This window comes from Hibiscus syriacus, unplaced genomic scaffold (assembly GCF_006381635.1).
Source record: "Hibiscus syriacus cultivar Baekdansim isolate YM2019G1 unplaced genomic scaffold, ASM638163v2 tig00010204_pilon, whole genome shotgun sequence".
Taxonomy (NCBI): Eukaryota; Viridiplantae; Streptophyta; class Magnoliopsida; order Malvales; family Malvaceae; genus Hibiscus; species Hibiscus syriacus.
In genome coordinates, this window is record NW_024062209.1 from 506851 (window position 1) to 578939 (window position 72089).

The following is a 72089-nucleotide window of genomic DNA, read 5'->3' on the forward strand; positions in this document are numbered from 1 at the left end:
CGTTTCAATGGTGAACTATTGGTGGTTTCGAATCAACAAACGGTGGTCGGACGGTGGAGAAATCAGAGCTCAAAAGGGAGTTGACGAGGGTGAGGAAATTGGGGGAAAAGAAATCTGGGAAAACTGATTGCATGAGGGAGGGGAATTTATTTTTCAATATATAAGAAAATTGATAAATTCTGGATTGGGTCCCTAAATTTTCTACACTTCCTCAAATGGTCTGCCAACTTTGTGATTTTACATTTAAATCCTCAATTTCTTCCAAAATACCACTTAAATTCAATACTTTATAATTTCTAAAATTTAGCCCCTAAATTGGGCTGGACAACACAAGAATTTAGAGTGGTTCTACTTTCTAAAGCAAAGTCTACATCCACTACCTTAGCTATCCACACCAAGGATTTTCACAAATTCCCTAATTTGTATTAACCTTTGAGGATAAGGTGTAGCCTTACAACTCCTTCAAGAATTATACCCCAAATTCTTGAGACACACTCTCAAAGAGAAAATTACAAATTGTAAACTTTTAAAAACTTCACTGGGAATGTGTGTGCACAATTCAAAAACAAATAAGAACTTAAGAAATAACAACAAATGAGTACAAAAATGTTCTTTGAAAGCATAAAGAATATTGAAGAATGTTGACTTGAATTTGGCTCTACTTAATTGCTTTTGGCTTTCTCTTGTCTTCACATATGACTTCAAATCTTGTTTTTATACTCCCTTTTATTAATTATACCCATTTGGGTTGTTGTGGGAGTAAATAGAGCCATTGGGAGGTAGTTTCCCACAATAAATGCTGACCAAATGTTTGTAGTATTGATACTCATGCTTTGGACATCGGTACTTCCTGCATTAAATACAAAAATATAGCTATTGAGGAACGGTAGTATCAATACTGGCACAAGAGGTATCAGTATTACTATTATAAGTATTGTCGATACTAGGACTGGTATCGATACTAAAATAACATTCTCTTTTTTCAAACCTACAGGCAGTATCGGTACTGCCTTAGCAGTGTCAGTACTACTGTGTTATTTTGGGCTTTAGCATCGATACTTCATGAACATTATCGATATTGTTCTTGTAGTATCGATATTACTATGCTTAAAATGAGTTTTCGACTCAATTAAAGTTCGAAACCTTTAGGAAAAATTATTTCTAGTATATGACTCAATTTTTCAATAGAGTGAGTAGTAAAATAAAGTTTTCGACCTTAAAAACAATTTATATATTCGAATGATCGAATCGAATATAATTTTAAAATTTATTAAAAATATTTATCATTTTTTTGTATGTCAAAATATTAAAGTATGTTCAACAATCTCCCCCTTTTTGATATAACAAAACATTTAAGAAATTTTAAGATTTTCTTGAAAAATACTCCCCCTTACTATAACATTTCTCCTCTTTTTTGTTAAATCAAAAAGATACGAATAAACAAGATATATAACAAAGCTGTGAAGATCAAACTTGCCCAAAAGGGTTAGTTAACATAAATAATATCCTTAAGAAATATGCATAGTAAAAAAAATAAAATGTCTCAAATATTCAAAATATCATAAAAATCACAATAAGCATCCAAATGACATAAAAATTCATCAAATCATCCAAAGCATAAAAATAAATACCAAATCCAAAATATCAAACTATAAAGAAACATCCAAGTTAAAATCCAAAGTATGATAGTGCAAGACCAAATCAAATGTAACTAGCAAAGCAAAAAAGCGATCAAGCTTCTAATAGAGGTGAGGATCAAGATCCAAAGGTGGTGCTCGAAAAGAAGCAAAATCTCGAGAAAGAGTTTCGATCCTATCTTTCACTGAGTCGAATCGAGAAAGGATATCATGTCGGGAATCCACATACATCGCCTATAGTGCCAATTGCTGAGAAGCTATCTCAAATACCTGAGTCCCCAAGGCAAAACAGTGACTCCATGGTCGCAAACCTCAAATCCAATCTCCATCATGAACTAAAAGTAAGGAGGCATTGAACTAGCATTTTCACCTCCAGCTCGAGGAGGCTCGTTAGGAACGCGATTCACCAGATCGTCAACATTGTGCAACACGTCATGTTGAGTTGGAGCCGCTCTAGAAGAACGTGCACCTTGTTTCCCTTTGTCCTTTCTTTGCGACATGTTTCCAAGTTATTCCCAACTGACTTACGAAGATATTTAATGTCAATTAAGGTGGTCAGGGGGATAGCTAAATCAAGTTCTACCTTGAGACCTTCTTTGAAAAAGATATGACTCAAAATACAACTATAGACAATAGACTCGACTCTCTTAGAAGGAATATTGTTAATGGTGTCAACTAACTCACTGAAAATAATTTGGCCAAAGTTTATCATTTTTTTGTTTTAGAAGTAGCGATGCCACAAAATGTCAACACTGTAGAGAGTTGAATATTTACCTTCGGATGGTCTAAACCACCACGTGATAATCAAATGCAAGACCGCTTGTGAAAGTCAAGGACACTAGCACTTTTGCCTACTTCTAAGGTGGAAAGAACATAGTCTTTTTCATTATCTATACCAGTGTTATCTATACCAAGGGCAGTGACTATGGAGTCAGAATCAATAGTAATGTATTACCCCAAAAGATAGGAACGAATACTAGCGGTATGAGTTCTAGCTTCGTTTTGCATACAAACTGCATTAGAGTAGAAAATGCGAACTAGTTGGTGATAAATAACAGGCTTTACTTTAAAGGTTTTATTGAGCTTCCAAGCCTTAAGGAGGGAAAGGTATTTAAAATTCATGGCGTTCATAGCTAGAAAGGAAGGAATACACTCACCCCTAATGACATAAGTTTCAAAATATTGATTATACCTCGCATAAAGGTTTTGATGATTTGGTTCATTGAAACAAGAGCTCATAATGGTTAGTTCACTAGGAGGTGGGTTAGGATTGGAAAGAGGATTAGCTTGAGAGGATGAGGATTGAGGACGTTTGTGAGACATTTTTGAAAAGTCGATATAAAAATAACTTGCAAAAGATAACACAATATATGTATCCAACCAATCAATCCCAAGTCATATGTAAGATAAATTAAAATTAAAAAGTAGGGTTTAAGTTTATATATATATATATATATTTTAAATAAAAAAATACTATGATTATATACAAGTTAAAAAAATGTGTATAGTATATGTATACGTATATAGATTATAAACAACAAATTTTTTTAAATTCGAAAATAAAAAAATAAAATAGAAATAAATAGTAGATTATAGTGTAAAAATATAAATTTAAGAATGCACATTCACTAATTTAGGTAGAAACTAACCAAAACTAAGCCTAGATTCGAAAATACAAAGTTAGTGTAACATCCTTAACCAATATTCAAACCAGAATACAACTTAAGGATGCCACATTTTTTTCGTACTACGTTTCCTACTTCAAGCCGATGAAAATTTTACTTCTTTCAAAACATCCAAATTTAACAATTATTATTAAACTATTTAATCACATAAATTCATAATGAAATATTTAATTTCCAATTTGCATTCGGTTTCCTATGGCGATTAGGCATGTCTATATTATTTCATATCACAATTAACATTGCCTACAAAAAATAATCTAATTAATCCTTATAATATAATTTATTACGACTCATATATAACTACTTATCTACTTATAATATTTTCACCTTTCTTTATTACATTTACTCACAGCATATTACTTTACAATTTTTAGCACATTTTTTATCGTATTCTTTTCCATCCCCATATTTATATTCAACATTTATTATATCTATAATTAAAATTTATTGAAACATTTCCTTTAAAATTGTTGTCTACCGCCACATGACCACCCACTGACAAACTATTACTATAATGTCCACATAACGTACATATACTTATTATTCATATTTCATTTCAGACCTCAACTTTTACAAATTTATAATTTATACATCAATCTTAATAAATTTTAAAAATTAATTTCAACTCAAGTTTTGCTTAACATAACCAAAATTTTCTAGCGTTTAATTTAAACATAATACTTCAATAATTACAAAATTTTCATTAAGTCCCTATCATTTCTATATTTATGATTTGGACTTCAAACTTTATCAAATTTCTAAATTAGTCCAATTTCACATTCTAACATCAAATTTAGCATTCTAATTTTTAGTTCCATCATAGTACATCTTCTATTAAATAATTGCACTTCGTTCCCTAAATTTTCCATAAATTATGAATAGGTCCTTATAATTTCACAAGGGGTATCGATACTACTATTATAAGCAGTAGGCTTAAATGCACCATTGCTCCCTAAACTATACCGTTTGTATCGAGTTGCCCCTTAAAGTATTTTTCAGACATTTTTCCCCTTGAAGTTTTTAAATTGTTACCTCATTTTCCCCAAACCGTTAACTACGTCAAAAATCACGTGGGGAAATTACATATTTAGTCACTCAACTATTTATGCACTTTTTGTTTAAGTTACTCAACTATTTTTTCTTCAAAATCGTCATTAAGCTTAAGTTTTTTGTTACGTTTTGGACACCAATTTGATTCAATTTATTTTTAAAATTTTTAATATGTAAGAATTCATTTATATTATATTTTTTACTGAAGCATAAATTTATTTTTCTATAATAAGTAATATTATACAATGAATAATAAATAATATATTAAGTTATTTGTAATAAAATAATATATAACGTAAATAATAAATTGACAGCAACAAAAGTTGAAACGAAACCTAAATTTAAGTAGAAAAAATAACTATTAAAATTGCATCCAAATTCCAAAGAAATCGACCCAAAAAAATGGAATCGGGGCTTTTTCAAGTGTTTTCCCATAGCAAGATCTAGGTTTTCAAACAATTAAAATGAAAGAAAAAATACTTGAAAAAAGAAACAACAAAACCAGTAAAATTAAAAACACATCCAAAGAAGAAAGTTTTTTAAAAAAAGATTAAAGACGTCGATCGATGACGATATAGACAGTGCAAGCTGCGGTGAAGGTCAGGAAAATCTAAGGAATGAAGGGTGAGAAAGAAGTAAGAGGAAAATGATGAGTTTAATTTTGTTTGATTTCATAAAAAACACTGGAAAATATGTCAATTTAAAAATTTTAAAATATATTTAATATTTTTTTTAATTTAAAATCAAATCTCATACCTTAAAATTTTTAATTTTATATTTTATACTCGTAATTTTTTATAGCGTTGTTGATTATGTATGTGAGATCGACAAGGGAAAATCTAAGGAATGAAGGGTGAGAAAGAAGTAAGAGGAAAATGATGAGTTTAATTTTGTTTGATTTCATAAAAACACTGGAAAATATGTCAATTTAAAATTTTAAAATATATTTAATATTTTTTTAATTTAAAAATCAAATCTCATACCTTTAAAATTTTTAATTTTTATATTTTATACTCGTAATTTTTTTATAGCGTTGTTGATTATGTATGTGAGATCGACAAGAAAATAGTTTGGGTGCATGGGATTAGGGTGATCAGTGTTTCTTTATATGTTGTGCAATTCTCGTTTATGTTATTTTAATTAAATAATTAATATTTCATTTAATAGAGTTTTAATTACATATAATTTAATATGTTTTTACTATTTATCTTATAATATTACTTATTTTAAATTTATGCATCATGTAAAAAATTATAATATAAATGAATTCTTGTACACTAACATTTTTAAAAATAAATTGAATCAAATTGGGTGATCAAAACGTAACAAAAAACTTAAATTTAGTGATGATTTTGAAGAAACAAATGTTGGGTAACTCAATTAGAACCGTATAAATAGTTGAGTGATTAAATTGTAATTTACCCGCATATTTTTTGACGGAGTTAACCGTTTGGGGCATTTGAGGTAAAGATTTAAATTTTAGGGGGAAAAACATCCCGAAAAATACTTTAAGGGGCAACTCGGTGCAAACGGTATACTTTAGGGGGTAATGGTGCATTTAAGCCTTATATTTATAACTAGACCTTTCAACTAATGTTCATATTTGACTTCTCTTAAATTGATTTAACTCATCCTGTATAGTCATAATTCAATATTCATCATTTAATGTTGCTCGATATTCTTAGATTCTATGCATGAGATAAATGCAACAAAATCATAAGTCTTTTTAAGAGAAGATTATGGTTACTCCTTTGGATGGATCACCCAAAATCTCACCATCTTTGACATTGTTGTACTCATTGGGTAAGTAATTTCTTTTCCCCTAGATATATCTCTTTTAGAGCATCTTGAGTTTACTCTTGTATTTCTTCCTTTAATGATAGTTCACCTTTTTCATTCGAGTTTATCACACCAACATCATCATCAACACATGAATCCTTCATAAGAAGGCGATTATTATTGAAAACATGTATAGACTCTTGTACTACTATTTTTTTTAAACATGATAAGCTTTAGAATTTAAAGAATAATAAAAAAATACATTGATCACTTTTTCATCAAATTAACTAAGATTGTATTTTTTTTATTTAAAAATAAAACACTTTCATCCAAAAGGATAAAATAGCTAATCTTATGTTTTTTATTTTTGAAAAGTTTATATGAAGCTTTAATTAAAATATGTCTAATCATTACTCTATTAACAATATAACAAGTGGTGTTTGGCTTCTATTCAAAAATATTTTGACAAATTATTTTCAAACAATATAGTTCTAATCATTTCTTTTAAAGTTCTATTTTCCCATTCAAAAAATCCATTTGATTAAGGGGTTCTAGGGGCTAAATATGACTTATTCAACTAGAACTACAAAATTCATTAAAAATAAAATTTGAAATTAGGTTTTATGGTCACAACATAACACTCAAAATTGAGTAACCTTTTCATTTTGATTTATTTTAAAAAATGTGATGATTTTTTCTAAAGCTTCATTTTTTGTATTTAAGAAAATAACTCAATTAAATCTAGAATAGTCATCTACCAAAACAAATACATATTGTTTGTTTGTTTTCCACCCTAATAATATGCATTTGATTTCTACTGCAAATGCATCTGGATAAAATTTGTGATTAATGTGTTAAAGAAAAACACAAAAAGTTTCTTTTAAATCTATTAATGATGTATCAACTAATAAAATATTATATTTGGTTCATAAAATCATCTATCAAAACTAATAGACTATTACAATAGTTCATTTTCCAAATCAAAGAGAATTTAGAAATAAGAAAACTATGAAATATCCTCAAAACATAGGTTGTTTGTACAAATTAAAGCTCACACACACCCAAGAATACCAAAATAAGAATTACATTGAAAGACAACTAGTGTTCAATGAAATAAAGACTAAAATGAGTACAAATTGACACTTTGAGCTCTTAATTATCTAGAATGGCTTTCTTAATGATCCTTGACTATTACAAGATCTCGTTTATATGCTCTAATGGTTTTCTAGCTGCTTGGCATAGTTGGAGTAACTTTGAAGCCATTGGAAGACTTTATTCCCCCGCAATTAATGCTTATCAGCACAAAGATTTTTGAAACCTTTTAAGAAGGTTTTGAAACTATTAAAGGCGAAGATGGAAATTTTGACTTTTATAGTATAGAGGTTTTGAAACTGGTGAAGAGGGTTTCAAAACTACATAGACTATCTCAAAGGTTTCAAAACCTTCCAAGGGGATTTTGAAACATTGTTTCAGGTTTTGTAAAAATTTACTTATTTTGAGTTTTAAAAATATTTTAAGAGTATAAAATCTCAAAACATTTAAGAACTTACTTTTAACATATTTGACTTCTTGAAAATATTTTTAGATCATTTGAACAAATTTCATATCAAATATAATTAACAACATTTTACAAAATTATCTTTCTAAACATATCGTTATATTAAAATCATTTATGCATATTTATCAATTTTGAAACCCATTATTAAGGTTTTGAAGCTTTCTAGGCAATAAGTTTGAAGGTTTTGAAACTTTATCCCTGTGTTTTGATATGCAAAGAGTGGTTTTGAAACCTTTCTTTAAGGTTTCAAAACACACTTATTTTGAAAATTGGTTATTTAACCCCTTTTGATGTTATGCATTGTCATGGGATTCTTATATTTGATATGAATGTTAATTTAGTCTTATAATAGAAGATTAAGGGTGACTTCATATCATATTTGTTATATTTAATTTTGATTCTACTTCAACTATGTTCTGATCAATCAATATGATATTCTTGATATAGTTTTCAGGTTGTGATTATTACATTTATTGGTATCAGATTTGGTCGAGCCTAGGACTAAATCAAAGTCCATAATGATTTTCAAGTCAATGCATGCCACCTAAGAATGTATATTTTTTATTTATTAATTAGCTTGTTGGAAAAATAATAGTTTAATTGAATAAAATTGATTCTATTTATAATAAGTCATGTCACTTGGTGAATAAATTTATTATAATAAGTCATGTCACTTGGTGAATGAACTTATTTTTTAGTTTAAAGTTGCATCCAATCAATCATACCTATTCAACAATTCTTTCATTAAAAGATTAAATCCTTTCACGAAAAGGTTAAGCCCTTTCATCAAAAGGCTAAGTCCTTTCATCGAAAGGACTTAACCCTTCAATCCATTTCCTCTCCTTATATATAGGTTACTTGAGGCACCATTCTAAGACACAACACAACATAAGTTACAAGCTACACAAGTTTAGAACTTTGGAATAGGAAAAAACACTTAGAAAATTCATTCCAAATTTGTTCTTTCCGGTGATAGAGAAATGCAAGATTGTGTTCGACTGATCACTACGGTTGTACTTACTGTTGTGATCATTTGTTGTTGTATCCTGGAAGACCGTAATCAGGCTCAATTTATTAATTTTAGCTGATCTAGGGGACAATCTACAATAGAGACTTATCAAGAGTCCAAAACCCCGTTTTGTTTTAGAAAACATTTTCCATTTTTGTTTTTGAAAAAATAGTTTTCATATTCAGTTTTTTAAAAATTAAAAAACATATTTGGTTAATATAAATGAAAACTTAAATTCAAAAATAAAAATAGTGAAAATATATTTGAATCTAATTTTTTAAAATAGAGGTGAATAAATAATTATTAAATATCTAAATTAAAATAAAATTATTAAAATATTTCATTACATAAATTTAACATGTGAATTATGAAAACATAAAACAATAAAGTTGATAAGAAATTTCATAACACAAAAATTATTTTATTTATAATAAGAATATAATGTTAATGTATATTGGACATTAGTTAAATTTTAAAAAAATGTTGCAAGCAAGAGCACAAAAAAGTGTTTTAAAATAAAAAAATATATTTAGTGGTATTTGAGGCCCTCAAACTTTTGGGGAAAAACTATTGTAGCTCCTGAAATTTTTTTTTGTTCTCAATGTGATCATTAAACTAAGAAAAGAATCAATCTAATCCTTTGATCAACAGAATCGAACGTTGTCTGTCACAATGCTTACATGACAATCTACAATGTTGATGTGATAATACATGATGGACAATGATGTGATAGATGTATTTAATTGATTTTTAACTAAGTTCTAGGGCCTAATTATTTTGTTAGAAAGTTTGAGGAGTATACCTTTTTAGAAAAAATAAGAAATTATTTAAATTTAAAATATAAACAATTATTAAGATATTCAATATAGAAATATAAAAATACTAAAAATTAAATTATTAAAACATCATTTTAAGGACCATATTGAGTATAAAAAAAGTTTAGGGACCACATTGATATTTTTGAAAAACATTTGAGGGTTTCATATACCATTAAATAAAAACTTGTTGTTAGAAGGATTTGAACCATGTAAGTTAAGTTAAAAATCTAGATTATGTGTTTTCCTACTTTTAAATTTCCAAAATAATTTTAATGAAAATATAGAAAACATATTTTTTTATAACCAAATATTTTTTTTATGTTTTCATATTTTCACTTAAACACATTTTATTCAATGTTTTCTATTTTCTAAAAAAATAAAAATGAAAATAGCTTATACTTTCTAGAACCAAACTAGGGGTGCTTATCTAGCGAGTCGATCACGAGTTGAGTAGTGTTTATCTTGTTCTCGTTAAAAACATTATTTCTCATATGGATTGTTGCTTATTAAGCTCGTTAAAAATTTTGCTCAACTTGTGCTCATTAAAAAAAACTTGTTGCTCATTAAGCTCATCAAAAAATTTACCTTATTTTCTGAACTATAGATACAATATACTTATACTATGTAGAGTTAATTAAAACATAAATTAATAAATTTAACCCAAAAATTATCAAAAGAGTGTATCGATGTCTAAATTCTAAATTAACAATCCACAAATACATTGAAATAATAAATAGAGTTTGATTTTTGGGTGTAGTAAAATATTAATTAATAATTTAGTAACTTTTTTGTTGGTTATTAGAAAATTAATAGATTAGCAAGTTATCATCTTTTTATTATTTATTAGTAAATTAGTAATTTTTTGAATGAAATACTTTTTTAAGATAACTACTAAAAAATATACATATATAAAAATTAATTAGCTGCTCGCGAACTTATCAAGTCGAGTTGGACTTTTCTCGATTCCACTGGTTAAGGTCTCGAGTCGAGCTCGAGTTTGAGTTGAGTAAACTTGAGTTGAGTTTTTATCAAATTTTGACCGAATCAAGTTCGAACTACTCATGAGTTGCTCAACTCATTAATCACCCTAAACCAAACACACCTTAATTCTCTATCTCAAATGTAATAATGTCCATATCCAAGAAGAGAAGGATGTCCTAGATCCTTTGAGTTATTTAATAATTTCGGATTTGCATTATCCATATATTTTTAATTGGTTCGAGTGTAATATGACCTTAGAACCAAGTGAAACCGAGACCTTGCCCAAATCCTTTAGTGGATAATGTGTTGGTTAATTGAGTATATAGGCGGTGTCTCTTAAAGGTTGAAAGTAGGGGTGATTCGATTCGACTCTACTTAAAAAATTATTTTTTGATTCGGTTCAACTCGAATTGAATTCGAGTTTTAATTTCATAAACTAGACTCTACTCAAAAAATTTTCAAGTTCAAATTGAGTTGTCAAATACAACTCGAATAACTCGAATAGTAACTTGAATAACACAAAATTTAGTAATTAGTAGATTACTTTTAAAGTTCGAGTCGAGTCCATTGACTTCGTATGATATATTTATATCACATATGAAAAAAATATGAAGAAATATATATGTATTGTATATGGTTATAAAAACCATTTAAATTGGAATCAAATAAATATAATAATATTATAAATATACAATTAAATTCAAACAGAAATGTGAAAATTCGACTCGATTCTACTCGATTCGAAAATTCAAGTTAACTTCGACTTATAAAATAAGACTCGTCAACTCGAGTAATTCGAAATTTTTTTACTTGACTCGGTCGAACACTCGCCTCTAGTTCAAATGATGGAATTCTCCATTGACTTTGATAGAATTATCTTTCTATGATTTGATTTAATTTAGGTCTCGATTGGTTGGGCAAACATCAAGCTTGGGTAGATTATTAGAATAAGAGATTATTGTATTTGCATGGATTGGGTAAATATCTGATTAATCAACTGTCCAACTCCTATAATTTCAGTCATTAAAGCTGATAAAGTGATCTGAAATGGATGTGAAACATTCTAGATTATTGCATGCAAGAGTTCTAAAGAGTATGGAGATTTGTAGCGTAGTTTAAACGAAAGTTTAGGGTTAAAACCAATAACCCCGTTTCAGTTTCCTGTCCTGTTTTCCAGTTTTGAAATTTCCTTGCCGTCACACTCTCTCTCATACTGTCTCTCTCTACAACTCAATTTTGGTTTTTTTTTTGTTGATTCATTGACACTCAAGCTGTCGTGATTTTCACCTATGGTGTCCATGGATTGTTGTTCTTCATTTGTAACCGGTGGAGGTCCGAAAAATCGGGTTTCGATAAAATCCCAACTTCCTTGATCTTTTTGGAAAACCAACGTTTGTAAGTGACTCCCCGTGCTTTAAAATATTTTTCATCATTGTTTAGGATTTTTTTCGACCACCGGAGGATGCCCCACGCATCGTCGTGCGTGAGTGGGCTACGTCATGGCGGTTCAAACAGTGAAACTACTGGCTGAACTAGTCAGACCCTAAATCAAATCGGTCTAACCCCAAACCGAACCATTTGACTGAACCAATTTATCGTTTGACCGAACTGGTAGACCATTGACCGCTGACTGTTGACCGTTGATTTTCATCGTTGACTTTTTTCGAAGACCACTACCTTTATAATTCTCAACGTCCTAAGTCGTTTTTCATTCCGTTTTACCAAGTTCTAACCCAAAAGTCTAATTTTCGCCATTTATCACTTTAAGTCATAATTATGTTAAGTAAATTGTGAATTTTGGACTTACTTTTTGGTGTTATGTTCTGAAAGTGGTCACGTGTCTTCGCATCTAGAGATGGCAACTTAACCCGACCCAGCCCGATCGGGTAGAACTTTTTTAAAACAAATCGGGGTCAAGTCGGGTTTAGGGCGAAAAAAATCCGGCCCGACCCAAAAAATATATAATTTCACCTATATATTTAGGGATAATTACAATATATTCGGGTCGGGTCGGGTGAAACCTTAATTTCTTCGGGTCGGGTCGGGTTACGGGTGGAGGACCTTTCTTCTTGGGTCAGGTCGGGTGACCCAAAAACCCGACCTGACCCGACCCATTATCATCCCTATTCGCATCACGCTCCAGTAGATCCCGACAACCATCACTTAGTTCAGTTCAGTTCTGCACATTTGTCTCGAGATTCATGTAAATGTTGTTAAGTGATTTAATAGTCCATTTCTATTTAGATATATGGTTTTATACTCATAGGGTGATGTGTTATTTTTAGGTCACCATTTCACAGGACCTAGTATTATCGATCGTTAGAAGTGTAAGGCGTACCTTGTAGTGTTTAGTTGCTATAGGTGTGTTCCCTTTACCCATATGATACCCTTAATAAATTTTATATTGTTGAACTAAATGATATTATTTGTAAGCATGATTGTATTTGATTATGATGATATGGGATATGTCTGATTTTTTATTGTGGTTGCATCAAATTTGATATGTATACTGAAGCATACATGATTCTGCATGGGATTATACTCTGTCTTGATTCTACATGGAATTAAATCCCCATCTTGTTTCTATTTTAGGATCTTCTTTGGAGGGTTATATCCCCTATTCTGATTTCTGATTATACTTAGGATCCTATACTGAGGGCTACATCCCCTTCCTGATATTATGTATTCTTATTTGGGTACCTTTTCATAAGGTAACTCCCCATTATGTTTTATCCGCAGTGGAAGGTAAAGTTGCATGAATTTTTTGTTTTGACAACATACTGATAATGATCAACTGGTTTACTACTACTTGAGTTATATTTTGCATTTTATGACATAACTGAATTGTTTATGATTTTTTGATAATATATGTTGCACTTTAAGGACCCGTTGAGCACTATAGCTTACTCTTTTAGTTTCCATCTTTACATATCCTTTCGACTTTTAGGATTATGGCTGGTACCTAGAGGATCGTTTAGTAGCACATTTGCTTTCAGTCATCGAATGGACATTTGCAAACTTTATATTATTTATTTTATGTTGATTTTATATACATTTATATGATATTTTGGATTCTATGTTTTTACATGTTTTCAACTTCAAACTCGTATATTTGATTATATTATGAGCTATTACTTTTGTATTCAGATTTATATTGATTTTTTGATGATGCACATTTTAATTTGGAAGTTTCATGGTTTCTTTGAATCTAAAATATTGATATGGTCTTCAAGATTCGGTCATAACGTCCATATCGAGATTAGGGGTTATATTTAGTGGTCTCAAAATCCAATTCAACTCTCGGACTGTGTCACCTTAAATCTTACACTATTATGAAAAATATTTTTTGCATGCATTGAAGAAGTTTTGGAGTACGGAAATTTTTTTCTAAAATTTGTTCTGAGAGTAAATTTTTGGTAAATGAATTTAATTTTATATGTTTTCAAATATAGTATGTTGACTCGAGACTCTAGTATCAGATCTGACTTTAGTTTCTGTTTATGTTTGATCATAGACTGAATAGATAGTATGACACCTTATAGAGGTCAACGTCATTCTGTATCATCCCATGGTGGTGGTAGGGCTTCAGAACCTAGAGGTTGAGCATTTGAGGTTAATATGGATCATCTAGTTCATGAGATTGAGACTTCTGAGGATGATCAACATACTCAGGATACTGAATCTTTTATTCCGATTGAGAATACTCATGTTACTGAGAGATAAAATGCAAATGGTTTGGGTGAGGATGTTGTTGGTCGAGTAGTGTTGCGTTTACTTCAAAGATTAACTGGGGTTCAGCTAGAGGATAATGTTGTTACTATTTCATTGGCTATGTTATGTAACAGAGAAGTACTTTAGAGGGCTTACTTGAGCATCCCAATATGTTAGGGAGTATTGGATTGAGGATACCGAGTGTATTATCAATGAGATGGATTATCCTACGGATTGGAGACTTCAGCCTTTTGTTTCACTATTGAAAGATAAGGACCTGTGTTAGTGGAATTCAGTGAAGATGACCACTTTGAGAGATTAATTGACTTATGAGTTTTTCCAGAGTGTTTTTCGGAGTCTATTTATAGGTAGCCGTTATCTGAAAGAGAAGAAACATGAATTTATGGATTTGAAATAGGGTAATATGACAATTTACGATTATAAGCTAGAGTTCATATATCTCAGTAAGTACGCTACTGGATTGATCACTACCGAGGAAGATAAATGTTCACTATTTGATAGAGGTTTATGTGTTGGGATTCGTACCACGATATCTACTCATCATGAATGGGACTTTGTTAAGCTCATGGAATGAGCTAAGACTATTGAGGAGATGGAAGATCTCGGTAAGGAACAACGCAATCGAAAAATGAGCAATTAAGTTTTGAGGATCCTTCTGATTCTTCTGTTCATCCTGGAAAGTGTTTAAAAGATGACACTTTGAGACTTGACTATGCATTTCCTCATGTTGATTCATCTAGTCGATGAGAGAGTATGGGTGTTTCTTTTGCACAACGAGTTATTCTTGCTTGTACTTTCTATAGTAAGCAGTATAATGGAGAGTGTCGTAAAAAGTTAGGGGTGCATTTTATATATTCTACTGAGTATTTGTTTATTATTCCTAGCCTGCTTCGATATATCAGACTTTTGATCATACTCAGGGATCATCTCAGACACCGAGAGGTCATGGTCAGAGTCTACTTGTCTCATATGAATATGAACTAGGTTCTTCGAGTAGGGGTCGATCTGCCTAGGGTAGAGGTTTTATGGGATTAGAGGCTAGACAATCTATCATTGTGTATGCTACAAGACATCGTGAGGATCAGGATGAGCCACACATCATTACATGTACTTTTTCTGTTCATTTTGTTCATATTTTGTTTTGTTTGATGATGGGTTTACATATTCATACGTTGCGAGTTTCATTGTACTTAATCCTAAAATCTCAATTGAGCCAACTATTGGTTCTGTTACTCTTCAGTCTCTTATTGGTCAATCTGTACTAGTTGGTAAAATCTACCAAAATTTTCTCTTGAGCTCTGCGGAGAGACGATTCCTATAAATCTTATAAAACTCTAACTAGATGAGTTCAATTTTATTCTTGGAACTGATTGGTTAATGGAACATTGAATTAACTTGAACTATAAACATAAAATAGCAGTTTTGAAAACTTATAATGGTAAGGAAATTATTCTGATCAGTGAGCGACGGGGCTATCTTTCAAATGTGATATCAGCCTTGGTAGCTGAGAAAATGATTTGGAAATGTGTCGTAGTATACCTTGCTTATAATCTGGATTCTAGGAAGTCTACTTCTAGAATTGAACATATTTGTATTGTGAGAGACTTTTTAAAAGTTTTTCTGAAAGAGTTGCCTGGTGTACCACCTAAGAGGGAAGTAGAGTTCGGATCTGAACTGTATTCGGGTATCACACTGGTGTCCATGGCATCTTATCGCATGATACCTAAGGAATTGAGAGAGTTGAACGTTCAATTACAGAAGTTATCACATTAAGGTCTTAGTCAACCTAGTACTTCTCCGTGGGGAGCTCATTTGCTCCTTGTTAAGAAGAATGATGCTACTTTGCGCCTATGCACTAATTATCGGAAGCTGAATGATTAAAAACAAATACCCGTTACCGCGTATTGATGATTTGTTTGATCAATTCTTAGGTGCAACTGGTTTCTCTGAGATTGATCTTCGATGAAAGATTTTGATGTTTCGAATACAGCTATTCAGACTCGATATGGTCATTATGAGTTATTAGTGATGTCATACGGGTTGACTAATGCTCCTAATCTTTTATGGATATGATGAATTGAAGTTTCCAACCTTATCTAGATCAGTTCGTCGTTGTTTTTATCAATGATATCCTGATTTAGTCAAAGTTTGAAGTTGTACAGGATGAGCATTTCAGAGTTGTTTTGTATACTTTGAAGGAAAAACAACTTTATGCAAAGTTTAGTAAATGTGAATTCGAGCTTAGCGAAGTAATGCTTCTGAGTCATATTTCTGTTAATGGTATTTCTATTGATCCAAAGAAGATTGAGGCTATTCTAAACTAGAAGCAACCTAAGAATGTGGCAGAGATCCATAGTTTTATGGCTTTGACAAGGTATTATCGAAGGTTTGTAGAGAGGTTTTCGATGATTGTTGCTTTTTTTAAGAAAATTTTGATAAAGAATATACCCTTTGTTTGGGGTGAAGTGATAACTCTCCAAAATAATTATTATATTGATTCTTTGTACCTAGGTTTAGCTTGAATTTAAGCATGTTTGAAAGCATTTTTGGATTAATTTATTCATACTTGCATATATTTTGCATCATTAGAAATTTGGTTGACTTGGGCTGATTTTTAGTATTTCTATTGAAAAAGGTACAAAATGCTACAACATTAGAGTGGATGCTACAACAAGCGATGAGTCACCAAGTGCTTCGTATAATATTTTAGAATGGGACAGTTGGCTGGGACAACTATAATCCTCTCCAATTAGCACCTGAAACATGAAATAATCCCATCGGAGAGACTATGGCCCTTTCCACCTATAAATAGGAGGGCCATTTGCTTATTTCATCATCAGATTTTTATATTCTCCTCTCCACTAACCTTCCATATTTCTCTCGTCATGGTGGTTTAAACTCTTCGCCAGGAAAAGTTGCAGTACACAGGAGCAGGTTGAGTAGCATTAGTAGTGAAAGTGGATCACTTCTCTTCAATTGTTGCTCTTCAGCTAAGATAGGGAAGTATCATTAGTTTAGGGTGCTTTTATTATATCATGGACGAATGTTGCTAACAACTTAGTGGTTGTTCTTGCTAATATTAGCTTATGATTTGATTATATATTTCTTATGTTGTTCAACTTCAAGATAATTTTAGAAATATTATTGTCTTTATGTATAAACAGTTGATGATGTTTAGAAATGAATATTGTTGAAGATTCATACTACTTTTGATCAGAGTTGGTTTTTTATTAGAATCAATCTTTCAGTTGAGAATCATGCTGCCAATTTCTAGCTTAGTTAATTATTTAATTATTTGAGTTAATGAAGGTTAATTCTTGTTAATTAAGTGCAATTAATCTTTATTGGACATATAAAATTGGAATTTATTGCATTGGTATAATATAATCAGTTAAATTCGATCCAGGGCCATTCGATATTTGAGTTTTTGCTCTACTGAATGTTATAGCAATTCTTGAAACTTATTTCTCTTGATTGCAATATTTTTTATTCAATATTTCCTTTAAGCTCTCAATCATATTTCCATTCTTCTTCTAGACAACTCTTTCGTACACTCTTGCTCTCTGTGGGTTTGACATCCGAAGCTTAACAACTTCCACTTTCTTACTTGATTGTCACGTATACTTGCGTAAATGTTGTAGCAATTCTGATATCATCAGTTTTGGCACGTTGGCGAGGCTAGATAATATACGATTTTGACCAACTTTTTTTGGATTTGTGAAAATGACCAACAAAATCGCAATGCGATCTCTAATTCGCATTGCGATCTCCACTATCGCAAATTCGCGTTGCGATAGTTGAAAATCGCGTTGCGATAGTTGAAAATCGCGTTGCGCTTTTCCATTTCGTGTTACGATAGTTGAAAATGGCGTTGCGATTTTCCATTTCGCGTTGCGATTTTTCATTTCGTGTTGCGATAGTCTTCAGTTGTCGTTGCGATTTTCCAAATTCGTTGCGATTTTCCAAATTCGTTGCGATTTTCCAAATTCGTTGCGATAGTCTACAGTTGTCGTTGCGATAGTCTACAGTTGTCGTTGCGATTTTCCAAATTCGTTGCGAAAATTCGTTGTGATAGTTAAAAAAAAGATTTTGTTTCTTAAGAATTTTCTCTAAAAAGATAGTATCCACGCGGACGTGTCGAAGACACGTATTACCACGACCACGACCCGACCCGACCCGAGACCAGACGGACGGCGGCGGCGGCGGCGCGCGAGAGTCCCCCTTGTTCTCTATCACTCAACAAGGAAGTGGGAAAGCCAAGCCTTAAATACCATTAATAGTGTTTCCAATACTATGTGGGATTGAGCATTGCCAACACTTGATTCCAATACAATGTGATAATTCAGGAGACGACTAACAATCATGCACCTTAAAACAATTGAATCAGCAACCAATTGCATTAGTATTATACGATTAAATATGTCATAATTAAAAGTCAATCTACAATCAATCACGATTATTGCAATTTTAAGCAAAACATTCAAAAATTATATCACTATTTAAGGCTGAATCCCACATAGTATTGGGAACAAGTGTTGGTAATGCTCAAATCCCACATAGTATTGGAAACACTATTGGGAATGGTATTTAAGGCTTGGCTTTCCCACTTTCTTGTTGAGTGATAGAGAACAAGGGGGACTCTCGCGCGCCCGCCGTCCGTCTCGGGTCGGGTCGGGTCGTGGTCATGGTCTTGGTCGTGGTAATACGTGTCTTCGACACGTCCGCACGGATACTATCTTTTTAGAGAAAATTCTTAAGAAACAAAATATTTTTTTTAACTATCACAACGAATTTTCGCAACGAATTTGGAAAATCGCAACGACAACTGCTGTAGACTATCGCAACGAATTTGGAAAATCGCAACGGCAAGTGTAGACTATCGCAACACGAAATGAAAAATCGCAACGCGATTTTCAACTATCGCAACGCGAATTTGCGATAGTGGAGATCGCAATGCGAATTAGAGATCGCATTGCGATTTTGTTGGTCATTTTCGCAAATCCAAAAAGAGTTGGTCAAAATCGTATATTATCTGGATTTTGTCACTGGGGTTATTTTCTCATATTTATTTTCTTTTTTAGGCACTTTATTTTAGTTTAGTGTTGTATGTCTGATAGCGATGACCTCGCTTCGTTAGACCCTAAAATTGAAAAAACTTTTTGTCTTCGTCGAATAAAAGCCAACTAAAATTGAGTCTAAATGGGTAATCAAGCACAAAGTTACAATGCCCTTCCACCATTACAACATACTAGAGATTGAGAAATACCATACTCATTGGAGTTGAGCATCAGTCACACTTCAACATGGATGATAGCAACCAACCTATTAGGGAGAATGTTGTCCTTATACCTTAGAATTATGCGACTAGCCATTCAAGCTACTAACTTTAACCTGAAGTCGGTGATGTTTCCAATGTTACAATCTATGGGGCAATATAGTGGTTCATTTATCGAGGATCTTAGGGCATACCTTAGACATTCATTGAGGTGTGTGATTCTTTTATACAACAAGGAGTTCCTAAATAAGCTATGAACCTAAAGTAGTTTACTGATTTCGCTATGCAATAAAGGTAGAGAATGGCTCAATCACACCAGGTGTTATAGCATCCTAGAATGAATTAGCACAAAAAATTATGTTGCGCTTCAATCTGCCCAATATGAATGCAAAACTAAGGAATGATCTTACTTTCTTTAAGCAACTTGAAGACGAGAATTTATAAGAAGTTTGGGAGCGATTTAAAGAGTTGCTATGAAAGTGTCCTATGCACGTTTTTCCCCATTAGACGCAAATGGAGATTTTTTATAATGGGTTAAACAAGCATACTCGCATGGTGGTTGATGCTTAAGTAAATAGAGCACTGTCGGACAAGTTATACAATGAATTATATGAAATATTGGAGAGGATTCTAATAAAGACTATCAATACCCCAATACAAGGAACATTTGGCGGATGAAATATTGCATCAAGAGACATTGATCTTTCATCACAAATTATAACATTGACCGATCTGGTAAAGAAATTACAAAAGGTGGGTGGCGTATACGAGGTAAAAGCTACATCTCATCTCTCTTAAGTTTATTGTGGTGATGCACATAATTATGAAGAATGTCTATAAAACCCCTAGTCTATTTGTTTTGTAAGAAATTTTAATAGGGGTGATAATGACAACCATTATGGGAACTCATACAATACCAACTACTGCAACCATCCCAATTTATCTTGGAGGAGCCAAAACATTACCAATCCAAATGTCATGTAAACCAATCTGTAGTCGTATTATAATCAGCAATAATTGATTCCACAACATCAACAACTAACATAGCCATAAGGTTGAATTACCAAGGGAAAATTCCAATCAAGCTCCCAACCTAAAATTTCTTGAATTTCTGCTAAAGAAGTACATTTCTATGAAATAAAGCCTTGATCCAAAGAAATTCAACATCATTGAAAGCGCTATTAAACAAGTTGGACAACTAGGTAATACCTTAAGAAATAGGCAACCAGAGACGCTTCCCAGCGATACTGAAGTTTCTAATGCCCATGGGAAGATACATTTCAATGAGCATTGCAAGGCCATCACAACTTAAAGTGGAATCCACATTGGGAGACCTGCTACGGAAAACAAGAAGAATGATGATGAGCAACAAACCAAGGACAAGGAGGTAGCACAAGACACATCTATTCCAGATGCTACAACAAAAGATGCTGGATAAAGTAGTAATTTTTTGTCAATGCCAGTGACATCACCTCAAGTAGTTCTTCCTATGATATCTGTGATGCCACAACCAGTGCCATATCAATCAAATCCAATACCTCCACCACCTTTCCCATAAAGATTCAAGAAAACAAATGATGATCAATAATTTAAAATGTTCATTGATGTACCTCGTCGATTGACAATCATTATCCTGTTTATGGATTCTTTGGAGAAAAACCCAAAATACATCAAATTTATGTGCAAAGTACTCTCCAAAAAAAGAAGGCTAGGAGAGTTTGAACTGTGGCACTTAACGAAAGATGTATTTAGGAAAAGCTTTATGTGACTTAGGTGCCAACATTAACCTTATGCCAATGTCTATTTTTAGGACGTTTGGAAGTGAGACACAAGGCCAAGTACCGTGACTTTGCAACTTGTCAACCGATCCACTTTTCATCCTAGTAGAATCATGAAAATATGTTTATTCGAGTGGATAAATTCATATTCCCAATACATTCTTGGCTGGCCCTTCCTTGCTAGAGGGTGAGCACTTATAGATGTTGAAAATGGAGAACTTAACATGTATTTAAATGATGAATATATTACTTTCAGTGTCTTGAAAAATGTTTCTTACATAGATGAAAATGTTGAATGTGATAATGTTGAATGCAATAGCATTGATGTTTATGTGCAGGAGCATTTGAAGGAAAACTATAGTAAATGCTATGGCAATTGAAGAAATCAAAGATAATAAGGCAGAAATTTTATGCAACACTTTGAGTCCTTGGAATTTCCTGATCGACCTATTCAAGCACCAAATATGTCCATAGAAGAACCTCCTAAGCTTGAGCTCAAACCCTTGTACGAGCATTTGAAATGTGCATTCCTCGGAGAAAATAATATATTGCCAATCATTGTCACGGTAAAGCTTACAGCATCACAAGCAGAAAGCCTGATTGTTATGCTAAAGCAACAGAATAAGGAAATCGCTTGGAGCATCACAAATATTAAGGGGATTAGTCCAGCATTCTACATGCATAAGATTTTCTGGAGGATCAGAATAGCAATTCTATTGAGAAATAAAGAAGGTTAAACCCAGTCATGATGGAAGTTGTTTGCAAAGAAATTATCAAATGGTTGGATGCTGGGATAATATACCCCATCTCTGACAACAACTGGGTTTTCATGTAATGTGTTCCCAAGAAAGAGGCATAATCATAGTAGCAAATGAGAAGAATGAGTTGGTATCGACACGTACAACTACGGGCTGGAGTATTCACATGGACTACCGCAAGCTAAAGTTACAAAGAATGATCACTTTTCGTTACTATTTATTGACCAAATATTGGACAGACTTGCTGGAAAGACTTTTTACTATTTCCTTGATGGGTATAGTGGGTATAATCATATTGTTATAGCCCCTGAAGATCAAGGGAAGATAACTTTTACTTTCCCTTATGGAACTTTTTCATTTAGAAGAATCCATTCGACCTATATAATGCTCCAAAAACATTTCAGCGCTGCATGATGGCAATATTCTCTTATATGATTGAAGATTGCTTGGATATTTTTATCGATGATTTCTCTATTTTTAGGCAAGAATTTGAGCAATGCCTTGCTAATTTGGCTACTATTTTGAAGCCATGTGAAGAAACCAACTTGGTTTTGAATTGGAAAAAATTTCATTTAATGTTGATCGGAAGCATAGTGTTGGGGCATCACATTTCTCAATGCGGCATTAAAGTAGATAAAGCTAAGGTGGAAGTTATTGAGAAGTTACGTCATCCCTCAAATGTGAAGGTTGTAAGGAGTTTTCTATGACATGCGGGATTTTACCGACGATACATCAAGGATTTCCCTCCAATTGCTAAACCTTTGTGCTTATTGCTGGAGAAAAATATGAAGTTCATGGTGGATGATGAAGTCCTAAAATCCTTTAAAACCATCAAATCTAACATTGACAATGCCCTGGTTATCGTAGCACCAGACTAGAGTTTAACTTTTGAATTAATGAGTGATGCTAGCGACCATGTTGTAGGAGCAGCTCTGGGGCAATGCAAGGATCAAATCTTCCATGCTATCCATTATGCTAGTAGAACATTGAATGATGCTTAGGTAAATTATACCACAACCGAAAAGAAGTTGCTTGCCGTGGTGTTTTCTTTTGAAAAATATTAGTATACTTGGTTCGATCCAAGGTGATTGTTTACACCAACCACTCAAATCGGAAGCATTTATTTGCCAAGAAAGACAGTAAGACGAGATTAATTCGATGGGTGCTACTACTTTAAGATTTTGACATTGAGGTTTGTTACAAAAATGGGTCTGAGAATGAAGTGGTTGACCACTTTTCATGCTTGGAAATTGGAAGTGATGATGGCAAAACGCTTGTAATTTTGAATGCCTTTCCTGATAAGAGATTTCTAGCCATCAAAACTCTGGGATCTTGAACTTGGGTGGTAATACCAAATCAGGTACCAAACTCAACTCTTTAGCTTCAATTTCATTTACCCTGGAGCCCTCTTTCATGATCCTAACTTCTTCCATTAGTTGTTCCAATTGTTTGTTTAATTTTTTCTTTTCTTCTTGATCAAAATCTGGAACATTTTCAACTTGTTGTTGGTTTATAGAAGCACTAGGTAAGTTTATGTTTACTCTTCTGGAATGGGCTTTAGCATGAGATGTTGCAAGGTCTGAGGGGTACAAAGGTTCTTCAGTTACTTTATCTTTTTGACGATCTGCTCTTGGTCTAAAGCCTGGAGGGTATAAAATTTATTTAGTGAAAGTACCAACAGTCGGGGTATTTATTTGATCCACACTTCTCCTTTGTAACATACTTGCAAATCTTTCCATCATAACATTCTGGGATTTTATCAATTGTTCATATATTTCTTCCTTATCTTTCTTAAAATTCTCTTGCATCTCAAGCTAATTCTTTTCAATTTGAGAGATCTTATCATCCATTACTCTTTTTCTGGTATTGTATGGATGCTTAGAGGTGTCCAGTAATCTTCGAAAAAGAAAAACCCCTTTTTAATAAAAATGTGTTTTATTAATAAATATGCTGAAATGTAAAATGCTATATAAAAATGCAAAAATATGCAAGGATTCAAGGTGTTGATAATGAGATGACTCTTTTAGAACAACTTTTATACTAAAACAAATTTTTATTATAAAGCTTAAAACATAGTACAGATACAACATCACAGATACATCTGAGCAACTTATCCTAACTGCTATATATGCTCAAGTAACTCAAAGACCTTATGAGCTTCTTCGGTTTCGGACTCTAGTTCTTCACTCAAAGTGGTAGCCTCATATGCCAATTCCATCAAATATTATGCCACTCCCTGAGCTTGCTCCAAATATTTTGCAATAAGATTGTCTCTTTGCTTAACTTTCCATTGGGCACGTTCCCATCGATAACACCATTGTAAAATTCCTTCATAAGGGACAATAGGAAGTTGATAGCCTTCCTCTGAATATCTTGAACCTTGGTTTACAGTTCATTTACTTGCTTTCTCAGGATTCTCACTTTCGAATTACTTTCTTAGCTTTGTAATGTTGTCTCCAACCTTACGATCTTGACTTTTTAGTTTCTGGTTTTGGGCTTGATTTTCTAACAATCGTTGCTCTAATGCCTCATTTTCTTTGGAAAGTATCTTGGCATGGTGTTTGCTTTGTTTGAGCTCCTCTTCAGCTTTTCTTTTCAAACCCGTTGATGTTTTTTTTCTTGATTCTTCCGCAATTTGAGTCTTTACCATCTAATGATAGGGTGACTGGAGATCATTAAAATCTAACATGAGTTGTTTTTCAACCTTGCTAACTTGATCTGCTCATCCTTTATGGATGTCTATTTCGATTTCTTTATGGTATGCTTCCTCTTCCCGTTTTTGTAGAGTTTTGTTCCATTGTTTTATTTCAATCTCAAAGTCATATTTTGCCAATTCTAATGTAGATGGTATAATTCTCAAATGTTTTTTGATATGTTGAAAATTCTCAAAATTAACCATTGGAATGTTGTCGTTGATTCGGCTAATCCTTCATTGCTTGTATTCTTGTGAAAGCTTTTGACTGAAAGTGAATAAATTTTACTCGATGAATCCATTTCCAAGCCTCAGCAATTTTTCTGATTTTATCCTTGTATTGATCACTTCTGAATGCAAACTCTGATTCAGATAAACCCGATGTCGCAGGAATAAACTGTCTTGATCCATATTATCTAGAAACCATCAAATGTGCTTTTCTTATGAAACTCCAAATACCAGGAAAAGGAACCCAATCATGCTCTCCACACTTATACAGTATATTTGAAGAAGTATTCCATGAGGCTCACCATAACACGTCACTATCTTTGAGATTTTGAAAGATGCTCGTCCATTTTTCTTTATCATAACCTTCAGGCCATTTTCGAGAAAGGAAATCTGGTAGAGGTGAAAAATCTTCCAGAAATACTCGACCAGGTGTTCTTTCTTCGTGCTTAAGATGATTTAGAATCCATACCAACAACAAAGGTGCACAACCTATAAAACGTCCCTCTCCTTCATTCTGCAAGATTCAAGGAACGAAATGTTTTAGCTAAAATGGCAGGAACTAGGTTTGATTCTTGTTCAATCTTTCAAATAGGTCTACAGTTGATATATCCACATGCCCCAAGATCTTCGAAAAAATGACCATTCCATGAATACCTAAAGCCAACATATTAATCTTCTTTCTTTTGTTTGGATGGCGATAGATCACTTCTCTCAAAGCAGTCCAAGTGATACATTCACTATCACCCTTCTATTTGATATTTCTTGTGGTCCACTCTTCATTCATTCCATTCAGTAAGAGCACTTTCTTCTTAAAAGGAGCAGTATTAGGTGGCTTGATATATATCATGTCTTCATAGGATCTCGGACAACGAATAAGAGCTCGATATTCCTCCACAGTAGGTGTCAAATCTACTTTGCCAAAGGTGAAGCAACTGTAGGAAGGGTTCTAAAATTGTGATAAAGCTCTGAACAAGTGTCGGTCAATAAGAATGTCTAAAAGATAAGCAATGTCACCATATAGCTGATAGAACAGATGCTTGTCAGTTGTTTCCCACTTTCCCCAGATTTCTTTCAATTCACTCAAATTGCTTTGGCATACATTGATATGTGTATATCTGACAAAGTCTGACATGTACCCCGGTGATAAGCTATTTCCTTTAATAAGTTGAGATTACTCAGACCATCTTAAAACAACCGCATTGTATTCTACTTCATGTTGGACTCTTTGTTCCATATTTCTAGCTTTCTATATGAAATCAATCATGAATCAACACCATGGTATGAAAATGCAAAATGTAGAATAAAAATGAAACATAAAATTAATCAAGAATAATTAGCAAATCCTAACTTCATGCCATCTAGTTTTATGCTTTATTCAGAACAACAAACCTAACCGCATGATTTCTAGTTCGCATGCATTTATTAAACAAAGTAACAATTTAAAAACCCAACAAGCTTTTCCTTGTGTGATAATTCTTAAAATACTTAATCAGGTTAGGTTTTACTTAGATTCAAGTTCTAGGTTTACTATATGTTGGGTTTTTTCTTTAGGGTAAAAGGGTCAACGAATTGTCCTTTATTGGTGCCCCCTTGGACTGTCAAACCCTCAATCCTGGTCCATTACAGACTTTTGGATTAAGTTCAATTCGAAGGAACACACTTCCTTATGTCCATACAGAGGTGAAAACCACACGAGGAACATAAGGTGTGAGCTCAAAGAATGGTCCCCTATCCCATACAGAGGTGAAAACCACATGAGGGAGTAGTTTCTCATTCGAACTAAATAGGATAAGAGTGGGGTTTTAGCTCATGTCATGAATGTAGTACACAATGGGTGAGGAAAAGCATAAACAAATAAAATAATATACAACCTATTATTCTATTATAAAGACTTTAATTAAATCTATACACATAAAAAACAAAAGTTAGTATGATTAATAAAATAATTAAGGAAAAAAATAAATTTAAAACAAATTTATAATTTTATTGCAAAGACAATTATTAATAAACTGGTGGCTTGACTCTCTTTTAAAAAGTCCCCACAGAGTCGCCAAGCTGTCAAGACGTTTCTCTGCCGGCGACGGAGAGTGCAAATAGTACACCTAAGTGTAACTAGTTTTGAAAAAGTAAGTGTTTATCTTCCTTGAATCAGATAAAACATCAAATTGTAGAGTCACCACCAATCTTTTAATATGGTAAGATTGGTACCAAAATGTTATTTTATTCTAATAAAATTCCTGAGAATAATATTAAAATAATACAACAAAGGGTCTGCTTACCAGAAAAATGAGTTCGGGAGTCGGTTACATATAGAGAAAGATTAGCACCCCATAACGCCCAAAATTGGTACCGGTATTTATTAATTAATGTCTTTGCAATAAATTATCAAATTTTTATTTAATTTTAATTAACAAATAACTGAAATAAATTAGTACTTAATGTTATTTAATATAATATTAATAATCTTATTATAATACTAAATATTAAAATTACATAGGTTAAATTATAAAATATGAAAATTAATAATCCTAATATAAGATATAAATATTAATAGTATAATTAATCATATAGTAATAATTAATGATTAAAATATAAAATATTAATATTAATTAACATAATTCGAAATAATATTAAAATAGTGTACTAATAATATAATTTACTCTATTATTATACAAATTAAAATATAAATTATTAAAGATATTAAGGACTAAATATGATAATTATCCTAAATATATATATATATATATATATATGCAGCAGTGATTGAAACATAAGTGAATAAAATTAAAATACATAAAACATGTTTTTAATGACTAAATTGCAAAATTACAAAGTAACAAGGACCCCGAGCTCAATTTTCCCATACCCGAATTTACACGCATGCCTCTCCTAAAAACAACATTGTTCGAGGATGGGTATATATAGGCCCTAAACCGACCTAAAGAGGATTCAAGCCTCATTTTCCCTCTTTGTTTCTTTCTCTTAAAGAGAGAAGCTCTCGCATCTCTTTAGAATTCTCTCACCGGAGAGAATTCGTCCCCGGCCGACCACCATGCGCCGTCGCCGATAGCCACCGCCGGCCACCACTCACGGTGGCCAAAAATTACCAAATTTACCCAAATCAAAGCCCTACTTGTTCTAAAGTCGAATCCGACAACATTTTCTCCTAAAAAGCCCTAAATCGCAATAGATATAAGATTTATACCTTCGGTATTTCGATTTCTCAAGCTACGCTTGGGCTCGCCGACGACGGTAAGGCTTCCTTCGCTCTCTTCTCACTATTTTGTTGGTTTATTTACTGTGTATTGGGTGCTTGTTCCTCGTTGTTGTGTTTTCTTGCAGGTTCGACCCTATTTATTGGGCTCTTTGAACCATTCTTTGGACCAGTTAAAAGAATGAACCCCGGTGAGTCATCGGAGCTACGGTGGTGACTCACCCTAGGGGCTATGAGCTGTGCGGTGGAGGGACTAGGTGCATTAAATGCACCCAGATCTCGCGGATCCGGTGAGGACGTGGCAGCTGCTGGTTGGAGGCGACAGCGGCGAGGGCATCATCACTTCTATGGCGCACTTCTTTGGCAACGGTCGAAATAGCCCTAGGGTGTAATGAGAACCCTAGGGTTCCTGCTGGTCACGTTTAGGACCGTTGGATTTCTCCAGATCCAACGATTGAGATCTGTGCGGCTAGAGGAGATGAGATGAAACCCTAATTGCCTTTGGATTTATTTCTGGGGCTGTTCGGGTCAAGTCTGGACCTGAACCGAGTCCGAATCTGCTAGGATTTGATTATAATCGGGTACATTCGGGTTTAATGTGTAAATGGGCCTTCGGTTGCAATTGGGCCTTCGGGTTTAATGTGCATTTGGACCTGTAAAATTGTAATAATTAATTATAATATAATATAATAATAATAATAATAATATAATACTTATAACGAATCAGGACTCGGACGAAACGACTGTCAACAACAATCATTTATATGACCTTAGATATATATATATATAGTTAGAAATTCTTTTAGGTCTGAAAAGCCAAAATTTAAATTAGGACAGTGAAATATGCATAACTTTAAAGTGCCACGTGACTTTATACAAATCTATGTGAATGTCCTACAAGTTATGAAAAGTTTGTAAAAATACCCTTCGAAGAAATCACACCCGATTTTAATTTACACTATGCACTATCCCTCACCGGTTTTATATACTTCACAGTGAAAATCCGATCAAGATGGAAACAAGTGGCTCTCGTGTTTGATGTTTGGCTTGGGCAAAGGTGAACGACGTCGGGGTTGGCGAGAAGAAAAACAACGTCGGGGTTGGCGAGGGGGCTAAAGACGTCGAGACTAGTGAGAAGACGAATGACGTTGGAATTGGCGAGAAGACAAATAGCACCGGCAGTTGATCATCGGAGGTAAGATCGGTTGACAAAAAAAACATATTAATGTTTTGGGAATATGAAAATCCTTCGACCACTATTATTTATTATTATTATTATTAAATTAAATTAATAATTAAAATTTTATCTAAACATTACTTGTTTATTTAAATAATATTTAAAGTTTAAAATAGATTAGAAAACGGAACGACAGTTAAAATCCCACAATTATTGAAATTCTATCTTGAAAAGGGTTAATTGCGATCTAAATCTCTCAAATTTTTAAAACATATAAAAAACTAATAATGCATATCGATATCTGGTATTAATCGTGCACATCGGCAAAAGGCATTCATTATAGAATTTTTTATTTTAGTATATATCATTAGTGATATATATCGATGTGTGATATTTTCTCTAGACTCATCCTTATATACATATATCTTGTTCGAACGTTGGAAAGAAACTTCCACCGGTTATAGAATTTTTTATTTTAGTATATATCATTAGTGATATATATCGATGTGTGATATTTTCTCTAGACTCATCCTTATATACATATATCTTGTTCGAACGTTGGAAAGAAACTTCCACCGGTCATACCTAAAAACGCTGTCCAAATTTTCAGCCCTGCATGTGAGTGTTATCCAATCAGTATATTACAAGTATATGGGGTGGGATTCATGGGAGTTAAGAAGGAAATCAATCGAGTATGATCGTATAGTCAATTTGTAGATAAAAGATTAGCGTATTGCGGTGACACTTCAACATACTTGCAAATTAAATGTCATTTACATAAATATATTTGATCAGTCACTTATTTTATTTTTATTTTATGTTTATTATTTAGTATAAGATTTTTTTTATAAAACTAGGTGAATACAAGATAAATTCTGCTAAAAAACCTTTAATCATTTAATAATAAACGTTCGTTCACATAGCTTACGTGGTGCTCGAACCCAAAATCTCAAGAGATAACAATAAATTTCTTAATCACTAAAGTCATTTTGTTCGTGCATAATTTAACGTAACTTAAAGTACATATTTTAGTGAAACCAACACAAATAACTTGTTTAGCTCATGACTAGCCCAATGACTGGATGTCTAATTCCTTTTCAAGAAGGCCAAGGTTTAGAACCTTTATCCTAAATAATTTAAAAATAATTAAGTGGGCAAAATAAAAACATGCGAATATATGACTCATTGAATAGATAATTTAATTTAATAGTATCCTAAATCGGTAAAGTCGATCTGTCCTGCTCAGATGGAGTATGTGTATAAAAAGTTTAGGGTAAATTACATGTGTAATGCTTAAAGTATTATCTTAATTTTGTTTTTTTACTACAACTTTATTCTTTTTCAAAATTATACTAACATTTAGTTTATTTTCATTTTGATATCATGCAATTAAAAACTTAAAGAACTGCTGACGTGACATATAAGATAATACCACGTCATCATTGAGAAAATAAAAATATCATATCATCAGTTCTATTAAGTTTTTAATGGCGGATATCAAAATGAAATTTAAACTAAACATTAGGTATACTTTTTAAAAGGTATAATGCCAAATTTAGCCCCAACGTTTATCAAAGTGGTCATTTTGCTTCATATTCTATATTTTTTTAGCATTTTGGCCCTCAACGCTTCGTTTTAAGGCAAAAAGATCACTAATATTTGACAGAAGAATCACTTTGTCCTTTATTCTTTTTTGTTGGGGCATTTTAGACATCAACATTTCATTTTAGGGTAAAATGATCCTATTTTAGAGTGTTACTTCTGAGTTAACTATAATTTTCATCTACAGAGAGTTTTTTGTCCCAAAGTGAAGCATTGGAGGGCAAAATACTCAAAAAAAAGTAATAGAGGCCAAAATGATAATTTTGATAAACGTTGGAGGTTATTTTTCATATTATTTAAAAAAATTAGTTTAAATATTAAAATAAAATAAAAATAATAATTTAGATATTAAATATGTAATTTACTCAAAAGTCCAAGGAGAGAGTCAATAGAAAGATGCCACCTAAAGGGGTATGGATGCCAGAAACGTAGGATAGTCCAACAAGTTGAACGTGTTAAAAGCCACCGTAACCCATGTGTCAATGTTACAGAAGCCTGAATCTTCAAGCAACCTCTTTCATTTCGTTTATTTTTCTCTAATTTGCCGCTAACCTCAAAAGCTGTCCATCACCCACACGTATTTCATTCAAACCTTTGCACGAATCAAACTGTTTCAATAATATAAAAATTATTATTATTCTATTTAAGTTTCGTACAAAACAAACGATATTAATTATAAAAAATTATTATTACATTTTAAAAATTTTGAATTTGTATATTATAAAAATAAAAAATGTAAATATTTTATATATAATAATTATATTTAAACATATATTATTTTGTATTTTTGATATCAGTAATAAAAGAAATTTTCCATTCAAACACTGAACGCAATCCCCCTTAACTGCTCTCTTAACGTTTTCATAGTTTTCAACTTTGCCTCAACAAACAAGCAAAACCAAAGTTTCTAAATCTCCTCCAAGATTCTCCCTATTCCCTCCTCTCTTTTTTTTTTCTTTATTTGGGTGCTTCTCTCCATCAAAGTTGGAGCTTGAATATAATAAAAATGGTAACTTTGACATTTGCTCCTGTTTTCCACCCAAGACTGTCGGTGTTCGAACACAATGGATCCCTTTTCGTTTCCAGAAGAAAATACAAGAAGAAGGACCAAGCTTTTGTCCCTGTAAATTCTTCTTTCTCAGCTTTTGGTTGAATTAAGTTAAGATTATAGTGTTTGATTTGATTATGGATTGGATTAGGTAGCAAGGTTGTTTGGGCCAGCTATATTCGAGGCATCGAAGCTAAAGGTATTGTTCTTGGGAGTCGATGAAAAGAAGCATCCGGGGAAGCTACCCAGAGCTTACACCCTTACCCATAGTGATTTAACCTCTAAACTCACTTTAGCCATCTCCCAAACCATTAACAATTCTCAGGTATGATTTCATAACCCATTTTTTTTTTTTTTGAAAAGATAAAAAAAAGGGGAAAAATAACAGGGGATGAGGAATGATTTAAGGCAACTACGAATTTAATACATAAACTATTAATTTTAGACTGTTTTAGTACTTAAACATTTAATTCTTTTAAAAACGTATATAATATTAGATCGAAACTAATAATTTAGGTATTAAATTCGTAATCTACTTATTTTTTTTTCTAAAATCATATTTAACATAATTTTTTTTTTGTAACAAAACTAAACATTTGTTATAAATTTTAAAAAAATAATTGGACAATGAAAATATAACAAAAATTATAGTTGAGATATTAAACTTGTAGTTAAAAAAAAGGAAAAACATATATAGAAAAGTTTGATATGATTTGGGGGTTGATTACAGTTGCGGGGATGGGCAAACAAAATATACAGAGACGAAGTGGTGGCGGAATGGAAAAAAGTGAAGGGAAAGATGTCTTTGCATGTTCACTGTCACATAAGCGGCGGCCATTTCCTGTTGGATTTGTGTGCTAGACTTAGATACTTCATCTTCACCAAAGAACTCCCCGTGGTAATTTCTATTTATCATTTTCTTTAGGATAAATTACGCGCTTAATACTTAAATTATTAGTTTTGTTCAGTTTTTGTACTTCGTCTTTTAAAATTTAACGCGTTTAATATTTAAACTATCATTTTTTGTCTGTTTTAATACCTAAACTTCTAATATTTTTCAAAACTTAACGTTTAAGTTTTTAATGGGTACTAAGATGAAATAAAAACTAAATGTTGACTATGGATTTGAAAAAAAAATACAAGTTTAAATTAATATTACTGAACGCCCGTAATTTACCCTTTTCTTTATGATTATGATTTTAATCCCTTTATTATTCTTTTATAATTTTACATCATTTGATTTGTATTATATTATTAGTACCATTTGGTTGTTTTCAATTAATAATAAATTTTTATAATAATTAAATATTAATATATTTTTTAAATATAGATGTAAATGATACTATCAAGGGTAAACAACATGTTTAACACCTTAACTATTACTTTTATTTCGTTTTAGTTACTCAATTATTTTTTTAAATCATACTTAATATTATTTTTAGTTTCATTTTGATTATTTACTGTTAGAAAATTTTATGGTGATATTGACATTTTATTATAAGATAATGTCATATCATTGTTGAAAAAATATCATGTTAACAATTTTATTAAATTTTTAATGATAAGTGGTTAAAATGAAATCAAAATGTAATTTAGGTATAATTTTTTAAAAAATAATAGTTAGGTGATAAAAAAAATTAAAGTGATAGTTGACTGCCAAACGTATAGTTTACCCTATTATCAACTTAGATGAATTAATACTATTATAAAAATAGCATTCCAAAAGATAATCTATAAAAGTGTAGAGGGGATATATATCTAAATTCATAATTCTAAAGGGACTAAAACCATAATTATATAATTTATTTACCAAATGTGTTTTACTTGGTATTAGTCTCCTGGAAAAAAATGAATTAAGCTCCTTGCATTATTGAAATAGGTGCTGAAGGCGTTTGTCCATGGCGATGGGAATTTGCTGAAAAACTACCCAGAATTACAGGAGTCATTGGTTTGGGTTTATTTTCACTCCAACGTTCCAGAATTCAACAGGGTGGAGTGCTGGGGTCCGTTCGTGGAAGCTGCAGCGCCTTCTAGCGGCGGTGACGACGGTTGTGATGGGTGGGGACAATGGAAAAGACAAGAAATCTTTGAAAGTAGGCGGGAATTACCCCAGCCATGCCAAGAGAACTGTACTTGTTGTTTCCCACCAATTAGCTTGATCACGTGGTCACCAACGCACACCGATGAAAATGAACATGGGACCCAAGCTGCTTCGAATCTCAAAACCATCAAATGAATTGTGTTGTTGTTTGTTGTTGATAAGTACTGTTTTCTTTGTGATGAAAGAGAAGATGTAAATACAAAAACGTTAAAAACATGTACTCCCACACGCATCTGATTCCCTGGGTCTGAACTTTATTATGAAACTGCCCGCTTTAAACAATGAAGTGGGGTTATATCAGTCGTGTTTGCTTTCACTTTACGTCTGCTTGCATTTAACCACATTAACTGGAAAATTAATATTTATGCGATTTGGGAGGTTTAAGATTAAAGAAATGTGTTATCACAAATTTTAATATTTTTGTTAAAACGTTATTAAAACATTATTTTTTACCGAAAATGTTAGTATTGGGTGTTACCTAAAATGTTTAATATTTCCGGTAAAACGTAACCTAAAACATTATTTTTCACATGAAATGTTAATATTAGACACTATCTAAAATATTTTTTTACCGGAAATAAATTAGTAAAATTAATATTTTCGGTAAAAAAATAATATTTTAAGTAGTGTTTTACTGAAAATATTAAAAAAAATATTAACATTTTCGATAAAATCATTTTTTAACCGTATGTTAAGGTTATTGTACACCAGAACTACTCATGCGATTTCGGGATAAATGAATATCTATCTAAATTACTTTAGTGGCGAGATTAGAAATACTCATATGTATACCTATATGGTCATAATAGCGAGATCTATTCGAATACCTATGATTATATATATACTTGATGTTAGATGAAATCGATATATATTGTTGTATTACCGATGATGTGATTGAATATTTTCTTGGCAATTAGTGATGAAAGCTCATGATTAGACCCTCGGTTACGTATTAGAGGAAGTATGAGACTAATATTGCTGAGCTAACGTAGCTAACTCATCTTAATCAAGTCATGCCTTAGATTTATGAATCATATATATATGTTTGTTCCTCATTTTTTATACTACTAATATGTTTATGTTTATAAATTTTATGATGAATATTAGATTAATAATATACAATTGAACTTGTGAAGCTCAACGTTTGAATGTTTTCGGATTATTGAACTTGACTAGTTTATGAAACTCCATCATCACATGATTTCTAGCATCCATTTTTTGGTACAATATTTGAGTATTATAGTAAGCATATGTATCCATAAGAACTTTAGATGTATTCAGTCTGTAAACACTATTTATAATTTAGTATTATTTTGATAAATATTTGTAAATAGAGTTCTAGTTTGTAAACATGTTTTAAATGCTTATATAAATTTACTGTTGATTTCATATTTTGATTAAGAATAAAAAAAAAGTGAAATAGTAGTTGCTTTTATGGCTCAATGTAGCACACTGAACACTGGTGATGTACACATAACATTGAAAAAAGAGAAAATAACTTCAGTGACCGAAAATACCTTATAATATACGATTTTAACCAACGTTTTTTGGATTTACGAAAATGACCAACAAATTCGCAACGCGATCTCAAATTCGCAACACAGTTTGCAAATTCGCAACGCGATTTTCCCAAATTTGCAACTCAGTTTCTGTAATCGCAACGCAATTTTCCAAATTCGCAACGCGATTTCCAAATTCGCAACACGAAATTTCAAATTCGTAACTCGATTTCTGAATTCGCAACACAAGTTTCCTTTTCACAACAAGATTTTCTAAATCGCAACACGAATTTTGTTTTAGCAACTCAATTTTTGAATTCGCAACACGAATTTTAATTTCGTAACAGCTTTTATTTTCGCAACACAAATGTTTTGGGTATATAAACTACGCAGCTGCAACAACTCATAACCTAAATCCCTAAATCGCAACTCATTCCATCTTCATCTATCACTCTCTCCGGCGACATCCGTTCCTATATCCAACGACATCCTTCCCCATCTCTATTTTTTTACATAATTTTATTTCTATATAATTTTTCAATGATTTCTCTCCCAAATTATCAACTATCAACTTAATAAAAGGTATGTTTTTCTCTAAGTTAGTGATGATATCTAGTTTATAGCTCGTTTGTTTAGTAAATTAATTTACAATTTGTAGAATGAAACCATCTAATGTTGATCATGTTGGATAGATTTGTGTTTTGGAGGGTCATGGGAGAATGTTCATGGTGTTTTACAATATATGCCTTTACCCATGAATCTTCAACTAAAACTGTCATTAAAAAAGTTAACTTATGAAACTCTAATGTTACGTGTTGTAAAGAAATTGAATTTAGAGCCCCTAAGTGGATTTAGGCTATCTTATCAGAGAAAATGTAAAGTTTATTTGTTAACCGACAATGAAGATGTTGAACGATTCATTGCTTACATTAGTGTTTCGCAAGAAGATGATGTTACATTGTATGTTGTTGAACATAGAAATAGTGAAGTTGGGTCAGTAGTGGGTAGTAATCAACTAAGTTCTTCAACCCCAGTTTATGGTGCTCACAATGTACAACGTTGTTATCAACCTCAAAATTTAATGGTTCCACCACAATTTCATCACCAAGAAAATTTTGTTTCACCACATTTCCAATTCCAAACACAATATCAAACACAATCTCAAAACCCACAACCTTTCCCTAATCCAAATCCCAATAAACTTTCAGCACCAAATTCTGGTTTTCGTATTGACCAATTAGACGATGATGAGCCAACAGAAAAAATTGTGAGTACTAGTCAGTATTTGAAATTTGATCTTGGTCAATACCCGGACTTTGATCTTGGTCAATACTCGGATTTTGATGATGTTTCAGAAGAAGAAACAGACCCTGCGTGTAATGATTTTGATATTGGTCAATACCTGAATTTTGATGATGAAACAGCCGCTGTCGAGGAAGATGTTGTTGATGATAATGAGGAGGAAGTTACGACTGTGAATGAACATGTTGAACATCCATTTTGTAATTCATATAACCCTAAAGAAGAAAAAGAAGAAGAAGTCCCCAAAGAAAAGAAAAAGAAGAAAATGCCACGGGAGTATAACTGGAATAAGCCAGAATTACTTTAGATACCGGAAGAAGAGTTGGTAAAGATAGCAGTTGATTGTTACACAAAAGTTATTTGTATCAAGAAAGATGATTTTTTTGATACAAAGGAAGACTTGAAGATAGCTTTGTATACGAAATGTATGGAAGATGACTATCAACTAAAAGTTAACAAATCACGCAAAGATCGTTTCAAAACAAAGTGTATGATTGACAAAAAATGTACGTGGCGTATGATTGCAAAGAGGATAAAAGATTACGAAATGTTTCAAGTTAGGACTTTTATTGATAAACATACATGTTCAAGAACCCAAGTTTTTTCTCACCATAGACAGGCAAACAAAAAGGTGTTGGGTGGTTTTATGGATAAGTTAATATTTTTGAATGGTAGGGTATATCGGGGACATGAAATTATGACTGACATGAATGCTCGGTTCAAGATTAGTATCTCATATTCTCAAGCTTGGAGAGCCAAATGTTATGCCTTGGAATTGTTGAGGGGGTTGCCAAAAGCATTGTTTCCCCAACTGTCGACTTATTGTCACAATTTAAAACTGAAAAATCCTGGGTCGGTAACTCGTATCAAAACAGATAGAGATGGACGCTTTGAGTTGCTGTTTATCGCCATTGGTGCTGCGATTAGTAAATCAATATAATTTTGTTGACTCATTTTTGTTACTTACATGCATTTCACATTTAAATGATTATATTTCTTGTGTATATTATTTTGTAGATTCGTTCGTTTATTACTTGCATGCGCCCAGTTATTATAGTTGACGGAGAACATTGAAAGATCGATACCTTGGAGTAAACTTATTAGCAGTAGCCATGGATGCTAACAATGGGATATTGCCAATAGCTTATGGGGTTGGCAAATCTGAAACCTCTGATTCATGGACATGGTTTATGGGTCATCTTAGGGATTACATAGGTCCTATTAGCAATCTGACAATCATATCCGATAGGGTAAACTCAATTGACAATGCTGTTAAAAGGTGTTTCCCAGATGCTTTTCATGGACTTTGTGGTGTTCATTTGTATAGAAATCTAAAATCAAGGTCTGCTGGTATAAAAAATCACAAATGGACATACTGGAAGGTTGTAAAAGCTTATCGGGAAGTGGATTTTAATAAGCATATAAATTGTTTAAGACGTGTTTTGCCTCAATGTGCTCAAACACTAGAAGATGTCGGGTTTGAAAGATGGTCAATAGTACATCAACTTGGAGCAAGATATGGTTTCATGACGTCTAATAGTGCAGAATCAATCAACGCTCTAAGTCGTCATTCCTGAAAATTACCCATTACTATGTTAATGGAGTTTTTTCGAGCCTCTATTCAACAGTTGTACTACAAGAAAAGAAACTATGCAAGTATTATTTCTTTAAATTTATAACTTATCATATTTAATATATTTTACTATGTATTATTTATTTAAATTTACAGGAACATTGGAACGTCGTGTTACACCATGGACTGAAAAAAGATAACGAAACGTGTTGTGAAGTCAACGCCATGGAGAGTTGAACCATGTTCAAACACTTTGTTTGAAGTATTGTATAATAACTTAAATGGGCTTGTCGATCTAAATGCAAAGACGTGTAGTTATATGAAATGGCAAACATCTGGTTATACGTGTGACCATGTTATAAAAGTTGCTCTTCATCTAAACCAAGATGATTCAAGCGCATACGCTATGAATTGCTACACTACAGAAGTATATCGACAGACTTATGCCGAGATTGTCTACCCTATTCCACATCCTTCTGAGTGGGACATACCAGATGACTTACAAATAGTTTTGCCACCAGTCATGGACAGCAGGCTACCTGGCCGACCAAAAAATCACGATCGTATACCGTCTAAGGGTGAAGAGAAGAGGATGTCAACATGTAGTCGGTGCAAGGAAAGTGGTCATACAAGGTTGACCTGTGGATCACCAGTGCCATCACAATCATCTTTTCCTCTACCAAAATATGGATCCTCATCAAAAGCCAAAGCTCATATGGTGCCAAGAAAAATGAAATCAAAATCGCAATCAAAATCAAAATCCCAATCACAACCGGCTTCACCTTTTGGGACTTATTAACTTAAGTGATTTTTAAATGCAAACGTTGTATTATGTGTATTTTATATGTGAATGCATACATTTTCAGTTAGACATGAATTAGTAACTTGAGTTTGAACATTGCTATGATCTATTCAGTTGTTATCACTTATCAGATTGTTGTCTGTTATCTTTTTGAAGGTGTTTTCCTTGAATTCGCAACGCGAAAGTCAAATTCACATTACGATTTTCGCGTTGCGAAAGTCAAATTCGCGTTGCGATTTTTGCGAAAGTCAAATTCTCAACAAAAAAATCGCAACGCAAATTTAACTTTCGCGTTGCGAATTTGACTTTCGCAACAATCGCAACGCGAATTTGACTTTCGCATTGTGAAAGTGTACCTTCAACATGTATTTTTTTCCTTCAACATAATGCAGATTGAAATTAAAAAAAAAACAATTCTTATTTACACTTAACATCCCCAGACAGTATATCCAAATGCTCCTAACAATAGGGAGCTTACATCCAAATACATCAATTTGTTCACGCATATCACTTCAGGATTAACCTGCAGAAACGTTATGGCCATGAGATTTTCTACACATCTAAAACCAACAAACAACAAATTATTGAATTCTAGGTACTTAACCTAACATTTTCAAACTAACAAAGAGTATATATGGTAACAACACTTGCTCAAACTTACCAATAACAAATGGTTGTTTATGCACACTTTTAACACGTGGATACAGGTAGGAAACATCTCGAATATATCGCTCTAGCCATAAAATACTGAAACCACAACCCTACTGCACCTCTATCTCTATCTGTTAGAGGAAGAAACTATTTACCTCTTGTCGTCATACGTTCGAAGCACATGCATACAAGAGGACCACAATCCCCTCTGGCTCTCGCCTTTTGTTGTGGCGATGTCTCGTCTCTTATCATTGTAACTTTTAACTTATTTGGCTTCTTGTTTCCTGAATTAGTCCAATAATCAATCGTATCTAAGAATTTAGCCAAATGAGAGCTCCATCCCTTACAAACAATATCTTTATGAATGGGAGCTGAAGCTCGACGAGAAGCCAATAACAATGTTTCATAACAGGGATAAACACATGCAATCAAATAATAATTCAATTGTGCACATCAAATAAAATTTATGAACACCTTTAAATATTCAAAAATAAATAATAACCTTATCGACCTCCCACCAAGCAGGATAAAGGATAGCTTTTCCATTACCCAACCCATATAAAGCGTCTATCTGATCCTTCAAGTGAGCTACGTGAAAAGACGAAGGTATAATAGTCCATCGTGTCTTTTTTATTTTCTTCAATTCCCTTATAATTAGAAGACTTGACACCCATGTATCAATATGTTGTTTTATAAAAAAAATACATATATTAGTGAATTTAATAAATTTTAAAAAAATAATCAAAATGCAATATAAGAAGAATATAAGACTTACCCCCCATTCGAAATAGATATTCTCTTCAACCCCTAATAAATCACCCCACCAAGACCGATCAAGAAACAAATGAATATCATCATCGATTTTGCATATATCAGCGTAGAACCCCTGGCTCTCCGCTCATGTAGATAAAAATTAACTGCGGTCTTAGCCCAAAGGGTATTATCCATAATTGTGTCTGGTAGTGTTATTCTCTCATGTTGAGGAATGGTACTGGCCAGTAACTGATACGAAAGCCAACTCTGGTCTATCATACCAGGCACGTGAGGGGGTTTATCAATAAGTCGACATAGTATGCCTTGTGAATCGGGCTCTTGAACGGTGGGAGGGGCCTCTTGAACGATGAGAGGGGCCTCTTAAACAATGATAGGTGAATCAGGCTTCTTCTTACGGAGTCTTGGAACTATTGGGGTGAGAGGGGACATAATGGCACGTGTACGACGTCTGATGCGTGAACCCCATCGTGCAAAAATAACCCGACGTAAAGCATCTACCTTATCGAGCCACTAAAAATAAATTAATACATAAATCAGTAAATAAATAAATAAATAATGCCGAAAAAAGGTTATTTGCATTTTTAGTATATTATTAAACAAACTTATCTCATTGCGTAGAGTATGAACCTCATTCTACAATGATGAAACAATTTCACGTAGAGCGGCTACCTCATCACGTAAAGTAGATACCTCACCACGTAAAGCACCATTGTCATCACGTAAAACATCTACCTCACCATGTAAAGACTGTACCTCATCACGCCATGCACCATTGTCATCACGTAAAGTACCGACCTTATCACGCAAAGCACTGACCTCATCACGTAACTCCCCTAAGTCATCCCGTGGAGGTAGAGAACAGGGAGATAAATGTCGTGGCATCTTTGACGGTCGCCTATCATGAGGTGATGGTGGAGAAGAGGCTCGATGATGTGATGGAATAGGTGATGGCTCTCTTTGTGGATGTGTATAATCGGCTCGATCAGGTGATGGCTCTGGGTGTCGAGCTGTAGAATCGGCTCGATCAGGTGATGGCTCTCGAAGTGGGGGTGATCATCATCCGTCCTATCAAAAAAATACTTACTAGCTTGCCACCAATCAGTGGCAAGCTCAGCCTCTGTGGGTGTCAACCTATGTAATGGATAGTTTGCCTCCTAACAATATAAAAGCTCAAATAAAGTCAAACGTCTACTAGTAATAACTTGTTTATATATGGTAGTATTTGTGTTAACTTACATCATTCATCGTCGTATATGATATTAAATCTTCCCAATCCAACAGTCGGATCCTCCTCCAGGTAATAGCTCTAGGAATATCATTTGACTTTTTGATGGCATATGTCTGCATGCTGTGAAAAGCCTCAAATATCCAAATCTACAAACAATATAATACACAAATATTAATGTTAGTAATTGTTAAATAATTAATTATAAATTTGGAAACATTATATAGAAATTCTTACCTTAAAGGCCCAAATAAAGCCTACCAAAGTGTATTTGGAACCATGGCCACACAAACTACGACGGTCCTTAAAGACAGTTGACAACTTTTTCCAGGTAGCTTTCCATAGATATGAACCCCACGGAAACACGTTCCATGCATCTAGGTCCTCTACCAATAATATTAAATCCTCATAAATATGTTGTATGCCCTCTTTGCCTAAAAAGTCGGCATTCAAAAGTAATAAAAGGCATACTCGGACAACATCAAGGTCATTCATCCGAGTAAAACCATCTTTAAGAAGTAATCTTTTACAATCGTCGACGTGTAAACTGGGCTTCATCTTTGCCAGCTCAGGAAAAACCCGAAATAACCATGATGGGCGGGCGATATGACTAGTGTACCGACCTACTTCATCGTGTCGTCCAAAACGTAGACCAGTGATTAAGCAAAACTCCTCCCGCCCAAAACAAGTATACGCCGGTGGAAAATGAAACCATATCTCTTCATCACCACGTTGTATCCTCTTGGGTAGATCGTTAGTCATGGTCTGAAGAAACAAATGGGTCAACATAGCATCTCCACCTGAATGTTGTACTTTCAGCCATGGCCCGAAACAAGTTTTCTCAAACAAATTTCTTTGTACAAGTGTAAGTGTCGACGCAATTGTAGTGGCTAGGCTTAATTTATTCCTTAAAGTCAATGAAGCCTAAAAAATTCCTAACAAAAACAATAAACATACCAAGTTAGATATATCAAAAACTACAAATTATACACTATAAATAGAGATGATATTAAACAGGGAAAATATAGCCAAATATGTTTCAAACTAGCACGGTATTCACCCAATTCATTATTCTATCATAGTTCACAAAATGCATCAGATAATATTCCAGAAGTAAGCACTTATATCACATTTTAAAGGACAACATATAGGTTTAGTGCAGGTTCAAGGACAATATAAAGAGTAGTAGTTTATTCTTGAAACTTAAATTCGCAACACTGTGAAGTTAGTATTTGTCTTTGTTTTTTGGTTGAAGTAATGCAATTCATTCAAGTTTCAATTTGCAGAAGAAGAGTAGTTTTTAAAACTTAAATTCACAACACGAAAACGAAAATCGCAACGCGAAACTAAAATCGCGTTGCGATTTTCGTGTTGCGAATTTAAGTTTCAAAAACTATTCTTCTGCAAATTGAAACTTGAATGAATTGCATTACTTCAACCAAAAGGCAAATACTAACTTCACAGGGTTAAAGACTAAACAGTTTAGCAGTATTGGCAGCAACTGAATGAATTTACTAAGAAATCTAAGTGAAATGGTTAATCTATATATTGAAATTATCAGTAAGTTTATCATCAATTTAAATATGAAAAATCTAATAATAATACAAAAATAAAAAAAAAAAAATAAAAAAACTAATCCTCGGTGGTTGATTTTCTATTTTGTGGCCGTGAATGGTTGTGAGGGTGGCTCTGAGAGATGGAGATAGAGGGGGGTCGCTGGATATGGGGACGGATGTCGCCGTAGAGAGTGAGAGATGGAGATGGGACTGAGTTACGATTTAGGGTTTTAGGTTATAAGTTGCGATTATATTGTTTACATTTGTGATGCGAAATTAATGTTGTGCTTCGAATTCGAAAATAAAATTCGCGTTGCAAAAATAAACGCGCTTTGCGAATTTGACTTATGTGTTGCGAATTACAAATTCGCGTTACGATTTACATATTCGCGTTGTGAATTTCAAAACTGAGTTGCGAAATTGGAGTTTGCGTTGCGAATTCGAGATCACGTTGCGAATTTGTTGGTCATTTTCGCAAATCCAAAAAAATTGGTTAAAATCGTATATTATAAGACATTTTCGGTCACTGAAGTTATTTTCTCTTGAAAAAAATGATGGGAGGTTTAAACAATGGTACGACCACAAAATAAAAAATTATTTTTCCTTCAACCTCGTTCAAATATTAATTCTTAGAAATAAACCTGACCAATTCCCCTTGAGATTACTCATTTAAAATAGAGAAATAAACTAGAAAAAATGCAATTAAGTGGAAACTTTTTAAATATAGAAAAAACTATAATTGTTATCAAAGATAATTAGAAAAATCACTGTATAAAAATTATTACAACACAAAAACTATTCTCACAATCTTAATACATAAGTATACAGAAAATATTTAACTACACTACCACTCTAATACAAAAAAAATAGGATGAAATTTAAAAGCAAAAGGGTACGAGAGGTTCTCATACTTTTTATAAAAAACATTAATGTGATCATCGTAACTTTTGCACCAAATGTGACCCTTAAACATATAAAATAAGCTTAATGCAGTCCTTTAACCAACAATTTTCATCTTAACTGTTACGGTACTGACATGACACTTTATGATGATGATGTGACGGATCACAGTGACTGATGATATAACAGATGGACTAAATTAATTTTATTTTGTATAGTACGTGTGCCAAATTAATTTTTTTTAAAGTTCAAAGACTTATTTATTTTTTTAAAAATAAAAATATTTAAAATTTAAAATAATATTTTAAAAAAATTAAAAATCAAAAAGAAAAATTAAATTTCTAAAAAATTAAAGAATATTATTATTTTTATCTTGAATTTAACTTACTTTTATTTATATAAATATGAACTTGCTCATTCTATACAAATTTTAATTAATATATTTACCTCTAATTATCTTAAATTTTAAATGTCTTTCTAATTCGATTTTACTAAGTTTTTATAAAATTGAATTAAATAAATATTATAAAGCTTTATAAAAAAATAAAAAAATTAAAGTTATAAAATTAATAATTTATGTATAAATTATCATGAAAATATATAATTAAAAATATAAAAAAATAGTTATACAATTAAGAAGAACATTTTAATGAATATAACATGATAGAGGAAAATAAAATTTACCTAAACTTGATTTGAAAATAGTAATAGGAAAATTGTCGTATCTTGCCAATTTCTGTTAGATACAACTCTACAAAGTCAAGCTAGATATATACTCCACGTATTTGTGATTTTATTTTATTATCCTTAATATTTATTTTTTAATTTTTCAAGGAATAACAAATTTGTCTATATAAAATAAAACTAACATTAGAATTGACATATACAAACATAACAATATGATTATACCACCAAATAAAATAAAATTCACATTAGAATTCGTCTATAAATTGAATGAATCATTTAACAATAACATTTTCAATCATTCTGGTTAAAATATATATTTTTAAATTTTTTATTGATTTAATTTTTTTAGTATTTTTATATTTAATTTTTTATATTTGAATAGTTTAAATTTAAAATTTACAATATTTTAAAAAATCAAATAAGTCTTTGAATTTTAAAAAAAAGTCAAATTGGCTCTCGAACTCAATAAAAAAATTAATTTAGCCTATCTGCCACAACCATCCACCATGGACTGCCACGTGAGCACTGTAATGATTAACAATGAAAATCATTGCTCAAAGGGCTACATTGAGTGTAAAAAAATATATGATGCCCACATTAATATTTTTTTAAAGTACGAGGGCCTCACATACCTTTTTTTCAAATTTAAAATAATTTTTTTGAAAAAATCAAATAAGCCCTTGAACTTTAAAAATGATCAATTTGGTCACCGAACTAGACCAAAAAAACCAATTTAGCCCATCTACCACTTCTTCAGCCACATCACCAACTACCATGGACTGCCACATCAACACCGTGAAGTTCCACATCAGAATCGTAATGGTAAACCATGAAAATCATTGGTGAAAGGGTAACATCGAGTTTGTTTTATAAGTTTGAGGGTCACATTGAGTGTAAAAAAATACGAGGGTCACATTTATTGTTTTAAGTAAGAGGGCCTCATATACCGTTTTGCCAAATTTAAAAGTCCAATAAAAATTCCAATACTTGGTTTGATATATTTTTTAATAGTATGAGGTGACTACAACATAGTATTGTGTTCATAATCTTTCTATTGACAACGTACACACACCCTGCAAAGTCAACTACTCGAACCCATAACCTCAAGGAAGAACAACACTTCCTTTAACACCAAAATCACTCAATAAATTTCTTGACTTGATACATTTTAAATATAGGGCCTTAACTTCCTTTTATAAGCACAAAGTCTCACTTGTATTGTTTTTCAAATAATATAATTTTTGTTATTTCTCACACTTCACATTTTCAATCAATACCTAATATATCAAAGAAAAATTTTACAACAATCGTCGAGCGTGGATGAGCACCCTTAACGATGAGCACCATTAAATTAATTTATAAAATATTAAATTATAAAGTACTAAACGTACAATTATAATTAGTTTAAAATATAAATGTGATTTAATTAAAATACAATATTTATAAAACATTAGTTTTTAGGGTAAACTATACCATTGACCACCTAACTATTTACCCTTTTACTTTAACCACCGTTTTTTCAATTTTGTTAATCAGGCCACCTAACTATTTAAATCATGTAAATAAAGTCACTTGTCGTTAAATATTAATGGAAGAGATGGCATGGCAAATAATAAAATTTGTATACTTACACATTTAGTCCCGATTAGTTAGACATTCTATTAATTTGGTACTAACTTTTAATTAATTCAATAAATTTAATCCTCAATCAGATGGTGACATGTGTTGCCTTGGATTGAGGATTAAATTTATTGAATTAAATAAAAGTTAGGACCAAATTAATAGAATATTTAAGTAATGAGGACTAAATGTATAATTATAAAAATTTTATTAACTGCCACATCTTCTCCTCCGTTAATATTTAACAGCAGGTGGCTTGATTTACAAGATTTAAATAGTTAGGTGACCTAATTGATAAAGTTGAAAAATTGGTGGTTAAAGTAAAAAGAGTAAATAGTTAGTTGGTCAATGATATAGTTTACCCTTAAAGCTAATGCTTTATAAATATTGTATTTTAATTAAACTACATTTAGATTTTTAAATTATTTATAATTATACGTTTAGTACTTTATAATTTAACATCTTATAAATTAATCTAATAGTGCTCATCATTAACGATGCTCATCCGTACTCTTCGAGCATGGCAACATCATCCTATATCAAATCACACTGCTTTAGGATAATAAAATATATTTTCTACTTCAATCATATATGATAGAATTAAATATATTGGATGAGCTCATTTGTCGATATATAAGTTTAGAATAGAGTCCATATTGCATACATCACGTGTCTATAAATATGTATGATACATTAGCCATGGATCTTAACCAACATAACATGTTTATTCAAAATTAAATTAGAGTTTGATGAAAAATATGTCACCCTTCGAGTCATGCTCATATTAATAACTTTTGTTAAATTTTTTTCACCAGGACCCGAAAAGGTGTAAATAAATAGATGATTTCACATATTGTAAAGATGTGCAGAATGTTTGGAATTTGTATGAAGAATTATCCCTAAAAATACACTGTCGGTTGATGATTCCCCGAAAAATATTCAATAATCCAATAAGTTGTTATTTTTGAAAATTATTCTGTTAAGCTATATGTTTAAAATATTTGTTAACTCTAAGATTATCTATTTTTGTAGAAATACAATTACATATGTCCACATACCTTTGAATCTTCATAACTGAATGACAATGCTTTAGGTATAACACAAATTGTTTTCCAGTTCTTTATACAAATGAAAACATGGATGATTATCTTATTTGGTTTAACTTCATCTGTTGATTATATATGTTCACAGAAAAAAGGCGGAACAGTCTGGGAGTAGTTAAATGATTTGGTGAAAATGGACAATGTTCAAGACTATGTCAGAAATAATCCTTTCTCAGATTAATCATCTAACTCGTTTTTTTTTGGGAATTAAAGGTGGGATGCGAATTGCTAAGCTCTTTTGTGTGCAAATATCATAGCAGGAACAAGCAGCAAAATCCAAAAACCAACAGCCTTTTTATTATATGTGTTAAATGACTGATCTAAAGTAATGAACATATCTTAAGCATTATAGTTGATATCATGACTGTTTTACGTTCTAGACTAATGCGTATACTTGATACTCTCACTTTTGTGTCGCACAGATTTTTTGGAAGTTCAACGCTTTTGTGGAGAATCAGAATAAGACAAAATATACAACTGATCATTAAAGTTCAGTTAAATTAGGTGTCTTATTTAGAATGAACATTTTATTGTTACAGGATATGAAACTTGCATTTGGAGGAAATATTGGAAATGAGGTAGAATAGATTGCGACAGATGATAAGCCGCTGTAGAGACCACTTAATTCATATATGGACTTCTAGTAAATACATAGCTAGTTGTATAATATTTTTTCTAATGCTTATTAGTTAAAACTATTAAAGTAGGAGAAGTGACAAAAAATTGAATTGTTCACGGTTTGAGTGAATGCAAACAGATGAAGGAAGCATAAAAGAAAAATACCGATGAGGTATGTAAACTGATTTGAGTAGATTTTTTTTTTTTTTTTTGCTTTTGCTTATAAAGGTTGAATTTCTTGTTCTACCTATGGTTATTAGTAAGTTGTTCTCTGGTTATTGGTGATTTGATGACACATTATTTTGCAGATGTAGACATTTCCTGTGCTGGTCATTTAGCTTGTTGATGTATTGAGTCTGATACTGGAAATCAAATTTTAGGTTGCAACCTAGAATTTTAAGTTGGAAACTAAATTTTAGGTTGCAATCTAGATTCTATATTAGAAATAAAATATGTTTTGTATGTCAGCTGTAATGATGTATGTAGACATTAATTTTTTCATCATCATAATATTATTATTATTATTAAATAAAAAGTACAAGCCCAAATATATTACAAATCCTGGAGCCCAATAACCAGGCTCGTTTACAACCCAGACCCAATCCAGGTCCAATCAGATGGCCCAACTAAACTCTAAACTCAATTAGGGTTTCATCATCTCAGCAGTCAGCCGTCTCAATCTCATCCGTTGGATCTGGCAAGATCCAACGGTCCAGAAGCCTTCAGAGGAAACCCTATGGTATCATCACCCTAGGGCCACGTCGTCGCTTCCCTTGTTGCCACCACTCCGCCGCCTCAAGAAGCTGCTGCCACGCCTCGTCGAAGATTCCAGCGGCTGCCACGACGCCCTCCACACGTCAAGCTATGGTGAGTCACCACCATAGCTATGGTGACTCACCGAAGCTTCCTCTATTGACTGGTTCGAGAGCAATATCGTGGTGGCTATAAAAGCCACCGATCCTGCAGAGAAGAAGAAGGGGAAGAGACATCAACAACAAGCAAAAACACGGAGAGAGCAACACCAACAGTCACCAATAACGCAACAAACAAAAGGAAGAGAAGAGATCGAGAGAACTTACCTTCCACGAGCTGAAAAAAATCAAAAACCCGAAGGTAACAAGTTTAGATCTAGGCCGATTTGGTAATTTTTAGGCTAAAACAACCCTATATTTGGCTTTAGGATAAAAGGGGCTTCGATTTGGGGTGGATTTTGTAATTTCCGGCCACCATGAGGCGATCGGCCGGAGCACGGCTGTCGGCCGGAGACCGGACTCCCTCCGGTGTAGAGAGAAGACAGAGAGAATCTTTTCTCTCGTCTAGAGAGAGAAAGAAAAAAGAGAAATGAAAGAAAGTTGCCCTAAAAGGTCGGTTTTAGGGTATTTATACCCTCATCGAAACGGTGTCGTTTTGATGAGGGGCCTGGGCGTAATTTCACTCATGGCCAAACCATACGCGCAGTACCCACAGTTTTGTAACTTTTCAGCTTAGTCACTGAATCAAATTTTAGATTCTTTTAATTCAGTATATGAATTTTATTTAATTTATAATTTAGTCCTTAGCATAAAATATATATATTTTAGGCAAATAACCGATTTAGCCCTTGTAACTTTATTAATTAATATTTTAATCACAAACAGCATGTTTTAATTTGTTTTAATTTAATATTCGAATTTGATATAAGTTTATTTTAGTCCCTAAATTAATAAATTGGTAAAATAGCATGTTTAGCCACTGTAATTTTAAATAATTAATTACAATTAGGGTTTCTTAATTTTAATATGTTATAATTTAGTCACTAATTTTAATACTTTAATTTATTTTAGAAGTTTTTATTAATTTTAATTTTATCATTGTTTATTTATATTTAATATTTTTATATTTAATTATTATTTTTATTATTATTATAGTAGTCATATAAACATATATAATGAATAATATTTATTTACTTTTTTATATATTAAATAAAAATTCTATTATAAATTTAATTTATATAAATTACTTTTAAGAAAAATAATCATATTTAATATTTATTTATTTTTTAATATTAAGAAATATGTTGTCTTAAAGCACCTAGAAGTCCTTTTATGATATTATTAAATAAATAAATATCATATTTTTATAAATTATATATTAATTTATTTTAATTATTTTTAGAGAAATGTTTTATTAATATTTATTTATTTTTTAATATTAAGAAATGGGTTGTCTTAAAGCACTAGAAGTCATTTTCTGATATTTCTAAGTAAATAAATATTTATTTATAAAAATATAAATATTTCTTAAAATTATACTAATAAATTTGAAATAATAAAATTATGAATTAAGTATATTTTTGAATTCTTAAATTTCCAATAATAGAGAAAAATTATAATTAATGAGTACCAATTTTGGGCATTATAGGGGTGCTAATCCTTCCCTAAACGTAACCGACCACGAATCATTTTTTACTAAATTTTTTTGGTTATACACAGATCAGTTTATCTTTTAAATTATGTTTTCTTAAAAACTATTTTAAAAGATTGTTTTTAGGTATTTGACCTACCTAACCCAAAAAGGTCAATGGCGACTCCCAAAATATTTTTTTAATCAAAATCATTTATTTATTCATTTTAGTTTTCCCGCCAAGTAAAAATTTCGTGCCCGGACGAAAATTGGTTACGACAGCTTGGCGACTCCACTGGGGACCTGGTCAAGCTTTAAAATCAATTATAAATCGTCTCTATTAATTAGAAATTAAAAATTCATATACTTAATTTATAATTCTTTCTTTTCAAAATTTTTATATATACTTATTATTTTCATAATATATATATATATATATATATATTATTTTTTATTAATATTTTTATTTTATTTTCAAGTATTAAATTTCATTATTTATTTGTTTGTCAGAGTTTTGAACATTTCTCCTCATACACAACACGTACATTGCATAACATAAGCTTTATGATCAAACTTGTCCCTTTTAAGTGGGAGTGAAAGTGACGTCTTCGTGAGAATTTATTCTCCGTGTCAGACCTAGCAAGTAGCTTTCGAGGTTCATATGCTCTATGTCTTCGTGAGAATTTATTCTCCGTGTCAGGCATAGAGAAATGTGTCCCCTCGAATTGAACTCAATCCACTTAAGTCTGTAATGGACCAGGATTGAGGGTTTAGCAGCCTAAGGGGGCACCAACAAGAATAGTTCGAGTACCTTTACTCCTAGAACTGGAACCCTGTATATAATAAACCCTAGAAACTCTCCCGATCTGAAACCATGTCGAACCTTTGTCCAAAAATAGGTGTACACAAAGGAGAAATAAGCTCTAGCTTTTAATTTATTTGATTTCATTTTTTTCTAAACAAAGCATAGAACTAGAAATCATGCAGTTAGGTTAATTTTTCCAAGCAAAGCATGGAACTAGAAAGCATGAGGTTAGGATTTATACATTGATAGATAGGATATTTTCTTTCCATTAATTGGTACTAACCAATTTATTTTTTTCTTTCTCATTTTTCTTTTTCATACATTTTGTTTTGCTCTAACTTGTTTATATTGTTTTCTTTTGTTTGCATTGCATGATCATGGCATAACCAAAAGGTGTTGACTTGAAAGACTGTTCATTAAATTGGAAAGAATTCATAAATGGACAAAAAGTTTTATGATCGAACAAAATATGACGCAACCATAGAATGGCATCCTGAGGGAACTCCGAAGATAGAGGAGAGCTATACACCCAAAGATCGTATGCCCATTGAAGAGCAAAAGGAGATACGAGAAATAAGAGAGCAGATGTCCAAGATGATGGGTATAATATCTGTTTTGGCCAAAGGAAAAGAGACTCCTGCACAAAAAGAGAGAGAGCTCAATGAAGATAAATCTACAATCTCAGATATGCAATAGATTTCTGAACCTAATCAATTTGAGAAATTACAGACAGTCATCATTCGTATTCACAAGTTATCTGGAGATACCAAGGAAACGGTGACAACTGTTAAAGCTCCTAAAGATGAGATGAAATCATGCAATCTGAAATCATCAAAATTTAATTTGCTCCCGACGTCTAAAACTCAGGTTCAATCCAAGACAAAAGGTGGTTCTCATTTTGATGTTATCCCTATATCATATAAAGAGTTATATGAGAAGCTACTTGAAGCGTGAGAAGTGGTTCCACACTATATAAAACCGTTCCAACCTCCGTATCCGAATTGGTATGACACCAACGTTTATTGTGAATATCATGCCGGAGTTCAAGGACATACCATTGAGGATTTTCTTCCCTTCAAACGTCGAGTCAAAAGTTTTTTGGATCATGAAACCTTACAATTTATGATAAATGATCGACCTAGTTTGGTAACTGAAGGTCCTGCTAGATTAATACCAAAAGTGGTCAAAGGTAAGAATATCAATAAGGGCACCCAGAAAGAAGAAGATTGGATGAGGTCTGAGGCTCAAATACGTCATTTAAAGATTGAAAACGATAAATTGAGCACCAAAATGAAAACCATGCATGAAGATTTTCAGAAGGTCAGTCAAGCCTTTCAAAATGCTGGCATAGGAAATATCCCAGAAGAGTGGCAAACTGAAAAAGAACTGCAACATAAATAAAGGACGAGCCAAGAAGTTTTCTCATGATTTACGAGTTACAAAAGAAAAACGCAATACATCTGTTAGTGAATTGAAAAGATGTCAAGTCGAAAATCAAAGGTTGAATAGTGCTATAAACAACATGGAAGCATCATATCAGATTCATCAGCTTGAGATCGATACTGAATTAAAAACCACTATGGCCAAGAACAAGACATTGAAGAAATATTTAGATGATTATAGATAACTTGTACGAGAACTTCTTGAACATAAAGATTCTCTTACAAGAGAAAATGAACAACATTGTCTACAACTTCGAGAGTTGACACAAAAGATGAAGGAAAAAGATAATATCGTGAAGGAAGCTGCTGCTCAAGCAAACAATGTGGCTCATAAGCTGGTGGACTTAGCTGGCTTCACCAAAGAATTAAGGCAGATTGATAACTCCACACCTGAACATGAGTGGAAGTTAATTTGGCTTTTAAGGGAAATAGAGAAGTTAGGAGTGAAAGCTATCCCCTACATGTAAAAGTTTTGTTTGATGCACGAAAACTTTTATGTTCAATGAAATTTGTTCTAAGATGATCACTCTTGAGTAACACCTTTTCATAAATGCATTTGCATTTTACATCTTTGCATTTTCATTTTGTATTCATACTTTTATGTTTACATCTTTGCATTGCACAGTTTGCATTCTTATTTTTGCATTTATACATTTTCGCATTTTTTATTTATTTAAGTATTGTTATATACATTAATTATAAAAACATATAAATAATTCATGAAGGGTTCTGTAACAGTAAAATCGAGACCATTCATTCATATTATTGTACATCATCATGAAAACAATGGAGCAATCTTATAAAAGACTACAAGATTAGTGGCCAGAATAATTGACAGGGTTACCTCAAGATACAAGGAAAGAATCATCAGATTCAGTACCAGATGGATCAAATCAAATTATTCAAAGGATGGCATCTGATAAAGAAGAGATAACTGATAAATAGCAACCATGCTATCAGATTGAAGAGTCGAGAATGATAACATACCCTGGGGCATCCCACTTGAGCTCAAATAATAGCCTCATTAATTATTCACAATATGAGGAGAGATTCAAGAGGATGTATGAAGTAATCAAAAATATAAAAGGTGTTAATGCCTCCCACAAAGAACTAGAAGCAAGAGAGCTCAGCTTGGTTCCAGATTTGGTTATTCCGCATAAATTCAAAATGCCTGATTTTGAGAGATATGATGGCACCAGTTGTCCCCTAATCCATCTAAGAATATTTTACAGAAAAATGGAAGGATATTTAAGTTCTGATGATCTGTTAATTCACTCTTTCCATAATAGCCTCGTTGGCCCAACAGTAGTATGGTACAATCATTTGACCCAAGAACAGATCAAAAGATGGGTTGATTTAGCTAATGCATTTTTGGAACAATATCGATATGTGAAAGGCCTAGCTCCAACACGTATGGATCTTCAAGGAGTAAAGATGAAAGCCAATGAAGGGTTTAATGAGTATACCTTAAGATGGAGAGGAGTGGCAGCACAAGTTCAACCTCCCATGGTAGAAAAAGAGATATCACGTATGTTTCAAAATTTCCTTCCCGCTCCTTTCTTTGAGTTAATGTTGGCAAATCTGACGAAGGAATTCGAGAATCTTATGACAAATGGAGAATTAATTGAAAATATAATCAACAAATGAAACTCAAATGTCGCATCCAATGGCCTGAAGGATCAAAAAGCAAAAGCTGATGACGTGAATGAATGTCACATCCAGAGTCCCTGTAATTGCAAAAGAAAAAGAGCAAGTAGTTGTTTGGATCAACCAAAGAAAGTCACGCGATCAAGAAATACTTTGGAAGTGTTCCAAACTTCTATTTCAAACTTGTACTCTCATTTGATTAAAGGTCAATACATCACACCAAGACCAATGAAAATGCCACCAAACCCTTCTACTCATAGCTATGATCAAGGTAGCGTTTGTGATTTCCACTTGGGGATATTTGGGCATTCCACAAGCAATTGTAGGCTATTGTTAAAATAAATAGAGATGCTTGTTGACAAAGGAATCTTGACACATGAAATGATCAAGAAATGGAGGGCAAATAAGGGCCAAATACACACCCAACATTCGAGGAATGATAGAGCAAGCTAAATAAATAAAATAAGTGGAAGTTGTTATCTACCACTGTAGTACTTTCTACTTTTAGCATCTTGTTTGAACATGTTTTTTTTCCTTTCTCTATCTTGTTGTGATAAATAAATTTTTGTTGTTTTTATGGTTATGAGCAAGGAATTAAATTTTGATCTTGAAATTTTTGAGTATTAAGTAGATTAAATATTCTTTTTCAAGAATTATAGATCTTTGGCAAGTGGTAAAATTATACATATCCCATCCAATGCTAATTACTTGACCCTTACTAAAACCAAATCTTGACCATATATTTATCTGAAACTCTGAAGTCATGTCTCTACCTATTTTTTAGATAACAAATCCAAATGTTTACCTTCCTGGTTAGAGTTGATTGTTGATTGGTTTAGAACATTCCACCACATTTGTCCTTCCAAATACAAAACCATCATAAACCAAAAGACCTTAAAAGAACCAAACTTTCAAATTATCTGTGAATCTTCCTGCAAGAAGAGGTGAGATGAGGCATCATGGATCAACTTATCGAAGATAATTTTGAGTGATTGGGGCATACTCAAAGAAAAAGAAAAAAAATTGATTTAGATAAATATATCATGCATTAATTGCATTGTTTTCATGTAAATAAAGATTAATCTTGAATATTCATTCCCCTAGGAATACCTCTTTTTACAAAGGCTTCTGTGTATGAGATGACGAACGACATTGTTTCATTTATCCTTTTAAATATATGTAAAAATATCCCTTGTCGTCCCCTTTTGAGCCTATAATATTTTTCTCCGATTCAACCTTAACCAAGGATCACCCTCCACATTGGGGGGCAATAAGAAGGATATGCTCACAAGAATAAAGATTGTCAATTACAAAGGCAAGTCTTCATGAAATGAAGAGAGTTTTGAACTACAAGGTAGATCAAATGCAAAGTGCTTGAAGATCAATCCAGTCAAGAATAACGAAAGAATTTTTGAAATGCAATAGGAAAAGGAGGTTCTCAAAGCAATTGGAGTCATATACTCATATATAAAAAAAATCTAGATAGGTGACTCATTAAGCCTCAAGTTACAAGGTTGATCAAGCGCAATAAAGTTCAAAGATTCATATTCAACAAGAAGCACAAGAAATGCTAGAGATGAATGAATCTTATGAAAACCCCCCCCAGCAAAGTAAATCCAAATCAAGCAAGGCAAGATTGAAGGCATCAGAATGAATTGATCATTGGTTCAATTACCCTTAAACACTTGTTTGGGCCTTTTATTCCTTTCTTTTGTAACCATGAGCCCTTCCCTACATTACGTATCTGAAAAGTCTATTCTAATCATACATGGATTTCTATGTGAAAAAGACTATCTTCATATTTCATTCCACCTCTCAGGATTGATTTTTATTTGCAAAAATCGTTTTTTAAAATCTTTAATGCATGATATGAAAAATGATAAAAGAGGGGTTCAAGATGTAAATTTTTAAATAACATCTTGAAACCAAAGGAGGATTCGAGTTGAAAACCTGAAAAGGCAGCTCGAATATTGAATGGTGCAACAACGACATAAGAGACGATCTTAAGCTCTTGATAAAGCACCGCACATACCTAAGATGTTCCTGAGATTCTGGAACCAAGAAGTATCTCTATGAGATGAACATGATAACCATTTCTTCAAGTTAGTGAAAGTTCAAAGATACATATATCCTGGACCAACCTGAAGAGACCTTACTTTACCAGAATCAATCTACACCTTAAATCAGTCAATAATTTTGACACTTGCCATATGACTATGATTTTATGAATTAAAAGAGTAGTTGATTTATTTGATATTCATTAAACTCATGTTTTATGATTTGATTCTATTGTGAACCTGTAATAGGCAATATTTCACAAAATTCTTTCATTCTTTGATAAAGAAAGGATAAAAAAACATTTTCAAACAGAATAGTCTCAAATAAGGAAAGTCCTTGAAGCATGTTGTTGTCTATTCTACCTCTATTGTAAAAAGAATAAGCCAGGCCAAAATGATGAAGCATTCTTGAAATCAAGTGGTTTGAGAAGCTAGAAAGTTTGGAGAATTGAACTTGTGACGCTCTCCTGTGACATTATTAACAATTTATCAAGAAGGATTATCCCTTATCTTATGCTGAAGGCGATAAGCATCACCAGACAAATTATTTTCCCTAGTCATCAATCCATGTCTCCTAACAAATCCTCCAATCACAGAGCTATAAGTCCCATTAGATGTATTATGGGAATGAACAAGTTCAACCCTGCATTCTGGTTATACTGTGATGCTGGCTCAAGTCTTGATTCATCATTGCTACTTCTTCCATGTCGATCATTTTCCATGTTAGGATTATATCCATTATGTCTTTTAGAAGATTTCTAAACGTAAATTTGACATCGGAAAAGCCACCATTTTTTCAATGGAAAAGCATCATGTATGGTGCGTGGAGGAAGCTGAATAAAAGGAAATATGTTCTAATTTGACAGATTATGAATATAGCCCCTTTTCGATGCAGCAGCATAGAAATACTTCAAATCTACAAATTCTGGCTCTACATCATATAAGTACCGTGACATTTCGATCCAAACACCAACTGGAGCAAGTGCCACATTCTCGTAGTAGAAATAAGAAGGCCCAATAACATCTTATGGAAGTGTTCTTTGAGTTATCTGATCTGATTCGGTAAGAACCCCAAAACCAATCATTAGATTTGGAAGATGAACTGCATGATCGTCTTCATTAAGAAGCTTCGTTTCAAGCTTCCTCTGCTTGTTCCTTTTCCAAAAATCATAGCCCGAGTTTCGTCTTTGCTTGTAATTGGGGTCATTTCATAATGGCTTCCTATCTTCTACTGGAAGAAGTGCGTCAGCAGCCTTAGCCATTTGAGTAGTGCATATAAAATCTGTCAACTCTGTAATTAATGAATCCGAACCACATCTCTATATGGCTATTGAAGCCTCAGCCTCTGAGTATCCCATTTTCGTCAAGTATAACAGTTTATTCTCCTCATCAGAATTCATGATTTCCTCGGTATCAGAAGAACTATCAATATCTGTGAAATCATCCTGAAAGATCACTTCATAATCAGAGAAAAGTATATTCCAGAAATAGCCTTAACTGAAAACAAGGTTCACTATGTCGACCTGGAATGAATTACCAAGCGATTTATACCACTCTGTCCAACTAGATCCATCCAGATCCAAAAAATGGGCACCTCATTCAGAAGAGGCACATATCTCAGACGTTTCTAGCAGAATGATTGATTACTTCTTAAGTCTATGACAACATGAAGAGATTTTCTCAAATTACTTGACAACACTACTGTTTTATAACACCAGAATGAGAGTATTCAAGATAAATAGATTTGGGGCATGAATAAAGCCACAAGTACCCACAACAGTGCATTTTCAAAATTAGACCTCGTGGGGATCATGATATTCAAGTTAACAGACATTGAGAGTGAACCAGAAATAGAATATTGGGGCATCTCAAAAGCCCATTTCAGATAGAAATGATCCATGTAGGGCATTCTGAATGCCCACGTTAGTATGAATATTTGGGTATTTTGAAAGCTCACATTAACAAGAAGCAAATGTTGGGGCATGCTGAAAGCCCATTTCAATCAGAAGTTGGAATATTAATGCATTTTGAACATTTGTATCAGCAAATGCTGGGGCATGCTGAAAGCCCATTTCAATCAGAATTAGAAATGTTAACGCATTTTGAACGTTGGAGCATGCTGAAAACCCATTTCAATCAGAATCAACAATTTTGAATGTATTTTGAACGCTTGTATCAGCAAATGTTGGGGCATGCTGAAGGCCCATATCTTATGAAAAGATCATTGACTTGAGCAAATATTTCCAATGAGACAGAAAGGAATGATGAATAAAAATGGTAAAGCAGTGACAGTCGAGCTGACTATACATAATTGTTTCGTTCATCAGGCAGTTGCATTAGGATCATGTTGTTGAACAAATATTTACTCAGCAAGTATGGTTTCAAATACCCAATCTTCTTAACCATGTGTCCCATGACAGCGTGTTCTTTGTTAAGCTACATCATGATTGCATGGATAAAGATGGTCCCCAGGAAGACTACGCGATCCAGGGTTCTATTCCTCAAAATCTCAGCTTTGAATTTTGTATTATGTGTGTCGGTGATGGTTGGAAATATTTCTTTGAGATTCCTGGAAATTAGTTTCAATCTTGCTGTTGAGGCTACAAAATCGTTTTTCACATCAGTTTTGCTTACTTGATGACATTGAAGAGGGAGGCTTGACTTATGTATATTACCCTTATTCTCGTTGTTATTGGGGTTATCATTGCCAATCAGGGTGAACTGAGTTTTCATCTATTTGGTTTATCAGCAAGAATTCCATGAACTCCCTTCTGTACATGGCTCCTATAGTTGATGTGTTTTTACTTCCTACAACACTCATTATGGAAGAAAACATGATCGATATCACACTTGTCTTTGCAAGAGATTATATCAAAAGCAGTTGGTATCTCTTATTCAATTCAGCATTAACATATCTCATGAATTTGACCAACTTTTTGGTCATACCAGCATCTAACTTGTATTCCCATTAAGTTTTGGTCTCGAGTGGTCTCTTGACATCATACAAAAGTTCTAAACACTATAAAAGAGCTTCCCTGACCAAAAATCTGTGCAGAAACCACAGAAAAATATAAATGTGTTGTCAAATGCTTTACGAACATCTAGCTATAAGCCATAATAAATGATGAATGTGTTATCAAAAGCTTTACGAAAATCTGAGCAGAAGCCACGAGAAAGGATGAATGTATTGTCACATGTTTTGCGAACCAGTGATTATGGTGTTGAACCAATGTTGCTATCATATGGTGTTTTCATTTATTGATCTGAAATAAAGTTTAACTTCTTCAACCCCAAGGTCAGAAGTGAGATATGATGAAGATTTCTTTCCACATAAGGGAAACAAAAATTTTAACAACAAGAAACTAGTGGAGCCAACTAATGTTGAATGATAGGTTGTTGTTAAACATCTCGACATGATATGGTCCAAGTTGCCTTGTTCGAGATCCAATTAGATGTGGAGACATGAAAGGAATTAGGATAAATCCTCCTTATGATGTGTTTCAAGAGTCAAATCAGAACATGCATTGCTCTCCTAATTAATCTCTGCTAAGTTTGACATATCTACATCTATATTCTTCAAAGATGACAGATTTTCTCTTCAAAGATGATAGATTCACTTTTCAAAGATAAGCTTTATTGGATTTCCACACAAGTCCAGATGAAGAAAGCCGATGTTATCAAGAAAAAAATGGGGCATCAAGGTCATAAATTCTGACTACGAGAAAAGTTCCATAAATGAAACATTTCTTCTGAGGTTTTCATGAGACAAAGAAGACACAAAGATACAAGTTGATCAAATGGTTCTTCAGCTTTATGGCATAGGTTTCTACACTGATATCCAGAGGTAACCTTGGAAATAAATGATCAAGTGAAGAAAGACCGAGTTCACCACTTTGAAGTCAAATGAAGATTGCATCAACATTCATTCATTCATAAGAACATCATTTGCACAATAGACAATTCATTACATTGATACATTTGATTGCATTCAAATATGAAGTTTTACAGATTTTTGTATGAAAAAGAAGATTCATAATGCAAAATACCTTACAAGAAGAAGGTAAAATTCAAAAACCTCGAATACAGGAATCACGCAAACATATGAGGAATAGATGGACGCAATCCACAGAAGAAACATTATTTTAAAATGGGGTATATTACCCAATCAACAAGTTATTTCAATGAAAAAACGATTTTCAAAATTTATCATTTAATCTTTTCTAAAAATGAAATTGTTGAATAGTAAGAAAACGATTTCCATAGTTTCTTACTTAGTAAACTATTTCCCACATTCATAAGACCTACAGTGCAGGATGTTTTCAAAAAGCCTTTGAAAGCTTTTTGATATTTTCAAAGCCTTCGGGTCATCTGTAAGACCTACAGTGCAAGATGATAAGACCTCAGGGCCATCTATAAGACCTACAGTGTAGGATGTTTTCAAAAAGCCTTCGGGAGCTTTTTGATATTTTCAAAGCCTTCAGGTCATCTGTAATACCTACAGTGTAAGATGATAAGACCTCAGGGTCATCCATAAGACCTACAGTGTAGGATATTTTCAAAAAGCATTTGGGAGCTTTTTGATATTTTCAAAGCCTCCGGGTCATTTGTAAGACATACAGTGCAAGATGATAAGACCTCAGGGCCATCCATAATACCTATAGTGCAGGATGTTTTCAAAAAGCCTTCGGGAGCTTTTTGATATTTTCAAAGCCTCTGGGTCATCTGTAAGACCTACAGTGCAAGATAATAAGACCTTAGGGCCATTCATAAGACCTCTGGGTAGAATGTTTTCAACATTTCCATCATACTCAAAAGAAGCCAAATGAAAAAATTATTGTCTTTTTCGTCTTTGTTCTATTCTTGTTAACACAAGAATGAGAAAGAGGGGCAGCTGTAGACATTAATTTTTTCATCATCATATTATTATTATTATTATTATTAAATAAAAAAGTACAAGCCCAAATATATTACAAATCCTGGAGCCCAATAACAGGCCCGTTTATAACCCAGACCCAATCCAGGCCCAATCAAATGGCCCATCCAAACCCTAAACCCAATTAGTGTTTCATCATCTCAGCAGTCAGCCACCTCAATCTCATCCGTTAGATCTGGCAAGGTCCAACAGTCCAGAAGCCTCCAGAAGAAACCCTAGGGTATCATCACCAAAGGGCCACGTTGTCTCTTCCCTAGTTGCCACCACCCCGACGCCTCAGGAAGCTGCTGCCACGCCTCGTTGAAGATTCCAGTGGCTACCACGACACCCTCTATTGACCGAAGCTTCCTCTATTGACCGGTACGAGAGCAGTATTGTGGTGGCTATAAAAGCCACCGATCCTGCAGAGAAGAAGAAGGGGAGGAGACATCAAGAGAAAGCAAAAACATGGAGAGAGCAACACCAACAGTCACCAACAACGCTGCAAACAAAAGGAAGAGAAGAGATCGAGAGAACTTACCTTCTATGAGTCGAAAAAAACCGAAAAAACCGAAGGTAACAAGTTTATATCTAGGCCGATTTGGGAGTTTTTAGGCTAAAACAACCCTAGATTTGGCTTTAGGATAAAATGGGCTTTGATTTGGGCCGGTGTAGAGAGAAAATCTTTTCTCTCGTCTAGAGAGAGAAAGAAAAAAGAGAAATGAAATTAAGTTGGCCTAAAAGGTCGATTTTAGGGTATTTATACCCTCATCAAAATGGTGTCGTTTTGATGAGGGGCCTGGGCGTAATTTCACTAATGGCCAAACCATACGCGCAGTACCCACAGTTTTGTAACTTTTCATCTTAGTTAATTTAGTCCTTAGCATAATATATATATATTTTTGGCAAATAACTGATTTAGCCCTTGTAACTTTATTAATTAATATTTTAATCACAAATAATATGTTTTAATTTGTTTTAATTTAATATTCGAATTTGATATAAGTTTATTTTAGTCCCCAAATTAATAAATTGGTAAAATAGCATGTTTAGCCACTGTAATTTTAAATAATTAATTATGAATTATGGTTTCTTAATTTTAATATGTTATAATTTAGTTACTAATTTTAATACTTTAATTTATTTTACAAGTTTTATTACTTTTTAATTTTATTTATTTTAGTCATTGTTATTTAATTTTAATTATATGTTATATATTTAATTATTATAGTTATTATTATTTTACAAGTTTATACAAGTTTTATTTTTTTTATTATTTTCATTTATATTTAGTCATTTTTAATTATTTATTTTTAATTATTTAATATTTATTTTAATTATTATAGTTAGTTATTAACATAGTCATATAACATAAAATAAATAATATTTATTTACTCATTTTTTATATATTAAATAAAAATCCTATTTATAAATTTAATTTTGTATAAATTATTTTTAAGAAAATAATCATATTTTAATATTTATTTATTTTTTAATATTAAGAAATGAGCTGTCTTAAAGCACCTAGAAGTCTTTTTCTAATATTCTTAAATAAATAAATATCCTATTTTTATAAATTATATATTAATTTATTTTAATTATTTTTAGAGAAATATTTTATTAATATTTATTTATCTTTTAATATTAAGAAATGGGCTGTCTTAAATCACCTAGAAGTCCTTTTCTGATATTTCTAACTAAATAAATATCTTATTTATAAAAATATAAATATTTTTCTTAAAATTATACTAATAAATTTGAAATAATAAAATTATGAATTAAATATATTTTTGAATTCTTAAATTTCCAATAATAGAGACAAATAATAATTAATGAGTACCAATTTTGGGCGTTGTAGGGGTGCTAATACTTCCCTAAACGTAACCGACCACGAATCCTTTTTTACTAAATTTTTTTGGTTATACGCAGATCAGTTTATCTTTTAAATTATGTTTTCTTAAAAACTATTTTAAAAGATTGTTTTTAGGTATTTGACCTACCTAACCCAAAAAGGTCAATGACGACTCCCAAAACATTTTTTTAATCAAAATCATTTATTTATTCATTTTAGTTTTCCCGCTAAGTAAAAATTTCGTGCCCGGGCGAAAACCTGTTACGACAATTTATATTGGTTGTTTTTAAGTTTGTTTTAAGTTAAGGCTCTATGTAAAGAACCCCAAAATCTTTAAGTAAACCTCAGATCACGGTTCAAAATGATATAGATCGGTATACCATGAAGCCTCATAATCTCTCGTATGTATAGTTCGGCGTACCTTTCCAAGGAGTAGTTTGTACTAACAAGAATAAAATGGGCTGACTTGGTGAGTCGGTCTACTACTATTCATATAGAATCAATCTTTGCTCGAGGACAACGAGAGTCCTGTCACAAAATCCATCGTAACCCTCTTCCATTTCCACTATGGAATATTTATCAGTTGGAACAACCCAGAAGGCACTTGATTCTCGACTTTCACTTGTTGGCATGTCAAACACTTAGTAATAAATTATGTCACAACTCTTTTCATTCTCGGCCACTAAAAATGACTTTTCAAATCTTGGTACATTTTGTTACCTCCTAAGTGTATTGTGAGAAAACAACAATGAGCCTCTTGCAAAATTTCTTGTCTCAAGACCTCATCATTGGGGATATAAATTCTCTATCGATAGTATAAGCACCCATTCGGCTTGATTTTGAAATCTTTGGCATCTTTGCTTCCAACTTGCATTCTCTTTGTTACACATCTTTCATCTGTTAGCTGAAGCTCTTTAATCCTATCTTCCAAGGTAGGCTTCACTTGTAATTCAGCTAACAAAGCACCATTATCCTTAAAACGCATGCACACATTCAAGGTTCTTAAAGTAGAAAAGGTCTTCTAACTTAGTGCGTCAGCCACTACGTTGATTTTTCCCGAATGATAGTCGATCACAAAATCATAGTCTTTTAGAAGCTTGACCCATATCATTTGGCGCAAATTGAGCTATTTTTGAGTCAACAAATACTTTAAACTATTTTGGTTCGAAGTTGTAGCCTTTCTCTCCATACACATAATGGCGCCAAATATTGAGAAGAAACAATACTGCTGCGAGTTCAAGATCATGAGTTGGATAATTTCTCTCATGTGTCTAGAGTTTTTGAGATTTTTAGTTGATCTGAGACCCAATATCGACCCAAACACGATGAAATTTGATCCAAAATTTGAAAACAAACCGAATCAAATCGAAATTGACCCAATTTTTAGTTAAACCGATATGGACCCGATCAAATTTTCAATCGAATGGAAAGGATTGAAACCAATTTTCAAGCGAATTGAATGGACCCAAACCGTTTTCATCTAAATTGAAAGTAACCCAAATTAAAGGCTACCCTAAATAAAAGAAAGATATTAAAAGAAATAATGAAAGATTTGATGTGAATTATCGCACAACTCACTAAAAAGTTAAATATATTGGCTTTACAAAATCATATATGGGTTTAAAAAACTGACTGGCCTAAAAACTGACTGAAACATATCAATCTTCTATTGAACCAATATTGGGTCGACCTGAAATACTCGACCCGAAAATCAACCGAACTGATGTGACCTGATACATGATCTGAATCACTATAGACCTGAATTTAAATCAAACTAGACTAGATCAGACTCGAACTGAACCGAAATCGAATGTAGTCAGAACGAACCTGACTTAAATTAAAATCGATCTGAATGAACCTTGCCACCTCTCCCATTTCACTTTGCCAACTCTCCCTTTTTCCTTTCCCTCTTCAAAGAAAACAAAATTAATGAAGGAAAGATGTAACACACTAATTTAGGGGCTAAATTTTAGAAATTATAAAGTATTGGATTTAATTGGTATTTTGGATGAAATTGAGGATTAAATTATAAAATCGCAAAGTTAGAATACCATTTTATAAAGTATAGGAAATTTAGTGGCTAAACTCTTGATTTGCCCATTTTTGTTTATGAGAGAATTATAAACTCTCTCCCCGTGTTACAGATTTCATTTTTTTTCCAGTTTCCCTCCCCCTTCAATCCTCATTTCAACTCTGATCTACTTACCGTCCGGCCTCCGTTCGACAAACCGAAACCACCATCGTGTTCATTCTCGACCGATGAAAAAAACCCCTTAAACCTCTTATCGTGAATCGTCGTCGTTTGTCGTTAATTTCAGTTGGAAGTATCGTCAGTTTTAACTCAATTTTTGTTGGTTTTTTGTCGATTCACGTTGATCCGACCATCCGTTTTCGACACCTCCCATACCATCGTGTTCCTTGCATCGTTCTGAGTCCACCGATGTCCTCTGTGTATCCGTCGTTACCGGTGCGTGGAGGGGTGAGAAAGTTAAAGTTTTCGATGTTCGAAATCGAGCTCTCCGCTATTCAAAATTGTGAACCGAGCTTGGTAAGTGTCTCAAAATGCCTTCAAATAATTTTTAGGATTTTTTCCGAGAATTTTTGGACACTCCACGGCATAGCACGCGTCCCCCCTGCACGTGGGGAAGTCCTGGCCGCATGTAAAAAACTCGGGTGCTAGTTTTGTAAATATTTTTAAATTGGTGTCTAATATGTAATTAATTTCGGTTAGGGTGATATTTGTGTAAAACCGTTGACCGACGTTGACCACCGTTGACCAGAACTTAGACCGGCATTGACAGGCCATTGAACGGTCATTGACTTTTTCTGGTAGACCTATCTTGACGTTTTCGATGTCCTGAATACGTTTTTGGGGTCTGTTTCGCCAAATTCGAATCTGGTAAGCTGTTTTTCATTGATTTATCATCCGATTCGATCTGTTTTTCAAAATTAAGCCCGTTTTTTATGAAAATTATATTGTTATGTATTTGGGGAATTATTGGAAGTTGAATTAAGGATCGAGGACTTTTGAATGGAAATTAATGGTCGATCAGTATGGTACAGAAATCGAGGTAATACTTTATTACTTCTTTATACTTTATGGAACATGTTGATATTGGTAAATGCATGAATAAGATAATGTTTGGTCTCATTTGTGTAGTTAATTAAGTTCTACACTCGATATGAATGGGGTAAAAATTCGGTGACTGAATACGACTCGGATGACTATTATAAGAAATTGAGGGATTGTTAGAATTAAATTACAAGTTCTGTGATTAATGATAAAGGAATCAGTCCTGGATTTGTAACTTATATTTTATATCATCAAAGGTTAAATGTTAAAGTTACTTGGACAAGAAATTATGAGAATAATCTGGTTTGGTAAAATTATGAAAATACCCTTATGTTGTAAAATGACAAAAATTGCCCTGGAAGTTGGTTAATAACTCTGAAAAGACATATTGAGCTGATGAAACTACTGATGAGTAAGAAAAATGCTAGTTTTGTTTAGAAAATATGGATAACTAGTTTTTAACACCACAAGGGTTTGTGGAAGATACTAGAAGTTTGATAAAGGATTATTTCAAGTTCATATATTATCCGGGAAAGCAATTAACCTTAGGATCTTTAAATTTATATTATTCTTGTTAAGAGTTTAATACCGAAATTATCTGGTTACAAAATTACAAAAATGCCCTTGAGTGGTAAAAATAGTCGAAGTTGACCCTGAATGAGAATGTACCCTGAGATTTCGTACCTAACCCAATAAATTGAGGATTTAATTGTGAAGATCCTGTCGTTATACAGAAAAATTTCTGATAACCTGGTTATAATTTTTGAAAAGGCAATTGACCTGAAAATCTCTGAGTTAGGAATAAATTATCGAGGGTGCTCTTTTGTCAGAATTGTTTGAAAGGACTGGAAAAGATGATACGTTTGAATTAAATAATAAGATCAGATGGAAGGAAAGAGTTAAAATACATTGGATCTATAAAATGACCAAAGTACCCTTGTAATGGAAATGACTCAAGAATATCACCAAGCCTAAGAATGAATGGATATCCTCAACCTTTGAAATGTATTGAAAAATATTGAGCACCAAAATGACCAAAATCCCCTTGTGGTCTAGACTAAGTAAACGTCTTGGCTTAATTAAGGAATTTAAATAAACATATGTGTTGTACTACCCTTAAATGCAATGGAACACAATTTAAGTGAGTATATCAACCCTAATGCTATTCCAATACTTGAATGGCATTAATATCACTTGAATGCAGGTTCGTCTTCTCAAGTTTCGATAGATGATAATTCTGGAGGTACTCAGCTCAGCTCAATACTAAAACACATTCGATAGTAAGAAATGGATATTCGTGAGATAAATCAACCGCGAATACCATAATGAATTTATCATAGGACTAAATTGAACTGATCAACAGTGCAATATGTATCAGAAATTTAGAAATGTATGAATTAATCTAGAAAACTCTGTAGTAACCGAGATAAACTTGATGGCTAAACGAACTAAATAACCTCAATGACTAAGGATTAAATATGTGATTGGATGAGTTTGGAAACACTGTTGAACTTACATGATGAATTGTCCTTATGGGTCATGAACCATGAATCAAGTACGTCCGTATTTCCTGATATCGTTGAAACGTGGAAATAAAATAAAGATCGCTGGTAGATCTATTCAGCGGTGATTACGAAGATGATTTATGGACAAGCATTGTTGGTATTTAAGAGTGAATACCTTGGAAAGGCAATAAATTGAATGGACCTATTGACATGCATTAGTCCGGGAGTTGTGTAACACGAGTTATTTGATAATCCGATCGATCGTCATAAATTGTAAATGTCTTGAATTTTCGTTTCTACATTTTCATCTCAAATCACTTTAGTCTTGTTTGAACACACAAGTAATGCAGAAGGAAAAGATTTTGAATACCCCATTTGGCTCAATTGGGCTGAAATCCTATGAATTCAAAGTACATCCCTGAATACCCCTGATTGTTTGGGTAATGGAATCACTTTCAGTAAATTTGAATCTAATATTATTATGTATAAAGGTTCCTGAACACTTTCCTGATGCACATGAAAACATAGTGGAATTTTAAAGTATCGACCTTAAATGTCTGATTAGATCGGTTAGTAATCGATTCTCTTCAATAGGATTTTGTTCATGGAATCCGATCAAATTGCACAAGTTTCATGTTATCCATACTGATAACTACAAATTGTCTCTGAAAAGTACTTGGATTCTCTAGTGTGTTACATATATATTAAAAAAATTGTTTTATTGTTTTAACATGTGGTACACTGAAATCTATGGTTACTGTTTTCTGGATGCACCGACTTAACGGTGATGGCTTATGGATTTGTATCACTGTATAAATTGTATCTTGGAGATACAGATTTGTAAAGTACAACTCTGATCAAGATGGAAATTTTTTATGGACCTAATGTGACTCTTAGGTAGGCTCTGCAGCCCTGAGATCATTCTCGGGTAGGCCCTGCGGCCCTAAGATGTGTTCTTAGGTAGGCCTCGTGGCCCCGAACTTTCTTGGGTAGGCTCTCAGTCCCTAAGATGTTCCCTTAGGTTAACTCTTTATACGATGGTTTTAAACTACGAGTTTAAAAAAGCTCCACTACAGTATGATTTATGAGATTTACTGAACTATCATTTGATAAGTGTACCTATTATGATTTTATCGTACGATTGGAACACACTAGACATCCTATTCGATCTCCTGAAAACGTGATACTATGAATGCTTCCTATGAACTGAGATATTCATGGCTTCTATTCGATGAACTACCAGTGAAACCCTAGATTTTACTGAAAATTTGTATACGTCTGAATCAATAAGGAAATTATATGGCTTTTTATTTATCGGCATGTTTTGCAGCATCATCTGGTAGTTCTGTATTACTGAGCTTTCCGAAGCTCACTCTATTACTCATCATTGCAGGTTAAAATAAGTGTACCAGTGCAGCTATCGACATCAATAGGGAGTTCTTCCGGCGTTACTTGCAGAGTATGGTACAGGTGATTAGGGGGCATGTAATTGCATTTTGTTTTATATACGAGTCTGAAAATATGTTTATTTCGAATATGGATAAATTTTATTTTGTATTCATAAATGATTTTATGAGTTTATATGTTTTAATAAAAGTTTTAAATTTTCTGCTATTTTACAGTGGGTCGCTCCGGTGACCCTAATGTGACAACCCATATCAGATCGGGTTACCCGCATCGGTCTGAGGGGTTACAAAAGATGTCTGAGGGGAAATCACGTGAGTCAAAATCACGTGGGAAAAATAACGTGGGTGTATTATAATATTATTAACCTAATTTCTGATATCTGAGGGGGGAAACCTTATCCCTTCAAAATCATGATATTCAGGGGAAATTTTTACTCTTCCTCTTTCACCATTTCACGATTCCGCCCCATCCCAATTCCATCGTCCCACCACACTACTAGGTATGCCGCCATTCTCCTTCTTCTCTTCTCTTTTTTGTTTTGCTTTACTTTCTGAAACAATATTATTCAAAGACATGCTTAATAGAAGGGGACCAAAAAAGACATGCTTAATAGAAGCTAATGTGCATTGAATGTGGTTGTTGGTTGGATCTTTATTAATTTTGTGTTCATAAACTTTTAATGCATGGATAGAGTATTTAAAGACTATAATTTATTTTGATTTTAGGGTTTAGAGTTTATGATTTAGGATTAGGATCTATGGTGGATTTTTGGATTAGACTTAATATCGTTTAATTTTTAAGGTTTATGATTTAGTGTTTAGGGTTAGATTTAGGGTTCGGTAGAAAGACTTCTTGGAATGTTATAAACTTTAACAAAAAGAATAAAAAGCCTTCTTGGAACTGAAAATACGATTAAAGTTAATAAATGTCCACACTCTTAATTGCTTACAAATTCGGCCTATTGAAAATAAGAACCGACTAACTAGTAACTACTGGCATGCAAATTTATTATAATGCGTTTGGTTCGTGCAAAAGATGATTACCTCTAACAATTGGATTTTATGTTTCTTTGTTCATAATTCCATATGAATATCATAACTCTACTTTCTCTCTTAATGATTGCTTTCATCTTATGCTTTTTGATTTATGGCAAGCTGAAAGAAAAATATGGGTCTCAAAATGATGATTCTCAAAAGCATAAACTCCAACAACAACGATCTTGAGTCTCAAAAGCATGCAGACTCAGAGAACCAAATATTGATTCCAACAGTAGCTTCCGTTAGCATTCCCGAAACAAATAATGCACGCAAAATTCCCTAGTTTGACATATTTTCCTTTGATAAAAATAGAATTTTGGCTATTTATAAATGATATTGCCATGTGTTGGTATTTGTTAAATGACTGTACTGAAGTAATGAACATATCTTAAGCATTATAGTTGATATCATGATTGTATATTTTGTCCCATTCTGATCTGAAACAATTTGTAGTAGGTGATTAAAAATTGAATCGATTCAGAAACAATGAACATTTCTCTCTATATGACTTTTGGACCCTTGGAAATTTGATCAGAAAAATGACATATATTCACATACAATAAACTTAATTTTTAAACCAGAGCATCGTTTCATCAAGTGTCGATATTTATCACAAAGTTGTGGCTCATGAATAATGTAAAAATGAAACAGGTCATTCTATGTAACAAAATGATTCAATTAGTATGCCTTTGCGTAGCGCGACATTTTCGGCCATCAGCTTTCTCACGGTTCCGTCATAGCGAAGCTCCTAATCCCGTAAAACAGACCTTTTTTTGTCCCACTTTCTCCACGAGGCTATCGATTTGTCCTCAGAGAGTTGAAGTTGTCTCGTTATGTTCATGTACAATTACAGACACATGTTCTTCCGGAAATCAATCTAGTACAAAAGGCTCCCGACAAGCCGATGATGTTTCTTCAGCTCCTTACGATGGATGATGAAGTGTCTGAAATATCATTAATCAATCAAATAAACGGTTTAGATCAGATTACCCTTTCAAGAAAATGATTAAAAACACTGCAAAAATTTGGAAGTTAAACAACAAACATAAGAACGCAAAGTCATTTCATTTAAGATTCCAAAGTTCAAAACTTGTTTCCAGGGAAAGGTAATGTGGTTGTCCCTAGAAGACTCGGGTTTGAACAATTTGTCCACATGGTGTGTACGCGCATTACCAAAGGACTAAGATTAATAAACAAATGCAACCAAGTATTCACACCAGAATGTTAAAAAGCAATTCCAAAGTTAAAATCTTGATGGTTCTAAGTTCATATATTGAGATTAAAGGTGGGATTTTTCTAGGGTTTAAACATGGCTAATTCAAGTCAAGACCCCAAATCAAAATACTATTAGTTTCTAAAATCAAATGTATAGAAACAAAACAATAATTTTTCCCTTTGCATGAACAGAATCATACAACTTGAACAAGAAGATGGAAATGAGAAAGAAACCTGGATTAAGAAATGGGTTGAACTTGTCCTGTAATTTTCAGCAATGGTATAATACCTATTTTGTCACGTGTTTAAGACTCAATTTATAA

General features: G+C 32.7%; 1 protein-coding gene and 1 non-coding gene across 2 annotated transcripts; one reads left to right on the forward strand and one right to left on the reverse strand.

The window, feature by feature from the left end:
• Positions 1-19914: 19914 nt before the first annotated feature.
• LOC120203670 lies at positions 19915-20020 on the reverse strand. Its single transcript, XR_005523884.1, has one exon. It is a non-coding gene; the product is annotated as a small nucleolar RNA R71 (small nucleolar RNA).
• Positions 20021-31890: 11870 nt separating this feature from the next.
• Positions 31891-34373, forward strand: LOC120203617 (protein STAY-GREEN homolog, chloroplastic-like). The gene is made up of 4 exons (XM_039203856.1): positions 31891-32096; positions 32173-32346; positions 32752-32919; positions 33901-34373. The coding sequence occupies exons 1-4, from the start codon at positions 31980-31982 to the stop codon at positions 34255-34257; spliced, it is 816 nt and encodes a 271-aa protein (XP_039059787.1). The 5' UTR covers positions 31891-31979; the 3' UTR covers positions 34258-34373.
• The last annotated feature ends 37716 nt before the right edge of the window (positions 34374-72089 follow it).

Excerpts from the sequence above, each read along its gene's own strand:
- LOC120203617 (XM_039203856.1), top strand. The coding sequence starts at position 31,980 with ATGGTAACTTTGACATTTGCTCCTGTTTTCCACCCAAGACTGTCGGTG. Across the intron at positions 32,347-32,751 it reads AAACCATTAACAATTCTCAG|TTGCGGGGATGGGCAAACAA; the intron begins GTATGATTTCAT and ends GGTTGATTACAG. Across the intron at positions 32,920-33,900 it reads TCACCAAAGAACTCCCCGTG|GTGCTGAAGGCGTTTGTCCA; the intron begins GTAATTTCTATT and ends TTATTGAAATAG.